General features: G+C 35.6%; 2 protein-coding genes across 2 annotated transcripts; one reads left to right on the forward strand and one right to left on the reverse strand.

Moving 5' to 3' along the window:
- The first annotated feature begins 32,007 nt into the window (after positions 1-32,007).
- LOC149954573 (ionotropic receptor coreceptor Ir8a-like) lies at positions 32,008-38,583 on the forward strand. The gene is made up of 7 exons (XM_090169963.1): positions 32,008-32,021; positions 33,019-33,106; positions 33,166-33,324; positions 34,109-34,232; positions 34,548-34,783; positions 36,163-36,413; positions 38,400-38,583. The coding sequence occupies exons 1-7, from the start codon at positions 32,008-32,010 to the stop codon at positions 38,581-38,583; spliced, it is 1,056 nt and encodes a 351-aa protein (XP_090026089.1).
- A 10,554-nt stretch (positions 38,584-49,137) lies between these two features.
- LOC149954574 (uncharacterized) lies at positions 49,138-54,215 on the reverse strand. Its single transcript, XM_090169964.1, has 2 exons — positions 54,106-54,215; positions 49,138-54,043 (listed from the first exon to the last, which is right to left on the reverse strand). Exons 1-2 carry the CDS (start codon positions 54,213-54,215, stop codon positions 49,138-49,140), a joined length of 5,016 nt encoding a protein of 1,671 aa, XP_090026090.1.
- Between the last annotated feature and the right edge of the window lie 6,733 nt (positions 54,216-60,948).

Genomic DNA, 60,948 nt, shown 5'->3' on the forward strand with positions numbered 1-60,948 from the left:
ATTCTCTCAGACCGAAAAATAATATTTGTAATAGGAAAAGATGGAAATGAAGGAAAATCGTGGATGTTAAATTACTTGAAATCCCGTAAGCCCAATTTTGTACATTGTCAGCAAGTGACAGTTTCGGGGAGTGAAATGCTTTTTCAATTGAAAAAAGTTTGCTCTGGTGTGAACCACTTTTTCTTTAACACCTTGAGAAGTACAAAAATATGCGACGAACACTTGGCAGTATTTGAAAGTTTAAAAGATGGTGAAATTGTTAGTACGAAATATAATTGTGTGAGTATAAATATTAGTACTCCAAATGTAGTTTGTGTTTTTGGAAATTATATGCCTGAATCTTCCGGTTTAAGTTCTGATAGAATTGTACGATTTTATATAAAAAATAATTATTTATGTAAATATTAATTATGAAATATGTATAGTAGAAATGTTTATATAAAATTTGCATAATTGAGGACGTGTGAATATATAAAAATAGTAAACTTAAGGTTGTTTTTGTTTAATTCCCGATTTTTTTTAGGTATATGTTCATATTATAGCCGTCCTCAGGTTATCTATATAAAAACAAATGGTTGTATAAAAAAATGATAAGAAAGAATAATAAAATTGTTGATTTAAAACAGAATGTTTGAGTTTTCTTAAATTTATAACATATACATTTCTACATGGTTTTATTTCATTGTAATAAAGTCTCTAACACTTATGAATAGATAATTGTATAATTGATTTACACATTATTAGAGTTAGAAATTTAGTCTTAGCAATTTACACTTTGCCTGTTTCTTAGGCCCGAGGTTTGCTTTTAAAACATCAATGCAATTAAGTTAAAAATATAAACACAATACAACTAATTTAATTATTTTTAACTGAATTGAAAACCTTGATATATTTTTTTTAAAAACTGTGTTTTTATGTTATACAATTTCAAATGCAGGTATTGTGTACAGTACAGTACAAATGCATAATTTAATGAAGCAATTCTAATTTTAATACTTATATTTAATGAAATAGGAAAAATCTATTTCTAAAACCCTATTTTGTAACTCAAAAGGAACTTAAAGAAACTGGAAGAGTTTCACATGGAATTGGGATTAGTGAGCAGCCATTATCACGTTACAATGTGGTTTTTGTTATGGAACCAATGACAATAAGCTTTAAACTTGGCTTACTTTGATAAAAAAAGTCTCTTATTCCCCAAGAACATGTATATTTATCGAGAATGTACTAGCTCTATTGGACATTTTGGAGGAAGGGCTAACTAAAATCTATGCTTGTTTTACGAAATTAATTAGCGTATTTTTAAAAAAAAAACATGTATTCTTAACAAATGCATTCATGTTAGGATATGATTTATGGAAAATGTACTTTCATGGGTTAGGGTTAGAAATTTAGTCTTAACTATTTACACTTTACAGGTTTTTAGGTCTAGCTTTAATTTTTTACGTATTGGAAAATGTATTTCAGCGTATTCTTATAAAAAAAACAGTAAGCATCGAATATATTTCCGAATTAATTAATATTTTCATACAATAAACTATAAATTGGCTTATCTTTGATAAAAAAAACCGTCTCTTATTCCCAAGAACTGGTTTATTTTTCGTGAATGTGCTAGTGCGATTAGATCTAATGGTAGTAAGACGCCCTAACATTTATGCATAGGGGCTCGTGACGTACCGATTCTCACGTGACTCGTTCATTTTTCCGAGCGCGCGCGCGCGTACCATTGATAAGATAGCTGAACTTTGTTTTATTTGACGATACAATCGGAAAGGTTTGGGTAGAAATTCTGTCTTGTCCCATGTTACATTTTCAGCCTTTTGGAGCGTTCATTGTACATACAAAGTAAGAATTTTTCATGAATATTTATTGTATTAGACAGTATTTGAACTTTAAGGCATATTATACTTAGTATATCAAATTTAGGCTTACCAGGTAGGAATCTGAATTAGAGTTAAAAATTAAATTTAGCATTTTGCTTTTTTTTTAGGCCAAGATTAGCGTAGAAAGTAATTTACTATTTTGTTTTTGTTGTAGAGTATATATTTTAGACAATTAAGTTATTGAAAAAGCGTTTAAAATGAGAATGGTATTTTGAAAACGTTTCTACCGTAAAATTGTAACTTTTTTCACTGTAGTTCGCAAAATGGTATTAATAGTATACTAAAAGTTTTCGTTATCTCAATAAAGAGTCTTAGCATTGGGAATAGTCATTGAAGGTCACGCTGAAAAGTAAGTTATAATAATAATAATAATAATAATAATAATAATAATCAGCTAGGCTATTTTATTATATTTAAAATGAAATTTTAGGCATTCTTTTATATATATATATATTGGAAATGTATTAGACAGAAATTAGGCCTAGTACGGGTAAGATTAGCGTAGAAATTAAGTTACTATCACGTGACTCGTTCATTTTTCTGTGCACGCGCACGTTTAATAAGATAACTGAACTTTGAGCAATGGATTTTTTTCCACCGGTACTTAAGATATGCCGTCAGTGTAGTCATGGGATTTTTCACTCTTAATAAATACTTTAAAATGTAAAAAATAAGACTCATTATTGAAAAAAACATAACACTTAGCCATTTTTTAGCAATCTTCTACGTAACTCAATTTTCCAAGAGGATTGTTTTCCGTAAACATTTTCAAGTGAGAGCTCGATTTTGATATCGTCAACGTGGTATTTCCAAAACTCTCCTTCGAGTAGCAAAGGGTTTATTCAAATACTCAAGTGGGTTAATATGTGCCGTCAATCATTAGAGGCAGTTTAAACTGTCAGAGAGAGACAGCCAATAGAATTTGAGGGTTATTTGAAGTTTAGATCACGTGATGAATTATTCTCAACAAGATAGGAATAAATTAATTTTCCATGCGTCATTTCTCTACGGCGCATTGACGAGTAAAGACCTGCTGACGGATCGCTCAGTCTTTTCTACAGCTCGACAAAGGATTTCTACCCGTAAAGTAAGTAACTATTTTTTTCTTTGTAATAAACTATATTTTTAGACATATTTAAAACAATTTGCATATTGAAAAAAGCGTTTATATTGAGAATTTTAGCGTAGAAATTTAACCATATTGATAAAATTAGGTTTTTAGTAGACTTAGGGGTAAATGTAGGCTTAGAGAATGTATCATTTGAAACTATAGAACGTATTTGGTCTAGATCAGCTATGGACATCGAAGTGTATCGACTTGAAACGTTTCGTCACTGGAAAAATCCGCACGTCACTAAGGAACAACTAGCGAAGGCTGGACTCTACTATATTCAGCGGGGCGATGAAGTACGATGTTACAAGTGCCATGGCGTATTAGAAGGATGGGAATCAGGAGACGTACCAGAATGGGAACATGCCAGATTCTTTCCACACTGTCCGTCGAGGGATAATTCACCATCGGAAAAAAAGTACATCTCGCTAGAATGGGACATTCCACCGACGCCAAAAACAACTACGGTCGCTGACAAATACATCTCACCTGTACCTGAAGAAGAAGAAGAAGACGATACTGCTGCTAAACACTACAAATACGTGAGTTAGAACTTTTAATTAAATTAAGTTGCAGGAGATCGTTTCACCCCATTTAAATGCCTGTAAACTTAACTACTTTAATTTGTTTTAATTGTGTAATGTACAAGATAACCATCTAATGGAATATCTGATAGTACCTACTAACATGTAAAATAAAGTTCTAACATAAAAAATTAAATGTAAATAACTTGTTTTTATTGCCTAGAGATTAGAAATTATGGAGTTCGGAAGCGATAAGCAAACGGGTAAAATCTAATCTCCAGATATCTGCACGAGCAAAACTAATTTTGGAGAATGGGGAGGGTTGGAAGGGGGAAAGGAGCCAGTGAATGGGGGAAAAGAGTTTTATGTACTTCCGGTGAATGGGACCTGTGAATCGGGGTAGCAACGGGGGAAAGGAGCGGGTGAACGAGAGAGAGAGAGAGAGAGATAAAGTATCCAGTGAATGGGGATAGCAATGGGGAAAAGGAGCTGGTGAACGAGAGATAAAGTATCCAGTGAATGGGGATGGGGGAAAGCAGGGATGTACCCAAAAATTGACCAAAATGGACCAAATGTACCCCAAAAACGACCAAAGTCACCATTTTCGGCCCTATGTACCCCATTTCGGACCAAATGTACCCCAAACTGGACCTTTTAGCTTTATTGTAATGTTAAACTCCCATAGAGATTCCCCTAAAAAGAATAATAAACTGGCGGTCCAATTTTGGGTACATTAATTATTTCGGAGAGATAAAACTAATTCTGGCAAACTGCTGCGATTTATAGCGAATGGGGAAAAAGCCAATTTCTAGCGATTGGGAGCGATAGTATGAGAGATAACAATTATGGTTGTTTTTATTGCCTAGAGATGGGGGAAAGCAGCTGGTGAACGAGAGAGATAAAGTATCCAGTGAATGGGGATAGCAAAGGGGGAAAGGAGCTGGTGAACGAGAGATAAAGTATCCAGTGAATGGGGGGTGGGGGAAAGCAACCGGTGAACGGGAGAATCTGGTGATTAGAAATTCTGGTGATTAAGGGAGGAACGGGGGAAAGCAGCGGGTGAACGAGAATCTGGTGATTAGAAATTCTGGTGATTAAGGGAGGAACGGGAGAGGTGCGGGTGAACGGCGGGAGGAACGGGAGAGGCGCGGGTGAACGGCGGGAGCCAAGCTACAGCTTTGTGTCCTTCCGGTGATTGAGAATGAAATTCTCAATCACCGGATGGACATCCCCCTCTCTGATAATCTTAAGTACTAAGCTTGAAACTACTGTGAATGTTTATTTTTGATTTATTGTGCATTGTTAGTGCATGCTTTTAATTTTGTTTAATATTATTTGTGGTTTTGTTACCCGTTCGTAATTGGTATTAAAATATGGTAAGAAGGCAACTCATTTCAGCCCCTTTTTTAACTTTAGCCTATTTCAAAGATCAAACTCCTAGACAATCAACGTGCCTCATTTAAGGTATTTCAATTCGTTTACTAACGCCTCCTCGCTCAACCCAATAGTGAAATTGACGCGAGCCACCCGGACCTATTTAGTTAACCTAATAGTCCTATAAGGTCACAGTGGTTATCCATTCATACTTATAAGTAGTTACACTCTTTAATTCAAAACCTTCAACTTTAATTTTAGTATTAAAAACATTAGGTCCTTACAAGAAAATTCAATTTATTCTGATTTAGCGATATTGAGAGACAGGCCATTTTTTTTATCCACTTATTAATTTTCGATAAAAGGTCGTTGATTGTATTACGCTTAACGTAAGTCTAGAAAGGCTAACAGGCAGGCATTCCTATCACAAATTAAAAGTGATATTTTTTAACTCAGTTAAGTCAATTTAGGGAAGAGGCCCAATGCGTTGGGGTTGTATTTGTTCGTCGAAGGATTAGGCACGATTGGATTAGCAGTAGCAGAAGTTGTAAGAAAGTAATTTACAGTGTCCGGGGTTATAGGGATGTTTTTATCTTTTTTCTTCTATCTGCCCAATAAATTATTAACAATTTTCGACTTGTTTCTTTGAGAAGTCACTTTAGTTAATTGATTATAAAAAAGGCATCGCGACTATTCCTTATAAGATTTTTACAGTGATTGCACCTAGCTTTAATTAGGTGGGGTGACGTTTAGCTAACTTTTGCTATTTATTTTTAAGTTAAATAGTATCGCAGATTTCCGGAGGATACCAAGCACCACCATTGTCATTTATTTAAGTAAAAGAACTGTTGTAGATATTAATAACATTAATAACATTAGAATATTCATAAAGATTGGACCAAGATATTTTAGATGAGGCAGAAGATAATTTTTTTAAATTCGTAATACTGAGATTACTATTTTTTCTCCAGTTTTGATTTTTGGAATAGACAACGATAGCTTAATAACTATCGGATAGTGATCAGAGGCGCTACAGTCTTTTAGAATGTCTATCAGACCCGTAGTATTATGAAAAATATTATCATTACATGTTCTGGAAGTATGTGTGACTCTGGTTGGTTGCGCGATGCGCATTTTTAAATTATAGCTCGCACACAGGTCCAAAAGAGCCGGGGCGCAGGGAGTAGACGCTAGGAGATTTACATTAAAATCACATAAAACAAATTTGGGCGTGTTAGGGGAGCCGCAATTTTTTAAAATATATTCAGAGGCTTCTATAAACTTTTGATAGTTGGCCGAGTGAGGGCGGTAAATTACTGCAATGTAAAAGTCAATCGTATTTATTGTAGCTACATAGCTCTCAACATCGTTATTAAAAAAAAGAGTTCCGTGATACGAGTAATCTCGATTGACTTTCGGCAGTACATTCCTACGCCACGACCCAGACGGCTTCCTATACTATAGAAGGTATAGTCTTCATGGTGAACTAATATATTGTTACGGTACCAAGTTTCAGTCAAAGTTATAATATCAGGGTTAATGTTAATACATTCTAATTCAGCCAGAAGGGCTGACAAATTTTTATTCGCACTCCTTATGTTACTGTAGATAATTATCATAATTAAGGAGAAAAAAAACTTCAGGGGAGATAGTCATTAAAATTTCTTTAAGATACAGTTTCGTCCTAAATAAATTTATCTTCACCCATTTGGACAACAAAGTTTGAAACGAATTTTGGATGATTGTCTAAATTATATTTATATATCCGCTGAATATATTTTGAATTTTATAGAGACCTTACTAAAACATTGATTTTAAAATATCAGTGGATCCGCGCTGGTACAACTAAGCAGAATAAAAAAATGGAAATTGTAAGTTGTTTAAGGGAAAGTGGTAGCGGTCGACTCTATCGAGCTATGTTGGCACGACCACCACTACCACCACAATTTTGCTCACAACCCTTAGAAAGCTACGCTAAAAATTTATTTGATATCCATTTAGATATTAAATGAAATTATTAATATTTGATGGAAAATAATCATTTCACCGTTGCATGGAACATTGAAAAATCGTGACACACGAAAATTTTCCTTAGCTTTATTGCAGTGCATTTACTATTTTATTCAATTCTCGGAATTATTGATTAAAGTCTTCAAGTACAAGGATATATGCGTTTAAAATTTTTCCATTGATCGATTTGCTGACAAGTCTCCATTTATAAACTCGGGACCAGAAATATCGTGTCCTGGAATCAAATCTTAAAGAGTGGAAAACATCAAGTTTGTAAGCTTAATGTAAGTAATTAATTAACGATTGTAAAAAAATAAGAATATTCAATGAATCCGAGAAACAAATCACACCTGGGATGAAAAAAACTGGACATACGTTTAGGCAGATTTTTATTCAAGTTAATGAAAACGACCAGTGGATTGCAATGCAAACGACTTCTTATAAATAGTTAGTATAAAAGGATATTTTCTAATAAATACCAAAACACATAAAATAACAAATACATTTTGGTCTATAAAAAATACATTCCGGGTTCGCAGGAACAAAATCTTTTGAAAGATTTATGAGTGGTTATCATTAGCTGTTCAAAAATGTTGATTTGATACGCTTAGATTCATTTAATAATTTTGAAATGAGGCTAGTAATTTATGTGGTAATGGGCCAACTGCGCAGTTCCCATTAACACGTATGCAATTTCGCGGTTTTCCGTTTGCGCAGTTTGCCATTTCGGAAGTTTTCCTTAAACGCTTTTTACATTTGCGCAGTTTTCCACGTGCGCAGATAGTTTTCATTTGCGCAGGTTTTCCGCTTGCGCGGGTTTTTCATTTGCACCGGTTTTTCAAATCCACGGCTTCTCAAGACTTATATATTCTATAATAAGCCTTTTTACCCTGAAAGACTTTTTTTTGGCAGATTAATTTTAATATAACTTTTATTTGTTTACCATCCAACTGCGCTGCTGGTGTATTTTTAATTGTCGGTCGCGCTGTAAATACCAATCATTTTTAAGTTTTTCGTAGTTGAAATATCTTGTTGAACTATTCTGTTGGGAATATATCTTCAGTCAAAAATCAAACCGTAGCTTCTCAGAATTTGGGCTAAAATAAATATGTAATATCTGCAACGCTGACGGAATTATTCTGTCTCTCGCTACGAAAACGTTTTCTATGTTTGTTAAAGAACACAGGCTTAGGCAAGCTGCAAGACTATTTTTTACTAGTTTGAGCTTAATTTGGCGTAGATTCAGCTTAATAAGAATTTTTCGTTTTCAAATTCAACAATCTAAGCGAATGCCTGCCGCACAATATTGCTTAATACCTGCCACAAAGAATGTCATTTTTTCAAAATATTTATATTTGTAAATTAAGTGTCTGCCACAAAAAATACACCTTTTCCAAAATATTGCAAATTAAATTTAGGGCCTGCACTTAAATATGTAATTTTTTCTAAATATTTCTATTTAAATTAAGTGGCTGCTACAAAAAAAATACTCCTTTTCTAAAATATTGCAATTTAAATTTAGTACCTTGCAACAAAAAATGACACTTTTCCAAAATAATGCAATTTATTTTTAGTGCCTGCCAAAATACACCTTTTAACGGCATTGCCTGTTTCTTAGCCTAATCTTAGGGGTCAAAAAGGTTATTTAAGTGGTAAATGTGCTTGGTTAGGTTACGATAGAATAATTTTGGTTGCGTTAATAACGGGTTGGACAATTCTAGGTGGCATTTTAGACGGCCCATCGTTTGTTATTAGAATGGGGTTGGGGTGGCGCTACGCGCCCCCAGCGCTCAAGCGAAGTGAATGCGCGACGCCGTCAAGCGCCAATACTTAGAATTCGTCAACTTGAAACTAAAGACATAGTACAGGCTAGAGTATAGGCTAAAGTACAAGCTATAGTTCTGGCTATATTTCTGCAACTTGTCAGTAAACAGTTACTACATTACGATCTTAACCTAAAAGCTGAAAAGCTACGAATTGCCGTTTGCCTGGCGATATATTTTCAAGCGACTAATTCAACAAATGATATTTCAACTGAGCAAAACATGAAATTTTTTGATATTTACAGCGCGACCGGAGATTAAACAGCAATGCAGCTGGAGGATCACGAAACGATAATCCTCGGCTAGACTGTAAATTTACTTATATTTCAACATTTACTTTCTTTTCTAGCAGTATATAAATTTATAATACCGTTTTAATGTGTAGTTTGAATTTCATGGTTTTACATTAACCGTTGAGAATTTTTGTCGCTTTTTAACGAGGTAATTTTTAATTTATGATGAAATAATAAAACATTATTGTCGAAATTTAATTTTTGATTGCATCAGTAGCGTTCGAAATACAAGAGAGGGGTGTTACTGTCTGGTGATTGAAATAATCAGTCTGATATCATTTTTCAATCACCAGATGGTAACAGCAAGATCATCTCTGCTACCCTCCCCCATCCCCCTTCTCATTCACCAGAATTTCCGATCACCAGATTATCTCTCTCTCTGGTTCCCTCCCCCATCCCCCTTCTCATTCACCATAATTTCCAATCACCAGATTCTCTCTGCTTCCCTACTCCCACCCCTTCTCTTTCACCAGAATATCTAATCACCAGAATAACTAATCACCAGATTCTCTCTGCTCTTCCCATTCTCCAGTATTAGTTTTACTAACGCAATTTTTTTGGAGAATGGATTTCACCCCCCTTTACTCATCCCCTGATCACCAGAATTTCCCATCACCAGATTCTATCCGCTCTCCCATCCCCAATCGCGTTTTCTTATCATTTCCATTCACCAGAATTTCCAATCACTACCCCTTTGCTTTTCCCCAATCGCCATAATTTCCACTATCGCTCGCAATCGCTAGAAATCGGCTTTTCCCCCATTCGCTATAAATCGCAGCAGTTTGCCAGAATTAGTTTTATCTCTCCGAAATCATTAATGTACCCAAAATTGGACCGCCAGTTTAATACTTTTTAGGGGAATCTCTATGGGAGTTTAACATTACAATAAAGCTAATAGGTCCAGTTTGGGGTACCTTTGGTCCGAAATGGGGTACATAGGGCCGAAAATGGTGACTTTGGTCGTTTTTAGGTTACATTTGGTTCATTTTGGTCCATTTTTGGGTACATCAGAATTGCAGTTGGAAAAACGAAGAGCCGTAATTTTTCCACCCCTCCCCCGGATCACTAGAATTTATCGCTATAATTCCGAAACTCTATAATTTCTTTATCGCTTCCGAACCCCTTAATTTCTAATCTATAGGCAATAAAAACAAGTTATTTAAATTTAATTTATTTTCTAGATTTTTGTTTACATGATTACGTAAAATTGGTTCTATGACTAATTCGACATTAAATATAATCCGTTTAAATCGCAATTTATCTATATAATTGTAATTAATTCGATATTCGTAAGGGATATATACAATTTCATTTAAAGGGCTGAAACGAACTACCTTATGCAACTTGTATAAATAATTTAATTAAAAGTTCTAACTTTTGTATTTGTAGTGTCTAACAGCAGTATCGTCTGACATACGAGAGGCAGTCACAAACGTCGTCTTCTTCAGGTACAGGTGAGATGCATTTGTCAGCGACAGTAGTTGCTTTTGGCGTAGGTGGAATGTCCCATTCTTGCGAGAGGTACTTTTTTTCCGAGAGTGAATTATCCCTCGACGGACCGTTTGGAAAGCATCTGGCATGTTCAAGTTCTGGTACGTCTCCTGATTCCCAGTTGCATAAGATTCCATGGCACTTGTAACATCGTACATCATCTCCACGTTGAACATAGTAGAATCCAGCCTTCGCTAGTTTTTAGTGACGTGCGGGTTTTTCCAGTGACAAAACGTTTCAAGTCGATACGTTTCATTTTCCATAGCTGATCTAGACAAAATATGTTCTATAGTTTCAAATGATACATAATCTAAGCCTACATGATAAAGCCTAATTTTCTCACTAAGCCAAATTTTCGAAATATGGTTAAATTTCTACGCTAAAATTATCAATATAAACGCTTTTTTCAATATGCAAATTGTTTGGAAAATTGTCTAATATATATATATATATATATATATATATATATATATATATATATATATATATATATATATAGTTTACTACAAAATAAAAATAGTAACGTACTTTCTACGCTAATCTTACCCCTACACGACCTAATTTAGGCATAATTTTCTGTCTAATATATAAAAGAACGCCTAAAAATTTCATTTTAAATAGAATAAAATAGAAACTTACTTTTTTTTCTATTTGACGGTCGGAAATCCTTAAGCCTATGCCGTAAAATAGAGCTGACGGACGGCTGAAAGCGGAGCAAAAACTGCGTGACCTATGGCGTGTAGATAAGGCTCTTAAGATTAAATTTTATTGAGATATCGAAAACTGCATCTAAGAATTGATTCCCATGACTACACTGACGTCATGTCTTAAGTACCAGTGTGGAAAAAACCCACTGACGCTAGATCAGGATGACCCCTAACGAGATATTTCCGAACTAATAATTATCACGTGATCAAATCTGCAACTAATGATTCCCATTGATTGACGTCACAATTTTACCCACTTGAAAAAACCCATTGTTTGACGTCACATAATTTACCCAGTTTAATATCTAAAGTGGAAAAAAATAATTTAAACACTTGAATATTTTATAAAACATTGTTGGACGTCATAATTTTACCCATTTGAATATTTGGAGAAAAAAACAAGCAATCTCAATACAGTAAGCCTATGACTAACTAAAAAGTTACTAAACTAAAATATGTCTTTGGTCTGCATTAATTATAGTAGTTCAAATCATTTTTTTCATATGTTTCACCCTAGACCTAATTTTACCTAATGTGTAATCCGCTATGCCTAGTTTGTCTTACTCACTTCTTCTATATGATAATTATTTCATTTTTTAACCCTAATTCAGATTCCAGCTGGGTAAGCCTAAATTAAGCATACTTAGTATAATATGTCTTAAGTTCAAATACTGTCTAATACAATAAAAAAACATTCATGAACAAAACTCACTTTGTATAAACGAACGCTCCAGAAGATTGAAAATGTACAGAAAAAGATGCAGCAAGAAAAGAATTTCTACTCAATTCTTTCCGATTGTAGCGTCAAATAAAGCCAAGATCTCGCTTTGTCAAAGTTCATTTATCTTATCAATCGTACGAGCGCACTGAAAAATGAACGAGTTACGTGAGAATCGGTACGTCACGAGCCCCTATGCATAAATGTTAGTGTAATTGAGCTAGCACATTCTCGAAAAATAAAACAGTTCTTGGGAATAAGAGACGTTTTTTTTTATCAAAGATAAGCCAAGTTTATAGTTTATTGTAATTGGAACCATAACAAAAACCACGTTGTAACGTAATTATGGTTACCCTGTATCGATAATTTTTGGTGCTATGAAATTCTGTGTCTGGTCTTGACTTACAGAAATTTGAAATACCGTGAAACGTAAACTTATCAAGATAAAAAGGGTAGACAATGAATTTGTATTACTAGAAGATAAAGTTCATTGATTATAAAATCCTAATCGTGAAACGTTATACATATAATATCTGTAAATCTTACATATATTTTTTCCTAATAATAAAAATATTTCAGAAACACGCTATTTTTTACATATATTAGACTATTTTTTTGTTTAACGCTATTTATTTTTTGTTAAACACTAGTATCAATTCCACGAAAAACTCTTTCAGTTTCTTTAAGTCGATTTTTAATTATAAAATAGTGTATTAGATAATGTTTAAATTTATTTCCATTCCAAGGGTAGTTAAACTTACCACGTATTTCCTTAACACGTAAGTTGGTGCAAAGACGATTGATAGTTTCACTTATTTTATTTTCAATAATGAGCTATTTCAATTTAATATAATTTATATTAAATTCTTTATTTTTAATAGAAAAATTGTTAATTCTAGTCAGGTTGAGGTAGATCATATAAATTTTAGTTCTTAAAAAGCACGCGAGACTCTTTGGCGACGTGAACAATGTGACAAAGTGAGCTCTGTTATTGAGATTGTTATTCCTATAAAGCAATTCTTTGACACTTATTCTACTTTTCGAGGAAGAAAGTTGTCATAGCGTAGGGATTTTTTTTATTAGGAAGTCCGTCGGAGAAATGTTATCTTATTGTTTGAGATCCAGCTCTCGAAGTAAAAAAGATTAAATGATTATAATAATAATGCAAGGATAAATCGTTCGTAGCATTTGGATTAGTCTCTTGCGTTAACTATGTTGACAAGGAATTCAAAAATTCAACGAAACAATATCTCAATTTGATATACATTTAATTAAGATTTACATTTTCGAACTTCTATTATAAACACTCTTAAAAATATTTTTTTTTAATTTCTAAAGGATGAAATGTTTTTTAATCATCTGGCAGTTCCATACTGGGCTATTTGACCATCAAAATGACCAAATACACGTATATTTGAACATTTCCTTTACTATATGACCGAAAAATTGTTTAAAGGTCCATCTACTTGGTTACAAAATTTGTTAAATACTTGGCTTTAAGGCCATCTAAATTGAAGTTAGAACAAGCTAGACAAAGAGAAATTGTTCTGAAAAATAAAATTAAAGATATAAAAACTAACAAATAGTATTTCGAATAGCAAATAATTCGACGTATTTGTTTTTGAAATAACTAAATAGTTTGCTTATTTGTCAAAAAAACTAAAAAAGTAATTGAAATTACTGTTCATTTTACTTGCAATAGTAAAATACTACACCAAATGTATAATTTATATTTTATTTTATTTAATAAATTTAAACTATAACACTAAACCTTTTCAAAAAAACTTTTACAAACAAAATTTAAAATAAAATTTTTTAAAATTTAACTACACCAGCTCCAAGTCAGCTAGCGACTTTTCTTTTTTTAAGTAACTACTAACTACAATTAAAATCAAAGGATCTGCAATATTTTTCATGCTTTGCAAACAATTCATTAAAATCTAGAGTTTTAAAATATATGTAAAACACGAAGGAGCAGATCTTTTATTACAAATTTTAAAAAATTATATTTATTTTAGTTTATAATAATTTTAAACCGAAAAATCAAAAACGTTACTTACTTCAACCTTTCTCCCAGTTATTAGTTTCGTTTTAAACTTGGTTTACGTTTTAGTTTTACTTTGCTATTCTGAAAATTCCATAACAAAGAACACGCGAATAATCTAGCTAGGCCTAATAGGCGCTAAAATAAACAGCTTCTGCCTTTCACTAAGAAGTTTTAATACACACAGTACGAATAATTACCTACGTTTCAAGTTTTTTCGTAACCCATTAATTATCTTTGGGTGATAAATCGATTGCTTTACAAGGTATTTCTGAAGCCTCGTAGTGTTTATTTCGTATCGACCCCTGTCTTAAGCCCAGTTAGATGATTTTGAAACCTAAAACTTAACATACTTACTACAACCTAGAAACTGAAAGGAATAAAGGAATATGACTTTCACGTAATTTTTCGTCTATAAAGTAGAAATAATATTACAGGTTCACAGAACCAATTGTTAGATGAAGTTAACAGAACCAATTATTAGATCAGATTAACGGAAGCAATCGTTAGATAAAGTTAAGCGAGTAATTGTTAGATCAGGTTAACATAACCAATTGCTAGATTAGGCTAGTTTAACTTGATTTCCGAAACCTTACCATTTACAGATAAAAAACTTAGATTATTCGATAATTTAAGCTCTAACCTCGGTAAAAATGAAATATATATAACATATATGAACATATATATTTCGGGACTATCTCTTGATTGTTTTGCCCAAAAAATAAAACACTAACCAGAACAGTGAAAGGCCAAAGGCCTTTAAGTTCTAATTTTTTTACTTCGATAATTCATTAAAGACTGATTGTCTTCGAGACACATTTGTATGAATATAAGCTTTCTAAACCTGTTTATATAACATCTATAGACCAAAATTGCATAAAAAGTAACTTCATATATCGTTAAAAAAATAACTTATATTTTTGAAATAATTGAGATTTGTAAGAAAATAAAAATTGAAACGTTTTTATTTAATTTAAACAAAATTATAGTAAAAATTTGTGTTTTCAACATTTCCAAGATTTTAATTATTGCCCGAAATTGACTGAATTTAATTATAACAGGGCTCCCACCAAGTCCCTAGATTACAAAAAAAATCTTAAATTTTCTTTCCTGTCCCTAAACTGTTTTATTTAAACGTAAATTTTCAAAACCATTATTGTTACCACGGTAAAATTGTACGATGAAAGTCAAATTTACATAAAGTTAATTTTAAGCAGACTGTAACTGTCTTTGAGTCGTACTCCGCTCAAGTCTTTGTCCAAAATCCTGGTTCCGGCTTTAGGGATGTCCTAGCAAAGAGGAGCTATCCCTAACTTTCCTTCTCGCAATGCGCATGCTCATTGACCACGGTGGAATTTTCCCAGCGTCTTCTTTAAATGTAGACACAGTTTATCATGCTGTAGCTTTATTTGTAAAATGGTTCTCAGTAAAAAATGTTGTTATAGTACTAGTACTTTAAAAAGTAATGTTATATCCAATTTAAAATTCTAGCCATTTCCAAAGCCAAAAACACAATTAAACCGTTGCAAACAATGGCTAGAAGCTTGTTCAAGAAGCGATTTGTCTCCTGACGTATATCTTTCATATAAAAACGTGGCGCTAATCTTGAATCATTTCTTTAAAGCAGCAATTCCTATTTGTCGGCATTATTTTATTGTTAAATCACGAATAAACTTTCATAAGCTACGAAATACTTTGGTTTTTAAGGCTTATTAGTTTGAATCAGACGATAGCTTCTGTACGAAAACGAGACAAAATTTGCTTCTGCGCAGTAAAATATTTTGCCCCATCTCTCACTCCAACACGAGAGCAGTCGATGACGTCAAAAAAAGGGGGGGGGTGGAAGACGCGTGCCTCAAGCGTTAACTCGTTTCTATAACATTATCTGTCCTGGGGATAGATCCTCTATGGTCCTAGTACTACTTTCTAGTAAAAACTACTACTTCGAATTTAATATTCTTAGCTCATTCTTCATCTCTCGTCTAGACGTCCGCAACTATTTTCCAGCCCAACACTACCCCATTTCGTAAAAAACGCTTTTGGTCCATCATCCTTAGAGCCATAGATTTGACCAATCATATTCTTCATTTCATGTGAGGGAGAGATCACCCAATGCAATAACTTTGGTGTTTCTGAAAATGGGTTTCGATATTGGGTTGGATAGTTGAATAATATATTCCGTCTTTAATCTTGAATCATTTTTCACACATCGTTAGCTTAATCAAGGACAGACTCTCACTCGCTCCATCGCAGACAAGGCCCAAAGATTTAAAATTTAACATCTCCAAAGCTTCGAACGTTTGCGAGAGTGTGGTTGCTAGATACTTTTGGTGCAATGGACGTGGTGGAGTAAAATGGAACTCAATAATATGGAACCCCAATGTTAAATCTCTCCAAAGGAATTGCAAAACATATTGTGTTGTGCTGGAGCCTTAAGGGTTTTGTCTCTTTAACTATCCGCTAACTCCACATAATCCTAATAATTAATCGCCAATCCCATACGGTTCCATATAACTTGGTCGATAAAGTTTACCTCGTCAAATTTCTTAACACCTATTCCCTCCCAGTTTTATCAAACGAGTATGTAAACTTTAACCTTTACCAGGAATCGATAGAGCCACCAAGGTACGAACTATTATCGAGATCTTTTAAAGCGATATATTCAGATTGTATTTTGATACAATGCGTAATAATAAAAACGTTATACTCAGAACAAAGTAAACACCCATTGAATCATTAGATTAAATGGATTCTTTCATTAGTATACTCACAATTGCCAAATCCGTTTTGTAAGTAATATTATATTATATAATTACATTCGAGGAAGATAGGTCTACCTACGATAAATGTTTGATGGTGTAATCATGGCTTCAATAAAAGATTTCCAGAAGTGTTTATAAGAGGAAGTCCAACCTAATGGGGTTTTTATTGCCGATATTTAGCTTTAAGTGCGACGATTGTTCGGCGTATGATACGAATGATAGAATCATGAAGTGGAGTGAATTAGGTAGGGAGGCTTGGTAAAAAATATTTAAAATCACTTTCCGTTTACGATCAGTGTCTTATTTTTTTTTAGTTTAGAATTTTTTGAGTTGCAAAGGTTCCTTCAAGATTATGAAGTATTCTTAATATTTAAGCTGGTCCAAAGTGACAAGTACAAATAAACTGATTGGCTTTACGAAGAATTTTGAAGATACGTACGTCGAAACTAGGTTCTGTAAGTCAATATTTTCATTTTGGAATGTACTAGAACGTGTGAAATGCGAAATGCCGAGAACGTCTAATTTCATTGAAGGGTGGGATTACTGATTCGCTACCCAATAAATATTTGACCATGAATTTTCAAAATTAAATAAAATATCTTATTTTCGCTAAAATAGCTTTTTAAAAATTTTGTATTTGCCAAAATGGTTTGGGTGAATTTTCATAGGTTCCTATAATTCGCCCCACGCAGTTTTTGCCTAAATGATCCCATTTCGGGTTTTTATACCTTTAGAAGATTTTTTTGGTTATGAGGTAAATTAGAGAAAAAAATGGCTCTATTGACGCATTGCTATTGTGAAAAGTAAGGTAAAGGACTTAGTTGTAAAGAGTTCAAAGGTCTGCTATGAAATTGGATCTCGTTTAAAGCCTATGTATATTGATTGCTTTATTGATTTACAGCGATTCTGTTTTTTTTAAATAAAATTCATTCAAAAGGTTTTGCAAAAATCTTAATGACTTCTAGGGGGTGAGTTGAGAAATATGTCTGTTTTCTCCCATTTTCCTACGATTAGCGTCAGAGAGCTACAAAGTGTGGCCTACTAGCCACTGGAAGTGGGCTGCAACAAGCGCAAAACCAAGCAGCAGGGAAATGCGATTTCACGGGTACGATGAATTTGCGAATGCGGGGGAATTAAGATATATAACCAAAAACTAATGAAATAAAATAAAAATAAGCAATGAGTTTAATTAAAAACAGAAGAACAAAGTAGGAAAATGTGTATTTTGCACAAGTTACAATAAGACCATTACGACTTTAAATCTAGCTTAAGTTTACTTTTTTACGGTGGTTATTTCGATTTGTTTACAAAGTCCTTTTTTACCTCTCACACGAACCCAAACCTTAATACTTGCAATTCCCTGCTACTAGAAAATTTAAATTTAATTACGATTTAATCCTTTTTACAATTTTTATCGTATTACAATTTCTCAAGTCAATTATGCGAATGCGTGTCACCATGACGGGTTAACATGGATTACCAGGATCGGGATTTCTACGAATAACGACGTATGAGGCCTTATTTTTAGACATTTTTAATTGTATAGTAAACATATTAACAGAATAACATTTATTTTTGTATCGATATCTTGAGGAAAAAATAGTTCCGCGTAATGAATATTAATTATTTTTAAAGAGATTGACGTATTTTAATATAAAAAGGTTACATCGTAATTTATTAACTAACAATTTTCTATATATATTATAAATAAACCATTAAAAAAGGGGGCGCTTGAGTAGTCCCACTAGTGTTCGTCTGTTTATTATCTTGACAATTAAATTTAAAAATTTCTGATTTATTTTTGACTTTACCGAGCAACGCGTTGACGGAACTTTACCGTGAGAATACAACGTCACCCTATAAATTAAATTTAGGACGAATTTCACAGTACTCTCAGATTATTTACTAACGAACAATTTATCGGACAATGGGGCACTCGAATTTTTCAGTCATTCGTCCGAAGACTTATACCTGGATTTATCATAAACCATGTTAAAACTGAATCTCAAACATTTACACAATGACGGGGCGGATGTTCCTGTCGCCGAAACTAACGGTGGGCCGTTGAATAACCTTAAACGATCACTTTTTAGCCATTGCGATTGTTACCTGAGGGATACTTCTACCCAGTCAGCTACTAACTGTTACAAGTATAGTTGTTATATCGAAAAACATTTGAAATATGGAGAAGATTAAAAAAAAATCACAATTACAAAATGGCATGTTCTACATGGATATTACGACAAAGGCTTCAGAGTGCTGGTTGTCAACGTTCAAGTCAGAGTACAATGGAATGTTGAAGAGATGTTCGAGAACAAAGAATCGCAAGTTTTTGAAATAATAGGTAGTTTGTCAGTTTATGTATGCAAAATTAACAAGTTTAAAATAAAATAAAATTACGTAATAAAAAGACTGGATACTTCATGTCTTTTTATTACGTAATTTTATTTTATTTTAAATTCTAAAGCCATGGCAGGTAAAACCTTTCAAATTATAAATTAACAATCTTAAGTTAAACCAAGTTCCTGTACGATTTCGTTTAGTTAGAAGCCCGCTCTTAACTTCCATAATATCAAAAGAAGCTGGCCAGGACTATAAACTAGTTATACAGCAAGTGCATCTATATGTGACGAAGGTGAAGGTTAACCCCTCAATAGCGTTGGCGCACTCAAAAATTTAGAGCCTAATATTCCGGCTATTAATCTTTTAACGCAGATGATTATTTAAAACTTTGGTGTATCAAGAGGCCTTAGAAGTATAAATAGATATAATATCATTTTGGGTGGATGAGCGAAACGAGCTTTTGTCGGCTTCGTAAAAGAAGAAGCGTTTATCGGTCCATTGGATACTAGTGCTCCGGCACCGACTTAAACCCTATCAGCTCCAGTCGGCTTCAGTTCCGGTGAAGGCCGGAGACGGATCTGGAGCCACGGCTCCGGCTCCAAGTGTTTTAAACCGGTTCCAGGAGCCAGTTCCGAGTTAAAGGAGCCGGCTACAATACTTTTATGTAATTCTTTATGTCTAAGCGTTGGGGGCGTCCATAAATTACGTGAGGCGCTTAGGGGAGGGAGGGGATCGAGCTCAATCTCACCCAATCTCACGTGGAGGAGAGGGGGGGTTTAGGCAAATATCACGTAATTTTTTCCGCAAGAAACAGTGTAAAACTGCGATAAAACTGGGTTAAATTAAGTAATTCAACCCTTGCACACCCTGATCAGCATGCTCGATGACCTCTGTTGCACAAGTGTACGTGGTGATCTGAAAAAGAGATGCTGTAGTACATGCGGTATCTACTTTTCATCCATCACAAGAGCTGTAGAGCTCCGGCGTGCGGTTCACAGAGCACCACCTGCACCAGAGCGCAAAGTGTGACCTTCACGGTTTGTGACACGCCGAGTTACTGAGCTTATGTGTGCAAGCGACAATGGTTTAAAGTGGCTAAATCAGAGCGAGGTTGAAGGAGCAGATGATTTTACTGAAAATCACATGGACATGTTCGTTCCAGTAGTCACTCTTCAGGCCACACATGAGTCCCCGTGGACTGAATTAGAATTAATATTATTTTAAGAATTTTAGTAGTTCCTTAATACTTAAAATTTAAGTATTTTATTGTTCAATTTTCTCACTGAGATTCTAGACTACGTTCTGTCTAAAATACTAGTCTTAACTAGTCTTAAATATAAATAACTAATTAAATTATGCTTTTTTAAATAAATCCAATGCAATCAAACACAGATTAACGTATTTACACTAAAATTACGCATTTTGAAAAATCTCACGTGATATCAGGGGGTCTAGCCAAATCTTACGACATCTCACCAAGGGGGGGAGGGGGTCAAATTTATAGCCCGGTGTACCGGTAAGACCAAAACCACAGCACCGGAGGCCTATCATCAGAATGCCCTACGCCAGCGTCCACAGCCCAGACAGTTGACAAAACCAGCATGGGTAGCAGAACCCCACTGCTGATGGTTGCACCGACGACGCAAGCCACTCAAGCCACTCAAGCCAGCAGAAGGCGTAACAATGGGACGAACTTCGCACACAGCAGTGGGAGTAAAGTCGGATGCTCTGGCAACGCCAGCCGACACCCCACCTACGGAGGTGGAGAGCCGATCCCGTTAGAGATAACTCCTAAAGTGGGACAACGGACACACAGCAGCCCGCATAACCCGGCACAGCTGGCACCGGATATCCCGGTGGGACCCAAAAGGGCGGGAGGTGGGTCCTCATACGGAGGACCGCCGCCCCACAGCAGGCCACTCAATCTACCAAGGTGGCCATTTTGCCCGAACCCTCTCCGTTAGCCCGAGCCGAAGCTCAGTTACCAGCCCACACCTGACCGAAGTCGGAGGTGGAGATAGGACCTTTTGAACGTAGCTAACATCTCGCAGTGCGCCACCGCCCGTGATGGGTTACAAGAGCCGTGTTAGAGACTAAAAGACGCGCTCTTTTTTAAATTTATATATATGCCGGAATCGTGACATAGATACGGTCTCGATCAAAGGAACCTCTATTTTTATATAGATATGCGGAGCTCGATGAGTCAAAACTGAAAGTAAAACTTTTTATCTCCTCTCTGTTATAAAGTGTATCGCGCTTCAGTCTTTGTTGTAAATAAAAGCATTATGTTATATCGTAACTCGCTCTTTCAAACTTTTATTTAACTCATGTAGTTTTCTAACAAGCCGGACCCCGACTCCCCGGAAAAGCCACCAGTTATTGCACACTCCGACCCCTTGAGGGCCTGATAATGGCAGCCGTAAACTTCGGCATTTATGTCGAGTGAGGAGCAGTATCCTACTAAAACGATATGGATAAATTACATATTCCCTCCTAAAGACCACGCTGTTTGTAATATCACATTTAATTTTGTTCCCAAGTAAGCTAACCATTTCAAAGCTTTGACACAATGTCTGCCCCGGTAAACCGTACCGGGAACTATTGCTATAGAGTTTGGTTGAACCACTTTGCTACGAAATAAATTTGTTACGGCTCCAGGCAACGTTATTGCATTTGTGCATAGTAAATAAAAGATTTTAAGAAAAGAGTTTGATAACTATACAGGGTGTCTCAATTTGCTCGATTAGGCCATTTTTCTCAAAATGTATTTATGCTAGGGTTCTGAAATTTTCAGGGTTTATTTGTTAGGTATGGAAGGCTTTGGTTACTAAATTTCAGAAAAATCGAACGATTTTGTGCCGTTTTGGAAAATTTATTTTTTCACCGGTAGGTGTCACGCAAAATGTTTCAATAGAAAAGTTGTAGGGCATAGTCGAAAGTGTAAAAATAATTTTGGTTCGGTTGAAAAAGACCTATTTTTCACTGAGTTTGGAGGTCGGGGGAAAAACAAGTTGTACTAGCAGGCAATAGCCTTTAACGTAAATATTCGTACATAATCACAACACACATGTTCATTTATTTTAGGGAACTTATGCTTTCAGCTATGTAGTTAATAATCAGATCTGCAAAAAGTTATTGTTAAAGAAAATTATTACGTTTAACACCTAATTAGACAAAGTAGACAAAGACCGCGTCTTCCATTTCGACGTGGTTACGAGTAAGATCATCAAACAAAGATTTGTAGACCAAAAATTACGCTTATTTTTCTTTTGTTGTTTTTTAACGTGAAATATCACTTGTCCTAGTAGTATTTAAAGCGTTTACATTACATAGTTAAAACGCAAAATGTTTCAATAGAAAAGTTGTAGGGCATAGTCGAAAGTGTAAAAATAATTTTGGTTCGGTTGAAAAAGATCTATTTTTCACTGAGTTTGGAGGTCGGAGGGAAAACAATATGTACTAGCAGGCAATAACCTTTAACGAATTGTAGGTAACATGCATTTCAGTTATAAGATTTCGAAAAATAAACAAATGGTGAAGTGTCGCTCGATAAAGATGAAAATGGTGTCTTTTGAGTGTTCTCCAAACGTAGTTTCGATCCAACCCTAAGTCAAAGCTGGCAGTCTTGACGCTCGCTCGAGGATAGGCAACGAAGTAGGCAAGTACGGTGTTTTCCTTGTTGATGTCCTGGAGACCACGACCACGAAACCTCGGATTGATATTACCCCAGTTGTCGAAGTCGCGGACCACTCTAAGAACCGTCGTATGACTTGGTCTGCAATTGGGAAATCTTCGTCTAAATAACTGACTTACTAGAGTAGCATTACGACGACCTTCCCCGTTAAATAATTCTAGCATATGAGCGCGCTGATCTCGAGTCTAAAGAGGCATACTGGACAACAATCGGCCAAGCTGAGATAATGTTTTAACTTTGAAATGTAAACGCTTTAAATACTACTCGGACAATTGATATTTCACGTTAAAAAACAACAAAAGAAAAATAAGCGTAATTTTTGGTCTACAAATCTTTGATGATCTTACTCGTAACCACGTCGAAATGGAAGACGCGGTCTTTGTCTACTTTGTCTAATTAGGTGTTGAACGTAATAATTTTCTTTAACAATAACTTTTCGCAGATCTGATTATTAACTACATAGCTGAAAGCATAAGTTCCCTTAAATAAATGTACATGTGTGTTGTGATTATGTACGATTGTTTACGTTAAAGGCTATTGCCTGCTAGTACAACTTGTTTTTTCCCCCGACCTCCAAACTCAGTGAAAAATAGGTCTTTTTCAACCGAACCAAAATTATTTTTACACTTTCGACTATGCCCTACAACTTTTCTATTGAAACATTTTGCGTGACACCTACCGGTGAAAAAATAAATTTTCCAAAACGGCACAAAATCGTTCGATTTTTTTGAAATTTAGTAACCAAAGCCTTCCATACCTAAAAAATAAACCCAGAAAATTTCAGAACTCTAGCATACATACATTTTGAGAAAAATGGCCTGATCGAGCAAATTCAGACACCCTGTATAAAAACGTCATCGATCGCGTACACTGTTAAATTATTATTTAAATCAAAAACATTTTAACGTTGGGAGTCGTTAAATTTTTCCAATTCCACGAGCTCGTCTCCTGTAAATTTATCTATACCAAAGAATTCTTTGCCAGGCAGTGAACCTTTACAGGGTTTTTCAAAAGGTTATGCCAGAGAGCTTCGAAGTGTGGCTTACTAGCCCCTGGAAGTAAACTTAAACTGGATTTAAAGTCGTAATGGTCTTATTGTAACTTGTGCAAAATACACATTTTACTACTTTGTTTTTTTAATTAAAGTCATTGCTTATATATCTCAATTCCCAAACATTCGTAAATTCATCGTACCGGTGAAATCGCATTTCCCTGCTGTTTGGTTTTGTGCCTCTTGCAGCCTACTTCCAGGGGCTAGTAGGCTACAAATTTACAGCTTTCTTGGGCCCTTTTAACTCAACGTAGTAAAATGGGAAAAAATAGGATTACTTCTCAACTCACCCCCTATAACTTCTTAAAATTTTTGCATAACCTTTTGAAACACCATGTATAACCTAATTTTTCTCCGTTTCATATGAGTAACATAAATAACCTTTTTGTTTGGGGAATTGTTGAGGAATTTTAAACGTTTTTGAAAAATAACGAATCGCCGTAGGGAAAAACATGAAGCTGTCCAGAAAAGATATTTTAAATTTGCTAAGAAAAAAGAGCTTTGGACCAGTTATAAATTATCTCTGGTTTAATCTGTCATTTTAGGAGCGTGTCAAAACCACTTTCGTAGTGACTGATACAGATCACGTTTTTGCCGAGCGCTCGGGTAATCATATCCCTATTACTACCCTACTATTAAATAATGACCTCTCCAGCTTAAAAATAATCTAGACAATTAATTTTGAAATCCGTGAAACTGACGATAATCATAATTGATTGAAAAAAATTCATCTTGCATGGACGAAATTTTTCAAATTGATCTAATTTCGTCATTGGTAGTTAAAGTCTTGAAATCGAAATAACATACCCGTTTATCATTTGATTTCGAATGGAAGAACGTAACACGCATTTTGAGCATGTTTGATTTTGCAAAAAGAACATTTATTATAGATTTGTGATTTGCATTAGTCTTTTCCACAATCCAAGCAGCGTTTCAAAACCTGACAGGTTCCGAGCTCTACATGTTAAGAAAAAAACTTGGTCCTGAAAAATAACGATTACACTCATTGCAACTGGTAGACTTTTCTATACAAGTGTGGAATTCGGGTCCTTCTACACTTGAGCTCTGGCCCACAATCGTGGTCCTTTTTGTGATTCATATTATATAAGAGGGTTAGGCAAATTTTAGAAAAATAATTCACACCAAACATGGCGGAGTAAGATAGTACCACGTGAGTGTGGTCTTTAAATTTAAAAAAAAAATCGATTTTCTTTAAACTGACCGACGAAAACTCTCTTGAAATTTTCGTCAGCCGAGATGAACATAATTCGGTAATCGGTAAAACATTTTGGAACTAATAAATGTCTATTATTTCTAAAGGACCCTCGGGAACCTGAGCTAGGACCTGTAATTATTTAGCTTTGTAGTTCTTGTTCGAAGTTTTTTCGTTTCTAATTGTATTTAAATCGTTTTAATTAAAACTAGCGCCCTACTCCCAAACATTTCAAATATTGATAGTCTGCCAAAACTTTTCCCACCGCTTGTGCTCTTGAAAAACATAAATGGTCTCTATTTCTAATTCTAATGAATGTATTACCCTGATAAATGTATTTATCTAAACATTCAATACCGCGATTTCGTAAGCTTTTACCACTTAATGGCGTATTTTGAAGTAATATAAGGTCAAATTTCGGAGATAATCGAAATAAATAGTTTTAACAGATTGCACTACCTTTTCGATTCCCGTTAAAATTATCTCAGCCGTCAGTTCGTTAATGTTCATTACATGTAAATTTATAGTATCCTTAAATTCATCGGAAGATACCACTACCCGCACGCGATTGTACTCTAAATAATCGCTTGTGATTCTGTCTAATATTGATTGAAAAAACCGTGTTAACTGATTACTTATATCCACGTGGATTAATTGATCTAAATTTTTAAAATTGCATTCGAATAGCATTGACTTAGTTTAACCTCCAATAATAGGTACATATAGAGTAAATTTATTTTGGGTTAAAACGCGTGCTCAAATCGAGAGGCAGTGAAATTGTTTTAATCGCAGAGTGCTGAGTAATTATTTAAAACAGTCTGTATAGTTACAGTGTCGTGGTAAACCTCTCCGGAATTCTACAAAGTCTATAATTTTCCTTAAAAGCACCCTTGATTTTTGTACACGATAACTTCGCCTCTAGACCGGCAAGAATCTCGACCTTCTCATTCGTTAATGAATAGTCGCCTTCTTCACAAGTTATTTGTTCGAGATATTCCTTCAACTTCCACGCCGATTCTAATTTTACACACCCACCGTCTTTCGTCGCGGTTGGTTGATCATAACGCGGGTTATTACTTTCACCCCACCTAAGGGCGGTTGAAGGTATTGCTCTAGGGACGATGTAGTAGGGGTAGAAGTAATAGGTGTCGTAGTTCCAGCGAGAGAGAGAGGGGGGGTATAAGAAAACCACGTTACCACGTTGGCCCCGTCTACCATACGGTTAACCAAGCCTGGTACTTTCGGTGGTTGTGTCGAGTGGTAATTGCTTCTCACGTAAGGAAACGCAGCGAGAGAGAGAAGGGATGTGAGACGAGGACCACGTTACCAGTTGACCCCGTCAACCGTACGGCTAACGCAGCCTCGTACATGTACGTTAAGCGGTAGTTTCGAGTGATAATTACTTTTACGGCAAGCCTGTCTCCGATAAGTGAGAGAAGGAATATGAGTCTAGGACCGCGTTACGTCACGTTTGGGTTCTAAATACAAGTCATTTTGGAAACTAGCAATTTTAATTCAATTTTTTTTACCGAGAATACTCGATGACTATATCCTTCCATGTATCGTCCGCTTGATTAGATGGGACATTACCTTTTTGGATTGGTCTTGTTTCGATAGGGTATCTACTTGAAGAGGGAGTATCAAACATCTCATGGCATAACAAATCGTCTTGTGTTCGAGCTTTCTGGTTTTCCCCTTAATATTTAAAATCTAGACGACGTCTGACGTTGAGCTTTTTAATCTGAGAACATGGAGGTATTTCAGATGGTTTCTAAAAATTAAACTAAATTAAATTGTGTAGAAATTTGGGAGATAATAATTTGCTTGCTAACAATAAAGAGTAATTAAAAAGTGATTCCCCAAATTTAAAAATGTACTTACCATTAAGAGAGAGATGTTTGCAACTTGCGAAATAAATGTAAAAAATCGCGCGCGTCAATTTATATTTAAAAAAATCCCCTGGCAGGGGGCTTAGGAAATTCAACAATACATGTGAAAACAAATTTCTAACAGCTTTTATTCGTTATGCTTTTTAAACGGTTTTTATATTAACATTTGGCATGTAAAATTGTTACATACAATATAAATTTCTTACGAATACATGAATTTCTTAAGAAATAATTAATATTCAATACGTTGACTTATTTTTGCACAAGCTATCAATAAAACTGAACAGGTTATCCAGGTTAAGATTAATCGTTTTTTCCACGGGTATAAAAGGGCGATACTATTCAATGTTTTCTTACACACCATTTTTGTACAGCAACGAAATGTAAGTTGTTAAACGTTTAATTACGATCCTTTTTGAAAATAAATTAAAATTTACGGAGAATCAACAATCCACCGCTGCAGGAGAGCGCCTTTAGAAGAAGTAATGTATATCAACTCTTGTTAATATATTTCACAAGTAATTGATAAATATTTTTCACTATAGGAACGTTTGCTGCATCCCCTACCGCTATAGGAATGGAGTGAGAAACTACTCACAATATTCTAATAATGGACACTTATATAGGTTATCAATATTGGCAAAGGAAGCGCGTGCAACACCCGAAATATTTTTTCAATTGTATTTATGTTTTTAATTCTGCACCCTCGAAACAATTTGTTCCGTTGTATTTAAGTTTTTGATTCTGCACCACTCAAACCCCTTTTCGATTGTATTTGTTTTAACTTCTGTAGCTCCCCCCGAAACATTTCCTCAATTGTATTTATATATTCAATTCTGCACCCCCTTGAAGCATTTGTTCAATTGAATTTATGTTTCAAATTTTGCACTCCTCGAAACATTTTTAATTCCACACTCCCACCCGAAGCATTTTTTCAAAGTTCAATTGTATCAATGTCTTAAATTTCGCACCCCACCCGAAACATTTGTTCAAATGTATTTATGTTTTTAATTCTGCACCCCACCTAAAATTTTGTTCAATTGCATTTGTTTTTAATTCTGCACCCCCGTAATATTTGTTCTATGTAACTTATGTTTTTAATTCTGCACCCCCCTGAAAAATTTGTTCAATTGTATTTATGTTTGAAATTCTGCACCTCCCCAAAACATATGCTCAATTGTATTTATGTTTTTAATTCTGCACCCCACCCGAAACACTTGTTAAATTGCATTGGTTTAAAATTTTGCACCACCAACCGAAACATTTGTTCAATTGTATCAATGTTTTAAATTTCGCGCCGCCACGCGAAACACTTGTTCAATTGTAATTATGTTTTTAATTCTGCACCCCCTTGAAGCATTTGTTCAATTGTCTTTGTGTTTTATATTCTGCACTACTCGAAACATTTGCTCAATTGTTTCGATATTTTAAATTCCACACTACCACCCGAAACACTTGTTCAATTGTATTTGTTTTTAACTGTGCCCCAACACCTAAAACATAAGTTCAATTGTATCAATGTTTTAAATTTCGCACCCCACCCGAAACATTTGTTCGGTTGTATTTATGTTTTTAATTCAGCACCCCGTGAAACATTTGTTCAATTGTATTTATGTTTCAAATTCTGCACCTCCCTGAAACATTTGCTCAATTGTATTTTTGTTTTAATTCTGCACCCCCAACCGAAACCCTTGTTCAATTGTATCTTTGTTTTAAATTCTGCGCTCCCGGAAACATTTGCTCAGTTGTTTTCTAGATTGTATTTCTGAACCTCCACCCGAAACACTTGTTAAATTGCATTTGTTTAAAAAATTTCATCACCAACCGAAACATTTGTTCAATTGTAGCAATGTTTTAAATGCTGCACCACCCCCCTCCCCCGAAACATTTCCTCAATTGTATTGATAATTTCAATTCCACTCTCCCACCCAAAACACTTTTTCAATTATATTTACGTTTAAAACTCTGCACCCCCGAAAATTTGTTCAATTGTAATTATGTTTTTAATTCTGGACCCCCTAAACCTTTGTTCAATTGAATTGGTTTTAATTCTGCACCCTCCCCCGAAACATTTGCTCAATTTTATTTATGTTTTTGATTCTTCACCCCCACCCGAAAGACTGGTTCAATTGTATTTATGTTTGAAATGCTGCACCCCAATCGAAACATTTGTTCAACTGTATCTATATTTTAAATTCGGCTTCCACCCGAAACGTTTGTTTAATTGTAGTTATGTTTTCAATTCTGCTACTTCCTCCCGAAACATTTGTAACTTATAAAATTTGCTTGAAATTTATAATTCTTTGCATTTTGCTTTTTTCCAATTCGTTTTCGTATATCCAGAAAAACAAATTTATTATTACTTAGAAAATGTACTGTGCCTTTTATAATATTTACTCAAAAATCATTTCAGTATTAAATTCTAAACCTTTAACCCTTAAAAAGAAATCAATTTTTTTTAATAGAATTCCAGATATGATAAGTAAGCAAGCTGAAAGGAAAGTACAGATAACAAAGTCTACTGGGCTGAGTAATTAAGGTATGTGCCTTGAGCTGATTTCATGGTATAAGATCAACTGCGGTAGTGCAACAAAGAACTTAATATAATGATGAAATTGAATTAACAAACGTGTAGAACATAATGCTAAAAAAATTTACACCATCACTATAAATATATTTTTTTTATATCTGTAATATGTCATTTAGTAAAAAAAATATTTATTTTATAAAGATGGCGTTTTAATTCAAATATAATAATGATGGAAGGCAATTAATAAATAGGAGAACGAACATTTCGTTTTTCAGTTTAAATCAAAGTGAGAATGTCACACAAGAATAACAAATGTGCAGATCAAAACGTTAAAATAACATTTTTACGGGTAAGTTTTTAAAATTTTCTAAGATAATTAACGAACCTGATACATTAAAAACCGGAATATTGAACGGCAGAGTGTTTTTTTCCAAACCGAAGTCGTCCAAAGAGTTGTCAATGGAACAGTCCAGGAGTTCTATAAGCACAGCGGATTCGAGTCCAACATTCTTAATGTTCTCTCTTCTACTCTCAATTTTACGTAAGTCCTTTTTGAGATAGTTGCAAAAGTAATAGAAAAAACTAGACCTTCTAGTTTCCTTTCAGAGTAGTTATTTAAAACAAAAAGTAATATTCTGTTAAAATAAATATAAATCTTCCTATCTTTGACATATTCATTTCCACTGTTAGTCAGACTCTATTTCGTCGTTGGTCGCCATTTTCCCATTCCCCGTCTCGCGTATGAAATCGCCTTTGACGATGACCCGCCTGAGCACAAATTATTTTCTCTGACAACGTTACTCTCATAGAAACAAGCCGTAAAATATTTGCATCTGAAATTATAATATGGACTTAACTTGTAACCTATTATTTCAATTCAAATTGTGGCTGGCCCTGACTGTGTTCCGGCGATAGTGTTGAAAAACTGTGCCGGGGTCCTAGCCGCCCCTCTAGCTTATCTCTTCCAACTGTCCTATGATAAGGGGATTATCCCTGACGACTGGAGTTCGGTTAACATCACTCCAGTAACGAAGGGAGGCGACAAATCAGATCCTTCGGAGTATCACCCTATTGCACTTCTCTCGCAGGTGCTTAAGCTAGATGATCATATCGTTACCTCCGACATCACAGCCCACCTCACCACTATCGAGGTTCTGAAGCCGTACCAACCTGGTTTCAGGAGGGCGTACAGTACGGAATCCCAACTCCTCTGCTGTATGGAGGAATGGTCTGCTGGCCTCGAAAACTCTGGCAGAGTCGATGTCATATTCTTGGATTTCCGGAAAGCCTTCGACTCTGTGCCCCACGAACTACTGAAGACGAATATTCACTCCTACGGCATAACGGCCAGGACATTAAACTGGCTGGCCACGTACTTGGAGACCTGCCGGTTCCGAGTAGTGATTCCGGGTGGTATTTCCGAGTGGATTCCTGCTCCATCGGGTGTCCCCCAGGGCTCGGTCCTTGGCCGACTCCTATTTGTGGTATATATTAACGACATTGGGGACAATGTCACCCCAAATCTGTTTATCTTCGCTCACGATGTGGCCCTATCCAGAACTATTTATACCACTCTCGACGTGACACTTCTACAGGAGGACCTCAACCACATTCAGGACTGGAGTGACCACTGAATGCATCCAAATGCGCCGTGTTGTCCCTGCACCGATCTGGGAAACCAGCTATAATTCCCACCTACACTCTGGGTGGCTCCACGCTTACGGTCATCCCCTCGCATAAGTACCTAGGAGTCAAGATCACCAATTCTCTAGAATGGTCTACCCATATTGACCAAGTCACCTCTCGAGCTGCGCGGGCTCTCGGATTTGTGCGCAGGCATCTCTCGCACTGCTCCTTCTCCACCAAAGCTTTGGGTATAAAAACTTACGTCCTGCCCTCCTCGAGTATTGCTCCTCGTTTTGGTCACCGCACACTGCGAGCGGCACGCATGCGCTGGACCGCATTCAGCGGCGCGCTCTCCGTTTCGCGGTCAACGTCGGGTTTTCCTGCAGTGTGAGCATGACCAGGGTTATGAAAAACTTTCGGTGGGATACGTTGGTTTCTCGTTGTCGAATGAAACGCCTCACCCTAGTGAATAGCGTTATACATCGTTCGAACGGTGCCCTGGCGCCACTAACCTCTGCCATCTCGGCATGGCGCCGGGCCCCCCGGGGTGAAAATCAGTTTCGTTCATCATCCCTGGCCTTTGCCTCTCAGTCAGGAAACATTCCTTTCTCCCGTCTTCTTTCCGCGATTGGAACTCTCTCCCTGACTTCCTCAAAGTCGTACCTAGTCCCAAACAATTCAGGAAGGCCCTTACGACTTACCTAGACCTCTTTGTCTAGTCTCTAGCGGCTCTTTATTGGAACACTGTATAGCGTTCCTGTATATATTCTAACTCCATATATATATGTAACATATTTATGCGGTTTTTAAATTCTCTGTCTATCTGCTTATATATATTTTTTTTCGCGCTTCTCGTATTCATTCGGTATAGGGACGTGATGGGTTTCGACCTTTTGTTGGGCAATAAAAAGAACTTAAGAAATGGCTTTGCATTTGTATAATTAAATTCTTGTGTTTTAGTTTATTGTAGAGATTTCCGATTATTTTGCTACTTAGCGAATGATAGTCACTTCCAGCCTTTGATTACTAAGTAAAACGTAACTTTTAGAAAACAACTGTTTTTGAGTTATTCCACTTTTTATGGCCGAAAAATTGATTTCGATAAAATTTTAATTTATTTAATTAGGCAATCATTATATAAGCGAAAGAACGAAATTTCAGGAAATTTTATAGTCTATACTATATTCCTAAGTGTCTTATGTCTGTCGGTCTTGCGTCTGTTTCTCTATAGACGTCCGAGCCGTTCAACCTAGGACCTCCATATTTCTCACAGCTATTCTTATGGCTCAAAGGCAGCGAGTCTTCACGGGATTTTAGTTCTAGCTCGGGCCCGCGGCCGAAACAGTCTTCACGGGATTTTAGTTCTAGCTGGGGCCCGCGGCCGAAACAGTCTTCCCGGGATTTTAGTTCTAGCTCGGGCCCGCGGCCGAAACACTCTTCCCGGGATTTTAGTTCTAGCTCGGGCCCGCGGCCGAAACAGACTTCCCGGGATTTTAGTTCTAGCTGGGGCCCGGCCGAAACAGTCTTCACGGGATTTTAGTTCTAGCTCGGGCCCGCGGCCGAAACAGTCTTCACGGGATTTTAGTTCTAGCTGGGGCCCACGGCCGGAACAGTCTTCACGGGATTTTAGTTCTAGCTGGGGCCCGGCTGAAACAGTCTTCACGGGATTTTAGTTCTAGCTCGGGCCCACGGCCGGAACAGTCTTCACGGGATTTTAGTTCTAGCTGGGGCCCGGCCGAAACAGTCTTCACGGGATTTTAGTTCTAGCTGGGGCCCGGACGAAGGACGGGCTACCCAGCTAGTTATTACTAAGCAAAGGTTGTCAAATTTATAACTGACGCCTGAGAGGCCTTTCTGTAACGCAGATAAAAATTATAAAAACTAAAATATAAAAACTGCAATTATCTGGGTATACTAATTGGTTTATATTAGATACGGCCTATACGAAACTAAAACTGGTTATGGTGCACTTCAGGACAATAACACTTGGACAGGTGCGGTGGGACGATTGGCAACTAAGGTATATATCTTAATATTGTGAAACTGTTTATATACCGAGCACTTGCTTTTATTTATTAGGAAATGGATGTGATATTAGGCCTCGCGGACACTTATCAGAGGCGAACTGTCATAGATTTCAGCGGTCCGTACTACGACGAAACTGTAAATTTCATTATCGGACCGCAACCGGCATCGAGAAACATAGAATTTCTGTTCCTTAGTCCTTTTCAAATTGAAGTAAGTCGGAACACCGTCTTTATTTAAAGGTGTGAAAAATTAAAAAAAGTAGATCAGGTCAATCATTTCCGCCTAAACTGTGTATTTAATCACACTGCATTCACTTAAATTACACGTATAAAACAGTTTCCAAACATCAACTATAAATTCGAATAAACCCGATATATGCACGTAACAATCGCTAACAAAGAAAACCGTACACTTGTCCAACAGTGACTCTTCACTTGCCTATTAATACTATTGATATAAAAAATATTTATTAAATTTCCAAAAGAATAATTTTCAGGCAATTGCGCACTGTTTTAGTTTATAAAATATTTTTTAAAAATTGAGCGGAAACAAAAGAAATCATAAACACAATTTTATTTTGTATAATATTGTATTGAATACGACAGTTCGAACTGAGATCTCAACCCTAAAGGGTCTCTTCTCTCCAACTCTGAAAATAAAACTTCAACTCTTTTTATTTAGTTAAAAACCGTTGTAGTTATTTTAAACCGACTAATAAGTAATCCCAACTAACTAAATAATCAAATTATCGTAGGATAACTTTTTCAGTCGGGAAACTCCTACAAGCCATTTAGCTCTCCCAAATATTTAAATCAAACTAATATCAACTCCCGAGCAGTGTTTCGCGACATGCCTTGTTCCTTCTTTTAAACTCCAGAACCATTGGTGCAATATCTTGGTAACAATATGGCAGTTAAATTTCGGTATAAGTGTTAAAAAATATTTCACTTAAGCCGGTTACAAAATCATTACGAAATTCTTTTATATTTCTTAGGTGTGGATGGCTTTTTTAGCTTTTATATTAGCAATCATTATTTTGTTGCGAGGTTTAACCTACGATCTGTTTGAAGAAACATTCTGGGCGGTTTGGTATGTCATCGGAATTTCTTCTTGCCAAAGTATGCCAATTTAAATTTATTAAAGGATCTTCCTCTTCAATGATTTGTTTCTATGAGCAAAATATTAGAAAAATGACAATTACCTCCCGGTTTAACACTTATGCTGGTATTTAGTTATGTCCGATACCATTGGTCCCACGAATGATCGACTTGCTCACTGTTCGTGCAACAGATGCCAGCCCTAATTTCTAATGGAAATAGCTTTCGAAGGTACCACTCTGTATTTACTCATCATATTTGCATTGGGAGGGAAGGTCTTCACTAAAAATATCTTTTGTCATAAAATTATATTAATTACGTTATTGTCAAACGCAGGTACAAATCAAGGAATTTCAGGCAACCGCCTGTCAACAATTGTTCCCCTGTCCATTTGGTTGTTCGCAGTGACGATTTTAGCCATATACTACGGTGACCTGTTAACTGCGTCAACCAGCGTGACCAGCGCAGATCATATCGATTCCTTAGAAAAATTAGCTGAATTACTTCGGAAAGGGACAATGCGAATCGGAGTGTTCAGAGGATCCTTCATCGAAAATTACATTAAAACTTTGGTATAAGTCCATAAATTTATTAAATATTAGAACGATGGCAGCTCATAAATCTTTTTACGGCACAAAAACTCCTTATTTTTTTCAAAGGATACTTTTCTTAGAAATAATAAATTGTATATTTTAGACGTTGCAGTTCTCAAATAATACTTCGATAGTAATAAAAACGAATGAATGCGGGCTTGTTTTGAAGCCCAGGACGTTCTCTTTCCAAAAATGTAATTGTCGAAACAAATTTCCAAGTCTAAGTGTATTAACTTTGAGTCCGAAACTGACCGTTTTCGCTCCTCAAAATCCTGAAATTTTCGGCGAATTTCTCTCCTCCGTAGCACGAGCAATTTGGGGCAAATCAAAGCTGTAGTTTTATTCCTAAAATAGAAGGAACTGAAGTGGAGGGATTCTGTTTACTTGTAGAAGTTTTCAAACCAGAGGTTTTTAATCATAATATTAACAAAACATTTACGTTCATATCGTTTTTCTACTACGTAGGCTTGTGTATGCGTAGGACTTTTTCCTGGGTGTTAAATCTACCTGCTTTTAATCCCAGATGTAAACAAATGTATTACAGACAATTAGCCAATGATACGCTTCGCATTTTCTGACGTCATGGGTGCCGAGAAAGTCTGGAAATTCGCCGAAAAACTTGATTTCCACCATTTCGACTTCTTTTTATAATAATTCAACGACCACTTAACCGATTTTGATGAAATTTTCTGTACTTGCTTTAAAATGTTTGCTCTTTCTAATGAATCATTAATTAGCCATAGCTAAAATTTCGTGCAACCAACACTTTAATGTAATTTTGCAATTTTTCCTTAATTTTTACATTTCGTCGTTTTTACGCTCACCTTTTGAAGAAAATAAGTACTTCTTTTAAAATAAGTTAAATAGGTATTAAAATGCAACGATTAAATGAAATTTAAAAAAGATGTTTTACATAGAAATTGGATTTCCCGAATCCAATCAAGCCCTTAAAAATGTAGGTACACATTAAAAAGCAAATTCTAGGCGCGCTTCTTGTACTTTGTCAACGGCCTTCTCGGACATTGGCTTAAAATATATTTTTTATACGAAATGAAAGAAAAACAAACACAAAATGTTTGTTTTAAACAGCTTACTCCATTTATTACTTAGATTACCGATATTATGTGTTTCGCTGAAAACGAAGCTGGATTAAGCAGCTTGAACCTGCAAAGTTACAAATGTTGAAAGCAATACTTTTTAAGCTTTATTGTGCGAAATATATACATGAAATTCAAAAAGCTATTTTTATTGTTTGCAGATGAATATACATATATATATATAGATAAATTACATATTAACTTCATCTAACTAGAAAGCTTTATTTTACTGTCTAATAACTTGATTTCTGTATTAAACAGCCTTCATCCAACGAGTACGGTGAACTTTATCGGGAGGTGGCCGTTCCTGTGGATTTTAATTTTACGGCATTGCCAAGTCTCAACGAACACAAATTAGCTATCTTATACCTCAAAAAAGACTTCATACTTGGGTTGTGGTTCTTCGGCAACAAAGACTTCAAATACTACGTGGTTAAAGAGAACTTATACAGCATAAAAGTAGGAGTGGGATTCAGAAAGGATTTTAATTGCAAGGATCGGTTTATTAGGGTGTAAGTAAGAAAATATGTGTGATAGGTATATTCAGCAAAACAAGTTTGGAAAGAAAAATTATTTTAAATAGCGAATGTTAAATATTCTAACCACGCTTTTTTTTCAACTAATAAATGTCTGATTTACTTATAAATACTTTAGTTATACCACAAAGTTACTTGTCTTTAGAACTTACAAGGAGAGGGCCCGAGGTGTTACACACCGATTTTGTTCAAACTCGGGGGATTGATAGACCTTCATGTAACTTGAAAAATCCTAAAGGGATTTTATTCAACGGTTAGGCCATGGCAACGAAAAATGTTTTTGACAACATAAAATGGAAATTTTCCCATTGAAAATATCATGGGATTTTGACCGATTCCAAGCCCCCCCCCCCCCCCGTGAAAAAGTTTAAAAAATTAAAAAAAAATTAAAATACCAAAATTATAAAAAATTGATAAAAATTGACGAAAAAAAAATCAAAATTGATCACATTTTTATTAATTTGAACCAAATGGGTGAAAATGAACCCATATGGCTAAAATTTTAAAAAATGTGAGAAAGAAATAAAAAAATACAAGCATTGACAAAAATATTTCAAAAGTGATTAAAATAATTTTTTTTCAAAATTGAAAAATATATATAAAATTTTAAAAATATTTATCAAAAACAGTAGTTTCGATCACAATACATAGGCATTGACGGAAATTTATAAGTTGTGTAAAATTGGATTAATGTATAGATAAATTGCGATTTTTTAAAAACAAAGTATTTATTTTGGTCAATTTTGATCAAATTCGACCAAAATGGGAAAATAATAGATCTAAATAAGTATAATTTTAAAGTTTTGTAAAAATTATATAAAAATAAACTAAATTCGACCAACTATCTCAAAATTGTTCAAATTTTTTTTCAAAATTGAAAAATGTGAATAACACTAAAAAAATTACCAAAATATATAGTTTCGATCCAAAACGATTAAAATTGATAGGAATTGATCGAAATTTATTTATATAGATAAATTGGTTTTTTTTAAATTATTTTCCAAATTTGGATAAGATAAAGGGAATGACGAACTAATTTCTTTCCTATATAGTATTGTAGTACTGTATATAAATATGTTTGTGTAAATATAACGTACTTAAAAAGGTAAAATATGAGAAAACAAATGATTAGAAAAACCGAGAAACGTTTAATAACGACGAATAAAATAATTTTGTATTACACTGTTTCTTAAAATAATCAATAATAATAATAATTATTATAATTTAAAAATGTTGTTAATTTTGATCTATTCCAAATTTGGAAAATAATTTAAAAAAAAACAAATTATCTATATAAATAAATTTCCATCAATTATTATCAATTTTGATCGTTTTGGATCGAAACTATTGATTTTGATAATTTTGTGTTATTAACATTTTTCAATTTTGAAAAAAAATATTTCAAACAATTTTGAGATAGTTGGTCGAATTTAGTTTATTTTTATATAATTTTTAAAAAACTTTAAAATTGGCCTAATTTAGATCTATTATTTTCCCATTTTGGTCAATCACTTTAATTTTTCGAGTAAAATGAAAACTTTTTATACCTGCATTTATGATTGCACAATAATAACTGGGTGAATTACTTCTCCTATTATGCCAAGAATGTAAAAATGCACTTCGAGGGGAAATTTTAAAAGTTTTGAATACATAATGTATCTGGGTTTTAGATTTCGAAAGTCTGGATCAACACGATTGCTCCCCTACATTTTGTTAAACTTATTTTAACAAATCAGCGGAAGCTCACCAAGGTACATGTTTCAGGCGAAAAAGAAATATAATTTCTAAATTTACAAGATATATTAAACTTTATCAATTAACTTTTAAATTTTAGCATTCTTAAAGTAAATTTATATGAACTTTACTTTAACTTTGTTGGTTTCGGTAAAAAAAATTGTTTCCATAACACGTTTATGACGAATTTTTAATGCCATTCCGAACCCGATTGTTTCCTTTTTGTAGAATCGAAACACTCGTAGAATCTGGTTGTTTGTTGAAATGGGAAGAAGAACTGGAGCGCCCTATGACGCTGAGGAAAATGATGGATGCCACAGAGGGAGACACTGTCGACTACATCCGACTTCGAGACCTCAAAAGCACTTTTTGCTCTTGGCTGGAGGCTATTTGGCTGGATTCCTCGTTCTAATTGCAAGCTTTATCAAAAGATTTTCGAAAAGGGTCATGGACTAAGAATGTTGAAAGTGACGTCTTCGTATTTTCCAAATACCAAATTAATTCGCGAGTTTCAATATATAAACAAACAAATATGTTAGAGAAATTGAAGTCGCACGGCTTAAAATATTTAAAATAGGGTTGTTGTAATATTTCATACTCTTTGTTAAGATTTTCCCAAACCTCTTAAGGATTACGAACTTAATCAGAACGAAAATCTTTTAGTTTTCGTTTAAGTAATCATCTATTATTGGAAATTACATAAAAATTACACTAAGAGAACCAATTAGATATCAACTGTATCTCTCGAAAACCTTTCAATTGAACTTCAATCCTAAATAAAAATAAATCTATTTCGCTATATACAATTTGTATTTAGTTGATTGATAATCATATAATAGTTTTTTTTACTTCCAGCTAGGAGCAACAAACACAAAGAGAACGCAGCTAGCCTTTAAACAGGCTAACGAAGGGTTGTGTACGAATTTCATTGGACGAGCGTCACGAGCCTATACGCTGAACGTTTTACGGGCGGGGGGAAGACAATTTCCGAATTTTCTCCTGCGACGGCAGCAGGCGCAAAAGCGTTTAGCCAATGAAAAACGTACGCAAGAAAATCCACGACTTTTCACGGGTTGCGTTCTCCTTGTGTGGGGTGTTGTGTTTGTTGCTCCTAGCTTCCAGTTTCCTAAATTTTTCGCTTAAAAATGCTTCTTTTTTAATATTGATGTTTTTCATTGATGTTCATTGTCGAGGAAGGTTCTTTTGAGGTAGCAAATTAAATTAATAAAATTACACTTTTTTCAAAATAATATTTTAAAATTTAAAATAAAAATTGTTAAAAGTAAGAATTTATACGCTTAAATAGCATTCATTTTCAAAAGATGAGTATAGTTCTATGTAAAATCAATGAAACTACATCTTTTTAAGCTACTATAATAAAAACCCTTTGGTACACTGGGAGTTAAACAAGCTAAATACGTTTTGTATTAAAATATCACTTTCAGTACATCGTTTGTAATACAATGCATTATATTTACCGTAGTTTCGAATGTTTGAAATTGTTGCATATTTGGAAAAATAAGCATTTTCCTCTTTGTGCTGAAAGGTTAGCACAAATATACATTAGAAACATTTTCTTGGCAAGACTCTTTAAAAAACGTATTACCACCGAGTATATACGAGCTTGAATTATTTATGAACTCATAACTTAGAGAAAAAGACCAGTTTCGACTCAACCCGATCCATTGGAACATTTTTGAGAAGGTCCTTCAACTTACTCATTGAAAAGTGTGTTTACCTACCAGCAAATTTTTTTTAAATTTGTCTGAAATTTGGAGTTCCTTACTGAAATGTTACTCTAAATTATACACTTTTTTAAATTCCTTTTTGAGCAAATTGGAACACCTTGTAAATTAAAAATCGGATAGTCGTAGTATACGCAATTGAACGTGATCAATTAAATGAAACATCATTTTTTCCAGGGGAAGTAAAATAGAATGAATTTGAAACTCATAAAAATGTTTAATTATCTCCAAATGCACAAGGAACAACATCGATTGGTTTACTGCTATTGAGATGTCGTTATTTGAAAGGAAGTGTTTTCCAAATAAAGTTTTCATTTCAAACATTATTTGTTCGAAAAATATTTTAAAAATAATATTAAATTTTATTCATATTACAGTTGTTACAACAGCCAACTCTAAAAACTAATTAAGGAAGTGTGAAAAAAATATTTTTAAAACATAATATTAACAAAGCTTAAAACAATGGTCATTATTATGAATTAGTATTTGAATCGTCTAAATTTTTTTGCGCGCTACTGATATAAAACCACCTATGTTTTAATTAAAAGATTAGTAAAACAAGTTTGGATTATTTAACGTCAAAATACATTTCAATTAAGCCTAAATTTATAACTGGTTTTAACGGCTTATGAAAATGTTTTCAAATGATAAAGAAATTGAATCTGGAATGGAAAATATCAACAACATCATTATTGTTGTATCTTAAACAATATGTGGGAAGATTTGACTGAATTGTACAAAGATCGTTGGATGGCAATCGTTGGGTGGCTGAACTTCTGACAGAAGGCACCAGCTCGAAAAAGAGCCCAACGATAAAAATTTATTTGTTACTGATGACGGAAATGATGCAAGATTATTTTTGAGAGAATAATTCAAGCAAACAACAGTAATGTTTAAACTATTTATTTTCCGTTTTGAAACTCCTTAATTATATGTAAGATTGATTCAAAATAAAAGTACAAAATAACGAACTTTGCAAAACTATGTTGAATATTTTGGCTAGTACTGTGAATTTAAGTTCTACAATAAATAACATTTTTACAGTCATGGGTGCTAGCTAGAGGCTGGTGACCACGGCTTTGAGTTTTTCATTCCTTAGTAGTATTTTAACTGTTTTTGAAGTAAATATTTTTTAATTGCTGAAACCATTCTTTCGTGTAACATCTCAGAGGTCCCTCTTGTGCGGCTATTTGTGGCTTTGTTTTTCTGCTTTGTGCTTTCATCGTATTTGCCTACAAGGTCTTTTTGTAGGGCCACCAATTCCTGAAGGGTGTTATTTGTTTCACACTTGGATGCTTTTTTTAATCCCTAGATTTAAATACTAAAACTTTTCTGAAATTACTACCAATGGGACTTAAACTTTAACATTTCTTCCGAGGGGTCGGACATTCTAAGAAATCTGGTTAATTTTCCAAGAAATCCGAAATCCAGATATCCCACGCAAATTTCGAAAACTGACTTGAAATCTTGAAATCCGGTTAGATATCGAAAAATTTCAAAAACGTGAAATCCGACTTGAAATCTTGAAATCCCGCAAAAAATTGAGAACAATATGAAATCCCGAAATTGAACGATAAATCGAGATATCCTGAAATCCGACGAGAAATCGCTAAATCCGACGAAAAATCGCGAAATCTAGGACAAATGTTACGAAATCTGAAATCCGACAAGATATTAAAATCCCGTACACAATTTGGATGAATGTTTGACGACGCGATTTCTTCTATTAGAACTTTTTACACTATTTAGTGAAAGGGAGCCCGTTTCTTCTAAAAGCAATCAGGCATTTCTTGTACCTTATATTTACTTGGTGTAAGCTCATCAATACGTGTACTCTTTTCCCTCCAAATCAACCATTATTTTTCAAGGACTTTTCCCAACAATACCTTTGATGCTGCATTTTGATAAACTGTGATTTTTTGGGGTTCATTATGTCAGGGTTCTTCAAATTTATGTATTTCACTGATTATTCAATCAGATTACGGTTATTTCAGGATGGTCACCAAGAATTATGTTGACAACAGTGAAGAAAGTCGAATTTGAAGGGTTTACTCCAATCAGTTGAATCTTTTGATTTGCCTTGGTAAGAATAACATAACACGAACTAGATAAATTATTATTGAATTACTAACTTGAAAATAGAGTAATTTACCTATATTTTGCAGTAAGGTTTTCTATTTTTGACTGTACTTGATTTCCAGTCCAAACGGCATCATATTTTTCAAGTTCCAAGGAACATATTATCTAAAACTTTGTTCTTCCTTCTTGCGGATCTTAGTTTTTCGTATTATCTTTCAAAATTTATAGAAGAATCCTTATTGATTTTATTCTACGATTGTCTTTGGTCCATTTCACTCGCAATTTTTCGTAAACTTTCTCAAACGTCCAGAGCACCTTTCATGTTATGCCAAGCTGCTGAAAGAAATTAAAACCTAAAACCAAAATTTCGCAGTGAACGCCAGAAAAAAATCTGGGTTTAAAATTGAACCGCGATTTGTTTGGCTTGAGTAAACCATCTTTAAATGATCTACCGTCGGAAAAGTTGACCGCGGCTTAATTATCAACTTGAACCTGATTTTACAGGCCTCGTCTGAAAAGCGTATAAGTGGATTGCGCGTTTCCGTTGAATGGACCAAATGCTTCATTTAAAATATTTATTTCTTGATGATACGTAATTTGATACTGAGAAGAGCGAACAAAAATAGTTCATTATCATAAATGATATGCGTGCTTATTTGTGAAATTTGTCTTAACTTAGTTATTTTAATTTATTTATGTGTTTCAGAGCTCTGGGATTTCTCACAAATTCGTTAATGATAACAAGATTTTCTTATATTTTTAAGCTTTTATATGGGTTTTTTTTGGCCCCATCGAAAACGAGCCTTACTTTATCCAAAAGAATTCTGGTCTGCACATAACACCTAAACAAGATTTAAATAACTAGAAGAGAATTGACTTATTAAACCAATTTTTAGTACAACTAATTGACTGTGTTCTCCCATCGAGTGGTGGTCGTTTTCTAAAACTATAAAAATCATAGTGCATTTGTCACATGAACAATATCCCGTGTGTCCCTTTGTACAGTTGAAACGTGATTTTGCAGGGATATCAAGAGTCCATCTAATTTAAACCTTTATTGTTTCGAATCGAATTTAAAGCACTTCTTTGGAACTGTTTGAGCTAACTTTTATAGCCTCTGAGATAAACCTTTAAAGGGTACGGTTTTGCTAAACCACAAAATAAAGCTACCATAAATGATTTTGCACGAGGTCCTTCCTCAAAACTGAAGACTGAAACCAACATTGGCCAAAATTCCTTATTTTCACTGTTGGAAAAAGGTACTCCAGCAATAATGACTACAAATATCTCAGCTTTTTATGGCTCATGATAAACGTTTTAAGGCCATGACGTTTTCCAAAATAAACGATATCCCCAGAACCAAACGATTCAACTTCTAAAAATGAACTTTTAGTCTTTAAACCCGTTCGTTTGTTCTTCGGCACTTTAAAACCATTTCTTCGCAACAAAGCTAATTCATTTTTTAAGAACCACATGTGTTAAACAATTTCGAAATGAGTCAGGAAATGAGATTGAATAAATCACTCCATTTAAAATAAATAATTAAAAAGAACTCACTCAAAGTTATTCACTGTAAGTTGCGCTGCCCCCGTTAGTTCATCAAACAGGCAGACTGGTAAAAACTTATAAACCCTCCTTAAAAACGTGAGGGAAGCCACGTCTTCAACCTACGCCTTTTCAGTGGTAAGCCGAATGAACTTGTACATGAAGTGCAATGAGTTGACTATTTAAATCATTCACGACGGAAACGCCGTAATTTGGATTGACGTTTTAAAATCGGGTCAGGACTGTATTTCGATATTCGGGTCTAGATTGTATTCTGATCGTCGGATAAGAGTAAAACTTTATCAGTGTAACAATTTCTGGTCTCTGTTTGACCCAATTCCAACTGCTTCTCCTATTCGTCCGTGTAGATTCTTAGCCGAATAAAAAATGAAGATCTTAATATTGTGTGCTATTTAAATCGTATAGAAACCGATGCTTTTAATAAAGACGTTACAGCTCTCTAATGTTTTCACTGCATTATTATTTCCGGCAGTTCATTTTCAAATTGTTGCTGACTGGTGCATCAGATTGATTGGTTTATCAGCAGAATGAATTTCCGTCGGAGGTATAAAACTTTCGGCTTTCGAAAGTGGCTTCAAACAGCAATGATTTACAGATAAAACAAATAAAGTCTTTTTTGGGAAAATTTGACTCTATAAATATATATTATATATTTTTATTTGAATATATATAAGTGTGCCAAATTTTTCGATTACGAATTTTTTTCTGAGCTGTAGACTCTGGTTCTTGGTAAAAACCTTCCGACTAAAAGTTACAAAGTGCAATACTTACAAAACACTCGTCTGGGAGATGTACTTTAATATTATGAATATTTGATGTTTTTAAGAAAAGTTCTTTTTTCTTATTCTACGAATTTAAAAAAAGTCACTTACGTGAAATTGAGAGAAGAGAAGAAAACATTTAGTAGTTTTGATTCGCCCCCTAGTGTTCGAAAAACTCATTAATAGTTCAATTGGAGATTCTTTCGTTAATTTCCGCTTGGAATATTAATGACTGCCTTTTAAAAATGCGGCTTAAATTGACGAGTTGCGTGAATTTTATTTTAGTATAAAACTCACCCTTGAGATAATTGTTATTTAAATATTTCCATTCGTTCAGTAGTTTGTCAGGAGTGGAATATTCGCTGAATTACATTCACAGACGAAAATCATTTAAAAATCGGCAGTGTGTTAAATGGATGAGTTTTCTATTATTGTACATTATATTTAATCGCATTACGGAATTCGTTATAAACAATTATAAAAAATAATAAATACTGTCGAGGTTGCTTGCAAAATACTACTCTCACAATGGGCAAGTGAAAATTAAATATTATTATAAACTAGCTAAAGTTCTGCTATAAACTAAATATTTTATTAAAAAAATTACATCATTCGATAACACTCAAATTGAGTATTACAAAATGTCATTGTATCAAAAACCTTAACTGCGGTTAATCGAATCGCTTTAAATTTGGAGATCGGTCTCGCCGTTAAACTGCACCGAGTTGACTTATCACCACAAAGGTTCCGTTGCGTATAGATGAGCTATAAATTAACGACTAAAATGAGTTGGAGCTCATTTGCGCAATAACCAAACGCGCCGTCTGGTTTCTAACGCCATTTCTTCCAGTAACTTGGGCAGAAAACGTTCATAAGCCTTACCATTTAGCCTGGTATAAAGTAACATACAGCTAAACGATCGCCAACATTGCCCCAACAGAATGGATGTTGAGACTTAACATCTGCTGGTGAGAGTAACTTAAGCTCCATTGGTGATTGTTATATAAATAAAGTATTCTGTCAAAAAGAATACTAGAGACCTGTAGGGCAACGCCTACTCGGTTCTCATGCGACGGACCAAATTTTATCCCCCAGGGAAAGTCCGCTTGACCATTGACAACCACTTACCAAAATGATACACTGTCTAATTATATAAATCTCTTAAACTCGCGGGGTAAAATTTATCAATCTATAGCATATTACGTAGTGTTCTACGACCGAAAACCGTTGTTATGATTTACAACTCTCAGTCAACGATTTCAAAAGCCTCTAGGTCACAGGTGTACAATTAATGATGTTAACTGCCTCTCTAACACGAACGTGTAGGCTTTCACGAGGCTTTGCAGGCGTTTAGTCTTGATAAATTTAAAGCGTTGTCAAAACATTCCAAAGCTTTTAGTTACAAATATGGATCCCAAATTGCTCAAACCGCAGTTAAAGTTTTTGTTACCATGACATTTTGTAATACGCAATTTGAGTGTTTTCGAGTGGTGTATTTTTTTAATACAATATTTAATTCATAGCAAATCTTGACATAGTTTATAATTATATTTAATTTTCACTAGCCCATTGTGAGAGTAGTATTTTGTAAGCGTCCTCGACAGTATTGATTATTTTTTATTATTTTTTATATTAAATTCCGTAATGCGATTAAATATAATGTACAATAATAGAAAACTGTCGGGAGTAGTGGCTCACTCCTGTAATCCCAGGCGTCCGGGCTCGCAGTCTTCTCAGACTCAATCCGCCCTTTCTTCTTTGAATAAAAAAAATAATAGAAAACTCGTCCAATTAACACACTGCCGATTTTTAAAAGATTTTCATCTGTCATTGTTATTCAGCGAAATTGCAACACCTGACAAGCCACTGAACGAATGGAAATAATTAAATAACAATTATCTGGGTGAGTTTTATACTAAAAAAGAATTCTCGGAACTCGTCAATTTAAGCCGCATTTTTAAAAGGCAGTCATTATTATTCCCAGCGGAAATTTACGAAAGAATCTCCAATTGAACTATTAATGAGTTCATTGACACTGGGGGTCCGAATTTAAATAACTAAATGTTCTCTTCTCAACTCTCAATATCACCTAAAAGTATTTTTTTAAAGTTCGTAGAATAAGAATGAAGAATTATTTTGGTTAAAAACATCAAATATTCATAATACTAAAAGTGAATCTCCTTGACGAGTGCTTTGTAAACTTTGTAACTTTTAGTCGGAAGGTTTTTATAAAGACATATTTTCCAAAAAATATACTATTTTCTTTATGTGTAAATCATTGCTGTTTGCAACCAATTTCGAAAGTCTTATACCTCCGACGAAAACTCATTCTGCTGATAAACCTATCAGTATGATGCACTAGTCAGCAACAATTTGGTTCAATGAAATAATAATGCAGTGAAAACATTAGGGCTGAAACGTCTTTATTAAAAGCATCGGTTTCTATACGATTAAAATAGCACACAATATTAAGATCTTCATTTGTTATTCGGCTAAGAGTCTACACGGACGAATAGGAGAAGCAGTTGGAATTGAGTCAAACAATGACCTGAAATTTCCACACTGATAAAGTTTTACTCTTATCCGACGATCGGAATACAATCTGGACCCGAATATCGAAATAAGCTGGTTTCACACTCGACGGAAAATTAGCAGCGTAAAGTTGATCGTTAGCGGTGTATCGAATGGGAATCAATTTTCAGCTCGACGTTTATTATCATCTTTCCGGCATATTTTCCGTCGAGTGTGAAACCAGCTTTACAGTCCTGAACCGACTTTAAAACGTCAATCCAAATTACGGCGTTTCCGTCGTGAGTGATTTAATAGTCAACTCATATCCACTTGCACTTCATGTACAAGTTCATTCGGCTTACCACTGAAAAAGCGTAGGTTGTAGACGTAACTTTTTTTTAAATAAAATACACTTCCCTAACGTTTTAAAGGAGAGTTTAAAAAATTATGTTTTACCAGTCTGCCTGTTTGATGAAATATCGGGGGTAGCGCAACTTCCAGTGAAGAACTTTGAGTCAGTTCTTTTTAATTATTTATTTTAAATGGAGTGATTTTTTTTTAAAGATTTTAAAGAAATGAATAAAAACACTATTGCACAGTAAAAGAGTTTTGTTTATTAAAACGCTACGGCCGTTTCGGCGCACTAACCGGCGTCGTCGTCAGGCGAATACATTATTTGGAGTGATTTATTCAATCTCATTTCCTGACTCATTTCGAAATTGGTTAACACATGTGGTTCTTAGAAAATGAATTAGCTTTATTGGGAAGAAATGGTTTTAAAGTGCCGAAGAACAAACGAACGGGTTTAAAGACTAAAAGTTCATTTTTAGAAGTTGAATCGTTTGGTTCTGGGGATATCGTTTATTTTGGAATAAGTCATGGCCTTAAAACGTTTATCATGAGCTATTTCCCATATAAAGCTGAGATGTTTTTCGTCATTTTTGATGGAGTACCTTTTTCCAACAGTGAAAATAAGGAATTTTGGTTTCAGTCTTCAGTTTTGAGGAAGGACCTCGTGCAAAATCATTTATGGCAGCTTTATTTTGTGGTTTAGCAAAACCGTACCCTTTAAAGGTTTATCTCAGAGGCTATAAAAGCGAGCTCAAACATCAAAATCACGTTTCAGCTGTACAAAAGGACATACGACATTTTGTTCATGTGACAAATGCACTGTGATTTTTATAAGTTAAGATGATGATCACCACTCGATGGGATAATTCAGTCAATAAAATGAACTAAAAATTGCTATGGCTAGTCAGTTCTCTTCTAGTTATTTACATCTTGGATGTTTAGGCGTTATGTTCAGTCTTGCCTACTTTTGGATAAAGCAAGGCCCGTTTTCGATTCAATATTACAAAAGCTCAAAAGTAGAAGAATTATTATCCCAAACGAATTTGTGAGAAATCCCGAGCCTCTGAAACACATAGACAAATGGAAAAGAACTAAGTTGAGACAAATTAAATAAATTAACATATCATTTATGTTAAAGAACTATTTTTCGTTCGCTCTTCTCAGTATCATATTACGTAGTATCAAGAAATAAATATTTTTAATAAGGTATTTCGTCCATTCACCGGAAACCCGCAATCCACTTATACGCTTTTCAGACGAGGCCTGTAAAATCAGGTTCAGTAATTTAAAGTTGATATTTAAGCCGCGGTGAACGTTTCAGACGGTATAACATTTAAAGATGGTTTACTCAAGCCAAACAAATCGCGGTTCAATTTTAAACCCAGATTTTTTTCTGGCGTTCACTGCGCATTCGCGAATTTTGGGTTCTAGGTTTTAATTTCTTCCGATAGCTTGGCATAACGTGAAAGGTGCTCTGGACTTTTGAGAAAGTTTAGGAAAAATGTGAGTGAAATGGACAAAAGACAATCGTAGAATAAAATCGATACGAGAATTCTTCTATAAATTTTGATCAGCGAGAAGGAAGAACAAAGTTTAAGACAATGTGTTCTATGGAACTTGCAAAGTATGATGTCTTTCGGACTAGAAATCAAGTACGGTTTAGACGTGACAGTGGTGACAAATTGTTAAAGACGTTGAATACTTTAAAACATGAATACGTTTATTTACATTTAAATTGATGGATAATTACATCGTAGTTCAAGGAAGCGAAAAGCACTGGTTACATGTTAACATTGATTCCACTTTTATACTACACTAAAAAATTATTTAATGGCATTTTTTAATATAGATAGATTAGATAAAGTTAAAAAAATCAAATTAAATTACAAGCATAAACTAAACATTCCGGTGTCCTTGAAATGTTGCGTTTCAAAACAAACTTGTGAATTTTTATTAGTTTACTGGTAGTAAGCAAATTTTGGTTACTGGTCGTTGGATTTCGCGATCAGCCGTTGTTACAGTTACAACCCGAACGCAGTCGTCCTTCCCTGGATGGATGATTTGTACGCGAGCCAACTTCCATTTAAGAGGTGGAAGGTTTTCATCCTTAAGAATGACGAGATCTCCTACTTGTAGATTTTTTTGTACGGTCAGCCACTTTGGACGCTGTTGTAACCTTGTTAAGTACTCATTCTGCCATCTCCGCCAGAAATGCTGCAGAAGCTGTTGACCCATCTGAAATCGGGTTAAGCGGTTGACCTTGACGTTTGTGAGGTCTGGTTCTGGGATAGCCGTTAGTGCACCGCCAATGAGAAAATGTCCAGGAGTCAATGCCACAAGGTCATCTGGATCTGTACATAGCGCAGATAGAGGTCTCGAGTCCAAGCAAGCCTCAATTTGACAGAGTAACGTATTCATCTCTTCGTACGATAAAATAGTTAAACCGACAACTCGTTTTAGGTGATATTTCACCGATTTTACACCTGCCTCCCATAGTTCTCCAAAGTGTGGTGCTGCAGGCGGATTCAAGTGCCAGTTGATACCTTCGTCTGACGTCCAGCGCGTGATAGACGAGTTGTTTGCAGAACTGGACACGAATTTCAGGAACTCTCGCATTTCTCGACTGGCACCGACAAAGTTGGAGCCGCAGTCACTGTAAATGTCCGAGCTCTTCCCTCGTCTGGCTACGAATCGTTTCAAAGCTGCAAGGAAGGCGGCGGTAGACAACTCACTTACTACTTTGAGATGGATGGCTCTGGTCGTGAAACACACAAACAGTGATATATACGCCTTGAATGTTTTTTGACCACGACCCTTCATGACTCGAAGTTGGAATGGACCGGCGTAGTCCACACCGCACTTCAGAAAGGCTCTGGCGGGATTTACTAGGGCTGCTGGTAAATCACCCATGATTTGTGGAACAATAGTTGCTTTCTGGCGAGTGCATCGCAAACAACGTCTGATGTGAAATCTTATAGCGTCTCGGATTCCAAAAACCCAGTAATTTCTTTGGAGAACTGTCATAAGTAATTGAGAACCAGCGTGGAGGTGCTTCTGATGTTCATGAGTGATTATTAGGTCGGTCAGTTTGCTTCGTCTTGGAAGAATAATAGGGTGAATTTGATCTGTATGGACTTTGTATCTGATTCGGCCACCAACTCTAAGAATTCCCTCTGAATCCAAGAAGGGGTTCAATGATAGTAGTTTGCTTTTCGATGGAACTGGTTTGGCTGTAATAAGGCAATGGATTTCTTCATTAAAATTTTGTTTTTGGGTTACTTTTATCCAGTGTTTAAGCGCCGAATCGATTTCGGTAGCTGTCAATGGGCCAATAGTCCTGTCTGATTTGAGACCATGGGCGTTTTTAGCGAATCGTTGTATATAAGCTGTTACATGAACCAAACGAATAAAGTTCGAATGTGCATCAAGTAACGTCATGTCGATTGTGTAGTGGTTTGACGTTGTAGATGGTGGACGAGCCTCTAGTATGCAGTCTTCGGTTTCAACAGGTACAGTTGTCTCTTTGAAAGTCGGACAAGCCATCAGCCATCGGGGACCATGCCACCATAGTGAATGCTGACATAGTTGAGCAGTTGAGATCCCACGCGAGGCACAATCAGCAGGATTGCATTCTCCCTTTACATGATGCCAGTGTGCTTGAGGAAGAGCAGTCTGTACTTCGGATACTCTATTGGCTATAAAGGTTTTCCATCTTTGTGGAGGCGAGGCTATCCAAGCCAATACTGTCATGGAGTCACTCCAGCAGTGGATTTCTGGAATTATTAGCTTCAGGGCATCTGAAGTAAGTTTTAGCAGTCGGATTAATAGTAAGGCTCCGCAGAGTTCGAGTTTTGGTAATGATACTTGCTTCAAAGGGGCCACTTTGGTTTTTGCCGCAATGAGTTGAACTTTGATGTTTCCTTTACTGTTCTTTGTCTTTAGATAGACTGCAGCGGCGTAGGCTTTTTCCGAAGCATCGCAAAAACCTTGTAAACTGATTTCCCTTGCTTGTCGTTGAGATATGTGACGTTGAATGACGAGAGACTCGATTTCTGGAAGTTCCGACTGAAATGTCCTCCATCTGTTAGAGATAGGTTCAGGTAACTGGTCGTCCCAGCCCAGCTTCAGTTTCCAGAGATCTTGTAATAGTAGTTTCGCTTGGATGGTAACTGGAGACAATAACCCCAGGGGGTCAAAGATTTTGGCTGTTTCGGAGAGAATAATTCGTTTCGTTATCGAGTTTTTGTTAGAACCTGATACTGAAAATGAGAAGAAATCTGCTCCCGGTGTCCATCGAAGGCCCAAGTTCTTAACTGATTCGTCTACGTCTATCTTCAGTGGCCATTGACCTTCACGCATTTCAACGGGTATTGAATGAAGCAAGGCTGGATCGTTAGAAGTCCATTTTCGTAGTTGAAACCCAGCTTCGTCTGTGGATTGCAACAATTCTGATTGCAGTTGAAGGGCTTCTTCTGTAGATTCGGCACCTGACATCAGGTCGTCGACATAGAAATCTTCTAATAATGCTCGAGAGGTCATCGGATACTTGTCCTTCATATCTAATGAGAGTTGTTTGAGTACTCTTGTAGCCAAGAATGGTGCCGCCGCTGTACCATATGTGACGGTAAGTAGTTGATAGTCCCGAATCGGTTCTACTGGGTTACTTCGCCAAACGATCCTCTGTAGATTAGTATCTTCAGGCTGTACCAGGATCTGACGGTACATTTTGGCAATGTCGGCAGTTAGGGCCACGGTGTGAAGTCTGAAACGAAGTAGTAGAGCTATGAGATCATCTTGAGTTTTTGGACCAACCAGCAGGAGATCGTTAAGTGAAACTCCAGTGGTTGACTTGGCGGAGGCGTCAAATACTACTCGTAACTTAGTGGTGCTACTGCCTTCCTTTACTACGGCGTGATGTGGAAGGTAAAAGCTTTCAGTCCTTACAGCTTCTTCTGGTGACACTAGTCTCATGTGACCAAGCTTGAGATACTCCTCCATGAAGGCGCGGTATTGTTCAGCAAGGCCCGGGTCTGCTTGTAATCGCTTTTCAAGGTATGAGAATCTTCGAACAGCCATCCTTCTTGAATCTCCCAGTTTATGTTGGTCATTCTTCATAGGAAGGCTGACAATGTATCTGCCTTCATTGTCACGGCGATAATTGTTGACGAAGCTTTCTTCACATTGTGCTTCGCTTATGGTAAGTAGTTGTTTCGGGAATAATTCTTCCAGTTCCCAAAACCTTTGCAGTTGATCGTCGATGGTCAAGTGATAAATTCGAATGTCTAGCGTGAACTTGACTGGTTTATGAGAGTCGAGGGAACCACACACAGCCCATCCGAAAATAGTATTGAACGCTCCCGGGGTCCCAGGTTGTCCGATACAAGTGCCATCTTGAACCAGGTACAGATATACATCGGCTCCCAACAGTACGTCAACTGCTCTAGGTACGTGAAACTTGGGATCGGCAAGATTTAGGCCTTTGAGATGCGACCAGGCGTCAGGATTGATCACACGGTTTGGTAGGTCCTCCGTAACTCTCTTGAGTACCAAGGCGTTGATCTCGACGAGCGACTTGTTCCCAGCCTCTGGTTTTACTGTTAGAATAACACTGCCTCGAGATGTTCCTACTCCAGCTCCGCCGATCCCTCCAATTGCTACATTTAGCCGACGTCTTCTGAGATGCAACTTTTTACAGCATTGCTCGCTGATAAAGCTTGCCTGCGACCCGGAATCCAAAAGGGCACGGACTGGTTGGAATTCTCCATTGGAAGCTTCAACTCGAATGATGGCTGTCGCTAGTATAACTTGCGATAACGAAAAGGATTCTCTTGAAACGAGACAATTGACCTCAACTGGTTTCCTTGCATCTTCTATTGTAGCTCCTTCTTGCTTATCCTGATGCAATAATGTGCTATGTTTTCCATTGCATTTTCTACACGTCCCGGACTTGCAATTGGTGACTTGATGGTCAGGTCGCAAACAATTGTAACAGAGTGAATGGTTCTTTGTGATCCTCCAGCGATCTTCCGTGGTAGCCTTTAGGAACTTCTCACATCTGTAGACGGAATGTGGTCCTTTACAAATGATACAGGCGTCTTGTACTGAACCATGATGAGTTAGCGTATTTTTCTTCGAGTATGGTGTAATTGATTTGTGCTTCTGAGAGTGGCTTGTAGTTTGAGATGCCAAAAACGCTCGTGCCCGCTGCTCCAGAAATGTTATCAGCTCTTGGAATGATGGTCGGCTAGTGCCTTTGAGTGATAATTCCCATTGCCTGTGAGATTCTCTGTAAACCTTTTCCTTGATTATATGCAAGAGAATGGCGTCCCATTGATCGACTGGCTCATTTAAGACTCTTAAAGCTCGTGTGCATTCCATAGTGGTGTCGATTAGACAGCGAAGAGCCGATGCCGATTCGTCCCGAACTGGTGGCTGATTGAATACTCGCTTGATATGCGCATCGATGACTTCTCTTGGGTTGTTATATCGGTTAATGAGAATGTCCCAGGCTTCTGCGTAGTTTCCGTTGGTGATAGGAATGGATTGAATGAGCAAGGCGGCTTCCCCTCGTAACGACGTTTTCAAGTACTGCAGTTTTTGGGCTCCGGACAGCGATGAATTGTGAACAGTGGCTGTGAATAAATCATGGAACGTCAACCATTCGACGTAGCTCCCGCTAAAAATAGGCAGTTCCAATTTTGGTAGCCGAATGTCCGACGTCGTTTGAGACGTACCCGTAGAATTCGCCGCTGTCTGTTGATTCACCAGCTCGTTGAAAAAGAAACAAATCGCTTCTGCTCTTTCAATGAGTAGATTGTATTCTTCTTCGATGTCGTTGAAAGTGCTGTCGTCACTTTGTCTACAATTAAGTGTTGCAAATCCTCCAGCTCGGTCTGTAATTTATCGGCCTTGTCCCGATACGTCTGCACGGCAATGTTGGACAATGGTTGCGCGATATGTTTCTGTTTGACGTTCTCCAGTCTTGTTATTTGACCTTTTATAGCTCGTCTTTTGCTGAGAAGGGCATCCATTCTAGTTGACATGAATTTGACCAGGCTTCTTTGCTTAAACGACGATTCTCACCAGTCTGCTGCTCACGTGATAGGTGACGAATCCCCTCGGCTGAGGCGTAACTTCAACTGTTGTAGTGGGGATCCGGCTCGACGGACCAAATGTTTAGACGTGACAGTGGTGACAAATTGTTAAAGACGTTGAATACTTAAAAACATGAATACGTTTATTTACATTTAAATTGATGGATAATTACATCGTAGTTCAAGGAAGCGAAAAGCACTGGTTACATGTTAAAATTGATTCCACTTTTATACTACACTAAAAAATTATTTAATGACATTTTTTAATATAGATAGATTAGATAAAGTTAAAAAAAATCAAATTAAATTACAAGCATAAACTAAACAAGTACAGTCAAAAATAGAAAACCTGACTAAAATATATTTAAATGACTCTATTATATAATAATAATTCAATTTTAATTTATCAACTCAAGTTATTCTTTCCAAGGCAAATCAAAAGACTCAAGTGATTAGAGTTAGCCCTTCAAATTGGAATTTCTTCACTATTGTCAACATAGTTTGTGGTGACCTTCCTGTAATAATCCTGATCTGATTGATGGATCATTGTCAGTGAAAGATATACATTTTTAGAACCCTGACATTAAATAACCCTTACTCTGGATTTCAAGATTTCTTAACTTCGGTCCCAGATTTCTCGTAGGATTTCGTAATTACTCGTCAGTAGAAGGAAAGTGAGGTCGACACTCCGATCCTAGGATCGAGGATCCAGGATTTAAGGGGTGAAATGGGGGTAAAATCGTTGAAAATTCAATGTATTTAGGGTATTTCTCGCGACGATGTGTTTTTTCGTATATCAACATATTATGTTCAGACCAGCCTGTTTCTGCTTATCTCGAGTGACACTCGGTACTTGAACGTATAAATTTCTTATCGAGTTTTATCGTACGGAATAAGTTGAAATGATGTAAGAAGTGATAACCTAGGCGGGAGATAGCACGCGTGTGCGGATTACCCTGGAGGCGCGGTTAATTTGAATGAAAACATGGATTTGAGTGTTTTGACGTCATGGAATATTCGTTGTTAAAATGACGTAGAATGGAAATACTTTTAAACTTCATTTTAATATCATTAGCACGTAAGTAGTACTTAAATATGCTTGACACTTGAACCTATATCACGAGTATGTCTTTCAACGAATATTTCAAGTTTTAGTATGAGAAACGTATCGTTCTCAAGTATTGTAATTGTACACGTGATTCCGTATGAGGACCGGGTAAATTCCTACATACGTAACGCGATACACTTCAAAATGCGTATAGGTAGAATGCAATTAATTTTAAACTCCGTTTTAATAAATAAGATATCGAAGATAAATAATTTCAGAGTATAAAAAGGGAAAACCGTATAATAACAAGGCCATATTATTTAGAAAGTTCACCATCTGTATTGTATTGGAAGTGACTCCGAGGAACCTTAAAATGTAAGTAGGAATACTCGGTGATAATTCTTAACTTTGTCTTAATGTATGTATTTTAGAGGAATTGTTCATTTCCTGTGTCTGGTGACAAAGGGTTAATCGTTTATGCAGATGAAACCATCTACTGCGCTCTATTGGATTTAACAAATCACATCAAACTAACAGAAGCGGAACTGCAAGAGCTATGGACAAAGAAAGATGCCATTGAAGCTTATTTCAATAACGATGCTGAAACTTCGTGGGTTTTCACAGGTTCTTAAACTAAACGGTTTTCGGTTCATAGATTTGCCGAACAAAAGGTTCTAGATGTTAGACAAATGTACCGTGGTTATGGAGTAAACTATGGAAAACTGTTACCGACTAAAGAGGGGGTAGCTTTCGCTCAATCTTCTTGGTTGAATTTCCTCGAGCAGTATACGAGTCTATTCAGAAGTGTTTAAAGCAAATCAAGGAAATAAAGGAGGGGATGACCAACGTTGTAATTAAACAATTACATGAAGCTCTGAAGAAAGCGTGCAATGGCTGTCAAATTGATCATCCATCTCAACTCCAGCATGATTGTATCATGATGGATTTTTCTAAGTGTGTAGATTTACATTTTTATGAAATAATTATGTCGGTAAATTGTGAAAATATTATTGAAATGTTTACTATTCGCTGTAGATTGTCAAAAGAAATTTTAAATAATATAATATCACTTATAATATGCAATGCTAAAATCTTGTTAAAAACGAATAAAATTGATTACACTAATGTTCCGATTCTCATTAACCATTATGGATTTAAGCTTACAACATCCAATGAATGGGCTTGTAGCCGGATCCACCCAATGCGGAAAGTCATTCCTGGTGGGATGGTTGATTCAACATAAGAAGACCTGCATATCCCCTCCTCCGGAGAGGATAATATGGTGTTATACCGAGTATCAGCCGAAACTGTTTCAATGAATATTCAAAATTTATTCGTGGATCTCATCACAGAAACACCTCCGTACTAATTTTAATGCAAAATCTTTATTACCCCGGAAAAGAAATAAGAACTTTAAAATTAAATGCTCATTATCTATTTATTTTTAAATCACCACGAGATAAATCAACAATTTACATCTCGCGAGGCAGATATCTCCAACCAATAGCAAATACGTTATTGATGTGTTTCAACAAGATACGTCACGGAAGTTTGGGTATTTATTAGTTGACTTGAAACCTCACAATCCAGATCAGTCGGCGGTCTTTATTCCAAAATGAAGTGTATTATAGAAGGGAATTTCTTTACGGTTAATCGAGAGTGGATTTTTAAAGAATTAGCTTACGTAGTATTAGAAACTGAAGAATCGGAAGTGTTTACTTTCAAATCTCCATACCCTTTCAAAGAGCTTTCAAATGAAGATAAAAGACAATGCAGATGGATATCTCATAACATTTGTCACCTTCGATGGGATGACGGTGAACGTCCTTACAGAACGAGACGTGACATTTGCAATCAGATAGCGGAAAAAGCAACTTCGTTTTTCACCAAAAGTTTAGAAAAAGCTGCAGTATTATCGACACTCCTTGGTGTTTCAGTAACTAACATCGAAGATACCGGTTGTCCTAAGTTATCAGAACTAGAAGACGTTGAATTAAACTGCCCTTTTCATTCCGAAACTGTTCATTGCGCTTTAAGAAAGGCAAAAAAATCTCTAAATGGATGTCTCAAAACGAGTAAACGAAAACATAGACTTTCTACGTTTCCTGACATCCTGTAATCTAAATCAAAGAAAGACAGGTATTAAATACGCTAGCAAGGAAGCTATATTGGCTCACGTTGAATGTTGTATAAATGTATTACACGGAACAATTGAACTGTCAGAACGTCATCGTAAGCGGTTAAAGAAACATAGCGCGGTTATACGAAAAGTGTCGAAGAAGAACCCTATATCAAAACGACGAAAGATACTGATACAAAAGGGTGGTTTTCTTCCATTTTTATTAGCGCCACTGCTATCTATCGTTAGGATCTAATATAATCGATCTTTTGTATGATGCTGTGAGAAAAACGCCTGGAACAGTGATTGATCCTATAGGAGTTACAGAGTTTTACGAGGGTATTCATAAGTCAAATATTTCAAAACGTTTAATTAAAAATCCTGTAAGATTGACACTGTATTTCATACACCACCAAATAGTTCAATGATATCATCATCTTCACCTAGTCCTCTAAGACCTTGGATACATACTAAATAAAATATATTAACCTGATAATTTTGTTCTCATTTCATAATATAAGCCTACAATGGAAGGTTGTACAGAAACGGTCTCTTTAGGACTTTTAGCCAATTTATCACAATCATTTTCAAAATCACCGAAAATTATCACAGCTGTATTAATAATCATAGTTATTATAGTATTAGAATTATTTAATTTCCTTTTTTGGCGTTACATGCCATTACATCAAAATATTACCCGATATGGAGAAAGAACTTGAGAAAATCTATACTAATCCCGCAGACCCAGCGTCATTCGCTGGAGTTTGAACGCTCTATAATTCAGCTCGACATAAAGGTTTAAAGGTTTCATTGGAAAAAGTAAAACCATTTCTAATAAAGCAGGATACATATACGCTGCATAAACCTGCTAGAAGACGATTCAAACGGAATCGAACTATGGTTTATGGAATTGACGAACAGTGGCAAGCGGACTTGGCAGATTTTCAGAAGCTAAATATAATTCAGGATCTCGGTATGTATTATGTATTATCGACATATTTAGCAAATACGCTATGGCTGTAGCGGTTAAAACTAAGAAAGGTGTAACAATTTTAGAAGCGTTACGTAACGTTTTTGAAAAAGGTCGTCAACCGAAAAGAATTCAAAGTGATCATGGAAACGAATTTGTCTGTCAAGAAGTGCAGAGTGAATTACAGCGAAGGGGTATTAACTTTTTCGCTACTCGATCAGAAATGAAAACGTCCATTATTGAAAGATTCATTAGAAGTTTTAAATCTCGTTTATATCGCTATTTCACGCAGAATAACACCCTTAAACATGTCGACGTTTTAGATGATATTATAAACGCTTATAACAAGAGTCATCACAGATCAATTAAATGTGCGATGACTGTGTCTTCCATGTTGATGTTCTCATGGCCAGGTCCACGGAATCTGCGATTCACGTTGCCTTCGTTTTCAAAGTCACGGACAGCATGGAGAACAGTGTGGTGATTTGGACGACTGTCAGGATACAACATTTGAAATAATCGACTCACTTCACGTGCATTTCGTTGACCATCTCCGTAGTATAATTTGACCATCCTGGACCGCTGTTCACAGGTATAACAAGGCATCTTTTTATTTTATGACCTGAGTCCAATTAATAGAAATATGAAGACTTTTCTAATCGGGAGAATAATAAAAAAATCGTATTCTTAAGCTTTTTGCAATCCAATTAAACGAAGAAAAGGTGAGTCACGAGTACTTAAAATTTGGTTCTATTCAAAAATAATTCATTGTCAGGTAAAGAAGGTGGTAAACACTTATTGGGCGAGAAACAAGACAAACGACATTAAATATATAATATCAAGCAACTTTGAACACTCACACGTTCGAGAGTAATTTGTTTTATTACTCAAGAATTACTCCTTACATTTAAATAAGAAATGAACGATAATGCTTGTAAGGTTAAAGTTTATAAGAATTGATAGCCGAGGGGCATATCACAACCCTATTTTTGAGGGCAGCCTCGTATTATAAAATCAATAAATATGTTCGATTAAGATAACAAATATTAAACCGTCATTAAATTTTTAATAGCCTATTTCCAAAAATATCATAGCGCCGCGAAATTCAAGCTAGATAGGAACCAAGACCCATTAACGTCTGGAACCGAATGCAGCGCTCCCAAATTGTTGAAAAATTATTATTATTATTATTTGCTCTTTAAAAATCAGCAAAATTATTTCTGCATTTCCTGCACTTTCAATAGTTTTTAGCCAACAATTAATATTAATTTTCACGCGGAAATTATTGCTGAGACGATATTTTCATTTATTGTTCCTTTTTTCCACCGCTAGCATTCGGAATGTTTTTACTAATAATACCGAAAATGCCTTTCTGGTGGCTGGCAAGTTGCTCATTTCTAAAGCTTTGCATGAAGGCACTTTCCACACTCACATTCGGCAATGTGCAACTGACTGAAATGTTTGGTAACACGTTTACAATTTCCCGGAGTATAAAATTAATTCACTAAATTAACCTTCAAGATGTTCGTCATAAGCCATAGAGATAGAAAATAAGTATATAGAGGCCCAACCAGGGGAAAAAAGAGCTTCTTTCTGTTAAGGAAATTTCATGGTGGCGCACCCTTCAAGCCACGCGAGCCAACAGCTCCCTACACTAACTATTACCGTTAACCTCGACAAGTTTTTATGGAAGGGGAAACCGAAGAACTCGGGGGAAAACCCCTTAAACCAGTGGGGAGGGAACTTGAAAACTCAAGTGTTTAATGATATATTAGTGATATCGGTTTATACAAAAACAACTTTATAGCGGACTTACAGCTAACATAATGATTTGGTCAGTTCGGAGACACTCCAGACTAATAATATACATCTAGCACCTACTGTTGCACGGAAACATTAAACTCCCAAAAACGTCTTTGGATGTCCAAGATGAAACGTTCTATGGTCTCGACACTCTCGAGTTAGAAGTGTCATCCTCAGATATAGAATATACAGAAGAAAATAGATGGCCTAATAATTAATATTCCGTGATTAATGTTGTTTAATGTTTAAAATTTGTAGTCAGTAGTAGTAGTAGTGTAGTGTATGTTCTTTCACTAGGGGAGCAGGGGAGGCCGGGGGAGCCAAGATGTTCTGTCACTAGGGGAGCCAGGGGGAGGGCGGGGGAGCCAGGGGGGGGGGCAAGAGGATGTAATTTTCACATACCAATCCTAGGGTGTTTTTTAAATTTTACGATTACACCAGGGGGGAAGAGTACCTTTTCTAGGGAGTTTTTTTTGAAATTTACTTAGATATATTATCTGTTTATCGGTACTTAGAGGACAGAGAACTGAATTTTGCAAGTACATTTGTACTTAGAGGATAGAGAACTGAAATACGTACGCATTTTCTAAGTCTATCGCTGTATATATATATAAATAAATAAAATTGTTTATGAATAAAAATGTTTTATTTTTAAAAATCAATATACGTCATCATGTTTTCATAAACAATATTCATGATATCTCTACTGAACCCATTTTCTCTCTCGATG

This window comes from Leiobunum rupestre, chromosome 3 (assembly GCF_980474605.1).
Source record: "Leiobunum rupestre chromosome 3, qqLeiRupe1.1.hap1, whole genome shotgun sequence".
Classification (NCBI taxonomy): domain Eukaryota; kingdom Metazoa; phylum Arthropoda; class Arachnida; order Opiliones; family Sclerosomatidae; genus Leiobunum; species Leiobunum rupestre.

Excerpts from the sequence above, each read along its gene's own strand:
- LOC149954573 (XM_090169963.1), top strand. Across the intron at positions 33,325-34,108 it reads TTAGTCCTTTTCAAATTGAA|GTGTGGATGGCTTTTTTAGC; the intron begins GTAAGTCGGAAC and ends TATATTTCTTAG. Across the intron at positions 36,414-38,399 it reads AAGGATCGGTTTATTAGGGT|AATCGAAACACTCGTAGAAT; the intron begins GTAAGTAAGAAA and ends TCCTTTTTGTAG.
- LOC149954574 (XM_090169964.1), bottom strand. The coding sequence starts at position 54,215 with ATGGATGCCCTTCTCAGCAAAAGACGAGCTATAAAAGGTCAAATAACA. Across the intron at positions 54,044-54,105 it reads TCCAACATTGCCGTGCAGAC|ACAAAGTGACGACAGCACTT; the intron begins GTATCGGGACAA and ends ACTTAATTGTAG.